The sequence below is a fragment of the Microcebus murinus genome, chromosome 8, assembly GCF_040939455.1.
Source record: "Microcebus murinus isolate Inina chromosome 8, M.murinus_Inina_mat1.0, whole genome shotgun sequence".
Taxonomy (NCBI): domain Eukaryota; kingdom Metazoa; phylum Chordata; class Mammalia; order Primates; family Cheirogaleidae; genus Microcebus; species Microcebus murinus.
The window spans coordinates 1,615,206-1,686,311 of NC_134111.1; the positions used below are offsets into that span (position 1 = coordinate 1,615,206).

A 71,106-nucleotide genomic window follows, 5' to 3' on the forward strand; every position below is an offset into this window, starting at 1 on the left:
CAAGAGCGAGACCCCGTCTCTACTATAAATAGAAAGAAACTAATTGGCCAACTAATATATATAGAAAAAATTAGCCGGGCATGGTGGCTCATGCCTGTAGTCCCAGCTACTCGGGAGGCTGAGGCAGAAGGATTGCTTGAGCCCAGGAGTTTGAGGTTGCTGTGAGCTAGGCTGACGCCACGGCACTCACTCTAGCCTGGGCAACAAAGCGAGACTCTGTCTCAAAAAAAAAAAAAAAAAAAAAAAAAAAAAAGTATACGATGCACTGTTATTACTTGTAGTCATCACGCTGTACATTAGGCCCTAGAACATATGCTCATAATTGAAAGTTTATGTCCTTAGATTAACATCTCCCATCGCCCCCAACCCCAACTGTTTCTACCGGTTCTCTTTTAAATCCCACATAGAAGTCAGATTACATGGTACTTCTTTCAGTGTGTCATTTATTTCACTTAGCAAATGTCCTCTAGGTTTATCTACATTGTCACGAATGGCAGGAGTTTCAATTTAAGGCTTAATAGTATTCCATTGTGTATGTATGCCCCATTTTCTTTATCCAGTCATCTATCGATGGACACGTAGGTTCTTTCTGTATCTCAGCTATCAGAATAATGCTGCAGTGGACATGAGAGTGCAGATATCTTTTTGAGATAGAGATTTTATTTACTTGGGGTATATACCCAGAAGTAGGATGCTGGCAGGAACTTCCTGCACCGCAGGGCAGCAACTGCTTCATACCGGGCTGCTGCCTGCACAGACTCACTCGGCCCCCGCCAGGTCCCCGTTCCTGGCCGCCAGGCGCGTCTCTTCTGTGGCGGGGAATGTCTGCTCTTCTGTTACCTGGGCGTCTGAATTTCTGTCCTCTGCAAGTGGGCCGGACGTGACATGATAGCTGTCCTCATTGGTGATGCAATTAGAGACCATCACCCTGTGTGCAGGCCCATAAAAGGGATGGAGAGGTGCTTCAGGGATATGAAATTATCTCCAGTGAAACAGATAAATTAACCGATGTTTACACTTGTGCTCATTTAAGCTCCAAAGAAGACTTGCTTAAAAAGCAGCTACATAAATTGTGGAAGAGGAAGAGGCAAGATTAATTGAAATATTAAATCAAGTTTATGGGTGTGCAGGAGAAGGCATTTGAAGTGCATTTGTCACCAGCTCACTGACACAGCACTGTTTAGGGAGCTGATTTACAGATAGCAAGGGGAATGACAGGGACATTGGAATGCCTCCATGTGCCACCAAATGAGAGGATTCACATGGGAAAGAGCCGTTCTTTGGCACTTATCTGAGTGTAGAATCAGGTGAGGTGCTGCCTTCCCTGTTCTGCTGGCCTTCAGGGCAGGGGCCTGTGCTCTGCACAGCCGCACCTGCCACCAGGGGGCGCCGCGCTCCCAGAGGCATCCCCACTTCCCTGGGCAAGTGCGTGGAGAGCCCTGGCGGCCGACAGTGTTTACACGTGCACCCCTCCCTGTGCCAGTGCCCCGTCTGTGTTTCACCCCAGGAATTTAGGATGATCTAGCATGCTAATCTGCTAATTAATGTATCATGTCTCCTGCCAGCAGAATGTGAGCTCTGTAGGCCCAGCTCTTGTCTATGTCATGCCTGCTCTGCTGCCGCCCTGGGGTAGGCCTGGCAGGTGGTAGACGCTCCATGAGCATTTGTTAACTGAAAGACCGAGCCCTGGGCCCAGCTGCCGAGGACCCGGCCTGCCTGCTTGTGGCTGTGCCTGGCGCAGTGCCCTCCCTCCCCACTACGAGGCCGGGATGCTGCCGTGTCTCGAGGGGCACCCCTGCCCTGCTGACCTTCCCTTTAGGGAAGTTGGGAGCAGCCTTCTCAGTGGACTCAAGCGGCCACGCCGGCCACGGGGGGGGGGTCTGGGTTGGGGTGCAAGGTGTGTACTGGCCTGTCTGGGAACACCAGCTGCCCAGTGCCCGGAGACTCTGGTCTGGAAGGAAGCTGAGCCTGGCCAGCCGCCTCCTGCTGGGATCAGGGGTACCTGGCCCCACCTGGGTCATTGCCCAGGCAACCTGGAAGGGGTCCCAGGGTCAGTTTTGGAAAATCCTGCTTGTTGTACCACAGTTTACACTGAGGAAACGGAGGCACGGAAGGTTGGATACTTTGCTCCAGGTCGTGTGGCTGCCAGATGGCCAGTGTAAAACTAGGTCTGACTTCTAAACCAGCCATTTCTGTCATACTGAGCTGTCCTACCCAGACTCCTCCAAGCTGCTGATCGTTCTCACTGGGTTGACCATGAAGGGACAGATCCCAGACACCACACCTCGGGGTGCCTCCAGGGGCCTCCCTCACAGGGTCAGGGGAGTGGAACAAAGTGGTTTGTGGCCCACTCGGGCCTGTGGCTCTTCCTGTGCCCTTTCATTTAACCTTGGCTGTTTCTATGGCCCTGGCTCCAACACCTGAGACTGCTTGCCAGGGCTTAATCTCAGGCCACTGCCCGGAGGGGCCTCTGCTTAGACCCTGCCTGCTGCACTTGCACTGTCGTGTGGTGGTTTCCAGGGAAGCTGCAGCTTCTGTGGTTTTCGTGTTGCTTGATCTCTTGTGCTGGTGCCCGTGACTCTGCCATCTGAGGCTGTACTCAGCTCAACTCCTGCCACCTGGGATGGCTGTGTGAGCTTCAGGGGGAGAGCCAGCTCCCCTCTGCCTTCCTCCCCAGTGGCCGGCCGCCAGTGGCCAGGTGAGGCTGCCACGGTGCCCTGCTGTCCCTGACTGGCCTTTGGTATTTGGGGCTGATGTCTCAGCCAGCTTTGCCACCGCTGGGAGCTGGGGCCTGCTGGCCAAGGGGACGGCAGGGAACCAGTGTGTCCGTGGCGGAAGCCTGCCCGTGGCGCAGCAGGTTAAATGTGAAGGGACGAGGCACAAGGCCTCACTGCGGGAGGAGAGAACGGGGGAGCTCGTGGAATGCACGACACTCGGGCACAGCCCTGCGGGCACGTGTTGACGCGAAGACAAATAGATGCCCCTGTGTCCAAACGCACTCTCAGATTCCGCACATGAGGTCACACCCACCCGCACACAGGCACACGGGCATGCAGAGCGTGGGCATTGCGTGGAAAAGATTTTACTGGCTCCTATTTCTGCCGACTGTTGACTCCTTCCCTGTGGAAATAATCGGACTTTACTTCCTGAGAGATTAAGCAAAACACCACTGCACTCTGGGTGTGGCGTGGGTTGGCCTTGTCCAGGAGAGCCCAGGCGATGCCTCGCAAGCCTCCTGCCTGTTGCCTCTGCCCTGGGTGAGGGAGCCCTGCAGCCCTGGGTAAGGGAGCCCTGCAGCCCTGGGTGAGGGAGCCCTGCAGCCCTGGGTGAGGGAGCCCTGTAGCCCTGGGTGAGGGAGCCCTCCAGCCCTGGGTGAGGGAGCCCTGCAGCCCTGGGTGAGGGAGCCCTGTAGCCCTGGGTGAGGGAGCCCTCCAGCCCTGGGTGAGGGAGCCCTGCAGCCCTGGGTGAGGGAGCCCTGTAGCCCTGGGTGAGGGAGCCCTCCAGCCCTGGGTGAGGGAGCCCTGCAGCCCTGGGTGAGGGAGCCCTGCAGCCCTGGGTGAGGGAGCCCTCCAGCCCTGGGTGAGGGAGCCCTGCAGCCCTGGGTGAGGGAGCCCTGCAGCCCTGGGTGAGGGAGCCCTGTAGCCCTGGGTGAGGGAGCCCTCCAGCCCTGGGTGAGGGAGCCCTGCAGCCCTGGGTGAGGGAGCCCTGCAGCCCTGGGTGAGGGAGCCCTGCAGCCCTGGGTGAGGGAGCCCTGCAGCCCTGGGTGAGGGAGCCCTGCAGCCCTGGGTGAGGGAGCCCTGCAGCCCTGGGTGAGGGAGCCCTGCAGCCCTGGGTGAGGGAGCCCTGCAGCCCTGGGTGAGGGAGCCCTGCAGCCCTGGGTGAGGGAGCCCTGCAGCCCTGGGTGAGGGAGCCCTGCAGCCCTGGGTGTGGGAGCCCTGCAGCCCTGGGTGAGTGAGCCCTGCAGCCCTGGGTGAGTGAGCCCTTCAGCCCTGGGTGAGGGAGCCCTCCAGCCTTGGTGCTCTGCAAGGCCTCCCTGCACCCCACATAGCCCATGGGGCCCCGCGTGTTCTGGTGTGCAGAGCACTGCTCCGAGAAGGCACCGATTCCCCACGGTGTCGTTGGCTGTTTCTGTGGCCACGGCAGACGGGACTGGCATGGGTGGCTTACCCTGGGTAGGTCCCTGAATGGCTCTGCCTCAGTTTATTTTCCTGTGAGAATAAGTTCATGCCTCTGCGTCGGCGGGAGTGTTGTGCGGACAGCCCCAAGGTAAGCCTGCGGAGAGTCGTGGTGTCTGATAGGCGCTGCGCCTCAGGACGGCGGTGCCCGTGGTTGGGTGCTGGTGTCTCCCTGCCCAGGGCCCGGGGGGAGAACTTCTGCACACTCCCTGGGCTCCCTCACTACGGGCTGCCAGGTGGGCCTCCCTGCTGGGTGCATTCTGGGTGCATCTCTGCCTTGCCCTTTCCCCGGCCTTGGGGACCAGGAAGAGCGCCTGCTGTGGCTGGCCCCTGGAGTCTAATCAGGCCTCACTAAATCTGCCTGCACTTGAGCCGGCTGAGATGAATTCTGGTCCCTGCTGGACGCTGAGTGCCGATGTGCCTGTGGAAGAGGAGCGCGGGTGGCAGCAGAGGTGGCCGCAGCAGAGGTGGCTGAGCAGAGGTGGCCGCAGCAGAGGTGGCTGAGCAGAGGTGGCCGCAGCAGAGGTGGCCGCAGCAGAGGTGGCCGCAGCAGAGGTGGCCGCAGCAGAGGTGGCTGAGCAGAGGTGGCCGCAGCAGAGGTGGCCGGAGCAGAGGTGGCCGCAGCAGAGGTGGCCGCAGCAGAGGTGGCTGAGCAGAGGTGGCCGCAGCAGGTGGCCGCAGCAGAGGTGGCCGCAGCAGAGGTGGCCGCAGCAGAGGTGGCCGCAGCAGAGGTGGCTGAGCAGAGGTGGCCGCAGCAGAGGTGGCTGAGCAGAGGTGGCCGCAGCAGAGGTGGCCGCAGCAGAGGTGGCTGAGCAGAGGTGGCCGCAGCAGAGGTGGCCGGAGCAGAGGTGGCCGCAGCAGAGGTGGCCGCAGCAGAGGTGGCCGCAGCAGAGGTGGCCGCAGCAGAGGTGGCCGCAGCAGAGGTGGCTGAGCAGAGGTGGCCGCAGCAGAGGTGGCTGAGCAGAGGTGGCCGCAGCAGAGGTGGCCGCAGCAGAGGTGGCCGCAGCAGAGGTGGCTGAGCAGAGGTGGCCGCAGCAGAGGTGGCTGAGCAGAGGTGGCCGCAGCAGAGGTGGCTGAGCAGAGGTGGCCGCAGCAGAGGTGGCTGAGCAGAGGTGGCCGCAGCAGAGGTGGCCGCAGCAGAGGTGGCCGCAGCAGAGGTGGCTGAGCAGAGGTGGCCGCAGCAGAGGTGGCTGAGCAGAGGTGGCCGCAGCAGAGGTGGCTGAGCAGAGGTGGCCGCAGCAGAGGTGGCCGCAGCAGAGGTGGCCGCAGCAGAGGTGGCCGCAGCAGAGGTGGCCGCAGCAGAGGTGGCCGGAGCAGAGGTGGCCGCAGCAGAGGTGGCCGGAGCAGAGGTGGCCGCAGCAGAGGTGGCCGGAGCAGAGGTGGCCGCAGCAGAGGTGGCCGCAGCAGAGGTGGCTGAGCAGAGGTGGCCGCAGCAGGTGGCCGCAGCAGAGGTGGCCGCAGCAGAGGTGGCCGCAGCAGAGTTGGCCGCAGCAGAGGTGGCCGCAGCAGAGGTGGCCGCAGCAGAGTTGGCCGCAGCAGAGGTGGCCGCAGCAGAGGTGGCTGAACAGAGGTGGCCACAACAGAGGTGGCCGCAGCAGGTGGCCGCAGCAGAGGTGGCCGCAGCAGAGGTGGCCGCAGCAGCTGGGCTGCAGTGGGGTCGGGAAAGGGGAGTGATGTCTGCCGAGCTCCCTCCACCCTGCATCCTCATTCCTCGGTTCTCCGCATGCTCACCCCGGGTGGGCCACTGTACTTGTGTGGGGTGGTGCAGGAGGCTGTGAGAAGCTGTTCACTGCCCAGGCAGCACAGTGGAGGCCAGGTCCGCCGACTGCAGGGCCCAGTGGGGCTCTCTATGCCAGAGCCACCTCTGCCGAGTCCCACGCCACAGCCCCAGGCTGCACCAGGCGCTGTCCAGGGAAGGGCGGGGTGCTGGCCACACAAGGACGATGGCTTACATCAAGGTGTGGACCACTATCACCCATCTGGGGATTCCCAGTCGCCTCACCTGCAGAGGGAAGGCAGATACTCCCACGAAGGACCTGTCTGCTCCAACACTGCCAGTGGCACTCCTACCGCCCCTGAAGACACTGGCCCCGCCCCTGCAGGGGTCCTCCCGTGGCCTGCCTTGTTTTGGTTGGTCCTGTCCTGGAGCGAGCCCAGTCCCGCCTTTCAGCCACCCTTCCAACCTTTCTGGGGCCAGAGACCAGCCCTGCTCAGTGCTCCCCTCTGAGGCCCCCTGGTCCCTGTGTACACATGTCCCAGCATGGGTGCCAGTGAGGCTCTTGTCTGCTCCACACATCCACCCTCCCTTAGCCACAGGGTCCTGCCTCACCTCGTGCATAGGAAAATTCAAGGCACCTTACAGACAGAAAACGTGTGCAAAGAGGAAATAAGATGCACGCAGCCTTGGTGCAGCGGCAGGGGCGGGTCCACACACACGATGCACACGCAGCCCAGGGCCTGCCTTTTGAGTTGAGTTTCCTTCTAGCCAAAGGAAAGAGGGAAAATGTGGCCTGGGATTCCCTGGCAGTCAAGGAGGCCGGTTGTGGCGGCAGGGGCAGGGCCAGGCCCAGGCAGCAGTGCCTTCCCACCCCCTTGCCGGCACACATCAAACAGGCACCTGGTGAGCTGCCTCTGCCTCTGCGGGTCTCCTGTTTCTCCTTCATCTTGGCAAAAGGCTTGTTTGCAGGTGCTCATCTGCTATAACGGAGACCAGGCCTGGGGGAGGCCCTGGTGCCGAGGCCCTCGCTGCCCCAGGGCAGCACTGACTCCCCTGTCTCCTGGCCACCTGTCTGTGTGCATCACGGGTGGGACTGTGATGAGGGGAGGAAGCAGAAAGAAGCTGGGCTGAATTCAGAGATTATGAGATTGTGATGGGAAGTCGTATTTCTGTCTTTACAATCCATAGAACATCCCTCTTTGGACAAGGCACCGGACCCCAGTTTGTCTCCGTTTTGCTGGTGGGTGGGGTTGGGCTCAGTAGTCCTGTGAGCTGGACAGATGTCTGCCCCCCTGGGGGGTCCCAGGGCCCATGGGTCTTGCTCTGCCAGTGTCACCCCTGCATCACGCCCAAGAGGTCCTGTCTGTCTTTCCTGGGACAGCCTTATCACGCTGCGGGATCCACGGAGCCCAGACCACCGCCTGCTTGCAGCTCCGCTGGTGGGCTGGTCCCCAGGTGCGGGAGGGAGTTTCCTCCGCAGAGCTTGCGGGCTGAGGGCTGCCCCTGGAGCAGGGGTGGCTCTGAGCCCTGTGCCCACCTCATCCGAGCCACTTTTACCTGTTTTAATGGCAGTGCTTCTTTCCAAGACTTCATTTGGAAAAGGAGTCCACAGCGGAGGTGCTGGGACGCTGTGGAGCTGCGGGAGGCTGGGCCCATTCGCGGCCTGCGCGGCCTGCGCCCCGCTGAGCTCTGAGCACCACCTGTCGCCGCCTGCAGGAAAGAGCCTGGAGCGCGGGATCTCAAGGCTCTGGGCTGGACCAGGCAGGAGTCCTCCCCTCTCTGCCGTTTCCCACCCCCTTCCTTTCCCATGCACTTTTCCCACGTGGGGTGGGCTTAGGGAGGACCACGGGGAGGAGCAGGCGCCTCTCTCAGGGGCGGACAGCTGGTCTGGGGAGGGGACGATTTGAACATTGTAGAGCAGTGGCCCCCAACCTTTGTGGCACCAGGGACTGGTGTGGAGGACAAGTTCTCCACACACGGGGCGGGCCGAGGTGGGCGGGGATGGTTTCGGGATGATTGGAGCACCTCACGCGTGCTGCGCGGTGGGCCTCTCTGCGGAGGGTGGTCGGCCTCTGCAGCCGCTCCCCAGCGCCAGCGTCGCCGCCTGCGCTCCGGCCAGATCGCCAGGCATCGGTTATCGCAAGGAGCCCGCGCAGACCCCTGGCAGGCACGGTTCACAGAAGGGTTTGCGCTCGGGTGACCTGGTCCGACGGGAGGCGGCGCTCTGGCGGTGGCGCGGGGAGCCGGCGGGCGCAGACGAAGCTTCCCTCGCCGGCTGGGCCGCCGCTCCGCCGCCCCCGAGCAGTGCGTCCGGGCCGGCTGCGGCCGCAGTCCTAGAGAGCCTCTTATTGGAGGACCTTTGAGGCCTTGTCTGCAGGTAAACGTGCAAAAAGTAGTTTCATGAGTTTAATAATCATGTCAGAATCATTTTTCTGTGTAGCCCAAACTGCTGCATCCATAGCTTACTACAAAACATAGGTGTCAGGAGGCAGGCCTTTTTATATTTGTGAATATTTCTGTATCACCTTGTGACAACCTTATAAATTTTGCTGAAGGATGGCAGCTTGCCTCTGAAAACTTCTTTCCAATGTGGTGAACAGTCCCGCCCTGGATGAGTAGGCAGGGAGGATGGCGGCTGCTGGGTGGGGGCCCAGGTGTGCCAGCACCTGGTCACATGGGGACGGGCCCAAGTGTGCTCCGGAGACGGGTGCATCTGGCTGCCAGGCACCACAGGACATGCCCACCTCGGCAGGCTCTGTGTCCATCTCACAGAGGGGGACCAGGGGCTGGGGAGGCTGGATGCAGGCCCAGGGGCCCAGCATGAGAGGCAGCTGAGCCTGGGTGTGAGTGCCGGCCTCGTCTGCCCTGCCCAGGAGCAGAGGGCCAGGCTGCAGCCGGGTGGGCAGGGTAAGTACGCACATGCCAGGCTGTGTGTGGGGCCTCTACTCTGGCGTCAGGCCACATGGCTGAGCCACTGCCCTGTGGGTTTCTTTTTTGAGACAGAGTCTCGCTTTGTTGCCCAGGCTAGGGTGAGTGCCCTGTCGTCAGCCTAGCTCACAGCAACCTCAAACTCCTGGGCTTAAGCGATCCTCCTGGCTCAGCCTCCCAAGTAGCTGGGACTACAGGCATGCGCCACCATGCCCGGGTAATTTTTTCTATATATATTAGTTGGCCAATTAATTTCTTTCTATTTATAGTAGAGACGGGTTCTCGCTCTTGCTCAGGCTGGTCTCGGACTCCTGAGCTCAAACGATTGGCCCACCTCGGCCTCCCAGAGTGCTGGGGTTACAGGTGTGAGCCACTGCGCCAGGCCTGCCTTGTGTGTTTGCAGCTCCATCACCTGCACTTTCGTCCTAGAGTTGCTGGAGGGTTCAGGGCATGGTTCATGCCACCTAGACAATGGTGGCATTAGGAGCCACTTAGACGATGGTGGCGTTAGGGGCCACCTAGACAATGGTGGCTTTAGGGGCCACTTAGATGATGGCAGCATTAGGGGCCACCTAGAGGATGGAGGGGTTAGGGGCCACCTAGAGGATGGAGGGGTTAGGGGCCACCTAGAGGATGGAGGGGTTAGGGGCCACCTAGAGGATGGAGGGGTTAGGGGCCACCTAGAGGATGGAGGGGTTAGGGGCCACCTAGAGGATGGAGGGGTTAGGGGCCACCTAGACGATGGAGGGGTTAGGGGCCACCTAGACGATGGTGGGTTAGGGGCCACCTAGAGGATGGAGGGTTAGGGGCCACCTAGACGATGGTGGGTTAGGGGCCACCTAGAGGATGGAGGGTTAGGGGCCACCTAGAGGATGGAGGGGTTAGGGGCCACCTAGAGGATGGAGGGGTTAGGGGCCACCTAGAGGATGGAGGGTTAGGGGCCACCTAGACGATGGTGGGTTAGGGGCCACCTAGAGGATGGAGGGGTTAGGGGCCACCTAGAGGATGGAGGGTTAGGGGCCACCTAGAGGATGGAGGGGTTAGGGGCCACCTAGAGGATGGAGGGTTAGGGGCCACCTAGACGATGGTGGGTTAGGGGCCACGTAGAGGATGGAGGGTTAGGGGCCACCTAGAGGATGGAGGGTTAGGGGCCACATAGAGGATGGTGGGTTAGGGGCCACCTAGAGGATGGAGGGGTTAGGGGCCACCTAGAGGATGGAGGGGTTAGGGGCCACCTAGACGATGGCAGCATTAGGGGCCAACTAGACGATGGTGGCCTTAGGGGCCACACATCCTGAGCGCCTGGTGCCCCCACTGACAGTGGGTAGCAGGGCCCGGATGCTCCTCCAGGCTCCTCGTGGCCTCCCTAGCGGGTCTGGCCCTCATTGGGTGCCAAGACCGCTCTGTGCATGCTTGTAGCGGGGTGTATGGTGAATGTGGGCCGGGATGGAGCTTTATGTGCACTATTTCATCGCATTTGTGCCACAAAGCTGTGGAGTGGCCTGTGGTCGCATTTTCCGCATGAATAAGCTGAGGATCAGAGGGGTTAGGTAGCTCACACAAAGCTGCAGATGTTGGACATGGTGTCCTTTTCTTCTCAAAGCTGTGTGCTGGTTGTGCTGTGCACCTTTCTGTGGTGTGCTGAGCTGTGCTGTGCCTCCTGCTGGCCAGGGCCTCCTGAGGACACCAGCAACTCATGTGCTGGTTCAGTAAAAGCTCACGGGCAACATGGGGCCAGCCACTGGGAATACAAATGTGAAAAGAGCTGCCCTTGTCAGGAAGGCTGAGCAGGACTTGGCAGGGCCGCCTGAGGGAGCTGCTCCTCTGGGGCCCCGTCGCGCCCCCGGCCAGGCCAGGCTCGAGGGCACCTTCACTGTAAGGAACTCCCGGGAGGCCGCTGTTGGGGGCGAAGCTCGGGCAGCGTTGTGGTGAGCTGTGGCCACGTAATGAATCTGCCCCAAAACCACGACACCCAGCTTGCCACTATTTTTTTTTTTTTTTGAGCCAGAGTCTTGCTTTGTTGCCCAGGTTAGAGTAAGTGCCATGGCATCAGCCTAGCTCACAGAAACCTCAAACTCCTGGGCTCAAGCCATCCTGCTGCCTCAGCCTCCCGAGTAGCTGGGACTGCAGGCATATGCCACCATGCCCGGGGAATTTTTTCTATATATATTAGTTGGCCAATTAATTTCTTTCTATTTACAGTAGAGACGGGGTCTTGCTCTTGCTCAGGCTGGTTTCAAACTCCTGACCTCGAGCAATCCACCCAGCTCAGCCTCCCAGAGAGCTAGGATTACAGGCGTGAGCCACCGCGCCCGGCCTCAGCTTGCCACTTGTGCCTTAAAACCACAACACCCAGCTTGTGGCTGTCTCTGATAGCCCCAGCAGCAGGGGGTCAGCACAGGGTCCGAGATTGGGCCTCTCCCCTTACCAGGGCGATGGTGCACGCATATTGGTGAAACACCAGCCTAGATGTTGCCGCAAAGGTATTTTTCAGATGATTTTAGGTGAGTAACATTTAAATCAATGGACTTTGAGCAAAGCAGATCTTCCCCATAATGGGGGCAGGCCTCATCCAGTCAGGTGAAGGCCTTAAGAGAAAAACGATGGGAATTTCCCAGAGAGGAAGGAATTCTGCCTCCAGATGCCTTCAGACTCAAGCTGCAACATCAGCCCTTCCCAGGTCCCCAGACGTTGGAATTGCCAGCGCCACCATCGTGTGTCAGCTTCTCATGACGCATCTTCCTGTGTGCCCACGTGCATCCTGGCGGTTCTGGAGCGCCTTGAAGAGTGAGCGGGCCTGTGCTGGACTCGCCTCGCGCGCTTGCTTCTGTGGGGCTGGGTGCGTGGCCGGGCTCCCTTGCTCAGACACGCCCACAGCAGGCCCTCCGCCTGCCCCGCGGGCGGTGTGGCTGCACTGGGCTTCTCTGAGGGAGCGGGGCACAGCGGAGGTGCCCCTTGACAGAGGCGTGGGGACGGGTGACCGCACTTTGCTTCTGCGTGTCTACTTGGAGCTCAGAAGCGCCGGGGACATCATGGCCATGAGCGCAGGTCAGAGTGAGTGACAGTGGAGCGGGACATTGCAGGCAGAGGGTCCAGGTGTCATTGGTTTGTCTCTGCCCAACAGTGGGGCACTGCCTGAAAATGTTGGACACAACTGGGGTGACACTGTGCCCAGAATGGGGGCTGCCCACGAGACCGAGGAAGACACACTTCCTGAGCAGGGCTGGAGCGCAGGATGCCGAGCAGGAAGGAGGGGCCTGGGAGCCCCGCATCTGGTGGCCACCAGAGCTTCACCTTGTGGGCCCTGGTGTAACTTAGAGAGGGGACCCAAAGTATACAGCAGCTTCCAGGAGAAGTAGAATCTGGCCTGGGGCCCCCTGGGGAGGCTCAGGGTGGGTGTGTGTTTCTCTGGCTCCTGCCCTCAGGGACCTGTTAGTCTTCCCTGATAAAGCCGGGAGCTCCAGACTGCCTTTAATGTCATCCGGATTCTGTCCTTTTTTCCAGGTAATCCCCTCTTGCTATTTGAGACTTGGGAAAGGTGCCACCTCCTACAGGAAGTCGACCCTGATTCCAACCTGAGCTGTGAAGCAGCTCTCCTCTGGGTCATGGACCCTGGGCTTTCCTGTCTCTTGAGCACTTGGACTTTGACTAGCGCAGACCTCTGTTCCCACTGGGCACGCAGTGAACAGGGCAAGCTCTGCATCCCAGGTCCCTGGCCAGACAGTTCTGGGCGTAAGAGGGGTTCAATATGCCTCTAATAGAAGAGAAAGCCTGAGTTCTCATGGAGAAGGTGACTTTGGTCTTGCCCTCAGCGGAGGAGGAACAGGCTGCAGGGACTGAAGCTGGGAGCGCCTGACCAGACTCGTGGTGAAAGGACCCTGTGCTGAGGGTGGGGCCGGAACTGGGGCCCAGGGGTGAAGGCATCACCCGGGTGGAGGGCAGGCGGTGAGACAGACCTTGGCCATGGCGTGGCAGACGGCTGGAGCTGCCCAGCTCCCTGGTTGGAGGTGCTGGCTGCTGGGGCTACTTCCTGAGGTGGGGCTGAGGAGGAAGACCATCATTTTGGGGAAAATGACCAGCTTGTTGTTTCCTCTGCCGGGAATGCTATTCTGAGGCTTCCTTTCCCATGCCAAGTTGATTTCCTCACCTTTCAGATTTCACCTGGAAGTTGCTTGCTCAGGAAGACCTCCAGCCCGCCTTCCCAGCGGCTAGGCCCTCCTGCCAGGTGTTCACATGCCGGCACTTCCATTTCGAGGTGTGTCCTACTTTGTGTATTTGCTGTGTCTGTCTTCTCTTGCAGATGGCTAGTGCTCTGATGGTCTCATCCAAGGCGGTGAGAAGAGAGGAGGCGAATTTCTGTGCGGCCCACCCCTCAGCACTCGAGATGAGCTCACAGGGCTCGTGTCTGAGCCCCCTTTGCCCTGAACCAGCTGCATTCTCCTGCAGAGGTTCCGACTGTGTACCTGCAGCCTCCTGACAGACTGTGCTGAGGGGTTTGGGCCAAAGTGAAGTTTTGGTAGAAAGTGCTGGCATGTACCTGGATTATTTAGAGTGGTGTAGTCACAAGTAGATCCAATCCTGGATAAAACCAGTTTGTGTCTTGGTCACATGGCTCTCCTGGGCTGCTGTAGGGTATCTCTTTTCTGTGTGGTCATTCAGGGACCAAGAGTGGTGGAAACATGTGGCTTCCAAGGGGAGGGGTGTGTGGGAGGCGTGGGGGCCTGTCCAAGCATGGGCACATGCACCCTCTGCAGGAAGGCTGGGGACACAGCCCAGGAGGAGAGGGAAGTGTACAGGGATGACCAGTTAGAAGAATGACCATAGCGATTTGAGGTCGAATTAGAGATGTAGAACAAGAATCACAGGAAAAATGGGTAAAAATACCCATTCTGTGTAACATTGCACAGCTATTAGAGGCCATGTTTCTGAGAATTTTTAAGGAAGTAGGAATATGGTAGTAGAAATGATTAACTCAAAAATCAGGACACAAAACTGAATATTCCATGCAATTCTACCTTTGAAAAGAGAGAACAGCTTTGTTGCCCAGGCTAGAGTGAATGCCGTGGTGTCAGCCTCGCTCACAGCAACCTCAAACTCCTGGGCTCAGGCAATCCTGCCTCAGCCTCCCGAGTAGCTGGGACTACAGCCATGCACCACCATGCCTGGCTAATTTTTTCTATATATATTAGTTGGCCAATTAATTTCTTTCTTTCTTTCTTTTTTTTTTTTTTGAGACAGAGTCTCACTTTGTTGCCCAGGCTAGAGTGAGTGCCGGGGCGTCAGCCTAGCTCACAGCAACCTCAAACTCCTGGGCTCGAGTGATCCTTCTGCCTCAGCCTCCCGAGTAGCTGGGACTACAGGCATGCGCCACCATGCCCGGCTAATTTTATATATATATATATATATTAGTTGGCCAATTGATTTCTTTCTATTTATAGTAGAGACGGGGTCTCGCTCTTGCTCAGGCTGGTTTTGAACTCCTGATCTCGAGCAATCCACCCGCCTCGGCCTCCCAGAGTGCTGGGATTATAGGCGTGAGCCACCGTGCCCGGCTTATGGGCAGCTTTTATTTCTTCCTCTTTCTCCTATTTTCTACTTTTCTGCAATGAATACAGATTTATAATCAGAAAAGGGACACAGGGTGACATGCTGATTTAGAAAGAGCAGCGTGACCTGCAGTGGGTCTGCCGGCACTTGATTCCCATGGGGGGCCCAGCAGGCCCAGCCGCAGAGACCGGGCGTTGTCCTCCAGAGCCTTTCCTCTCTCTGGGGGCCCCACTTTTCTGCTCTGGTTCTCGTGGACAGGAAAGGGTGGTTCACACTGCCACACCCTGGCCTCCGGGGGGCAGGTCCCGAGGGGTCTGGACCCATGCAGACCCCCGCTTGGCACCAGGCGCCCCTGCTGCCTGGGAGGGCCGTGGAGACAGCGTGCCCCGAGGCTCCGACTGCATCCTCTATTTTCTCCTCAGGTCAGCTCCGAAATGGCGTCTGTTCATCGTTTGTTCATTCACCCGTGAGCAGGCAGAGGGGCGCACAGCGTAAGTGGGTGCAGTGGGCACACGGGGGCCTGCCCTCAGTGCGCTGCGTAAGAGGCGGCTGCGCCCTGTGCAGCTGGGAGGCGCTCCGTGGGGAGCGAGTCTGCAGAGGGTGATGCAGCCTGTGGGTGATGCAGACTGTGATGTAAGTCCCTGCCTGTGGTGCCCGGGCTTCCAAGGGCCTTCTCTGTTGGAAGCAGGACCCGCTGGGCCAGCCAAGTGCAGAGGGATTAGGACCTGGGGGTCCAGAGCGACTGACCTGAGAACCCGGCCCTCCAGGTGGAGGCTGCAGCAGTGGGAGGCCCCAGGCAGGTCAGGGGGCAGCCCACGCCACAGAGGCTGCCAGGGCTGGCGCCTGCACATGCCCAGCCCCCTGAAGCATACTCTCATTGCTATTTTGGGCAAAGCTCACAGTAATCCTTAAGGAATAGATTTTACATAAGCAGAAGCCAAGGCTTAGAGGATTTAGTGGGAGTGTGGGGCCCAGGACTGGCCAGGGAGCAGGTGGGCTCGGTCCCAGGCTGCCTGGCCCAGAGCATCAGACCCCTGCTTCCAGCTCTCATGGTGCGGACGCTGGCCTGGGACTGGCCCTTCCACAGGAACGGGCAGGGCAGTTTCCAGAGACAAGGTCCTGGGAGCTGGGTGGGGGCCAGGGCCGAGCTCCCAGTGCCTCGCTTTGAGCTGCTCCAGGGGGGCCAGGGGGAGCACATGTCTGGTGGACCCCAGAGGTTGGGGTGAGACAGGCAGGAGTTGGCACTCATGCCGTGGGACAAGGGCACAGCAAGTCCAGCCTCAGGGACGGGGCCTGGGGCAGGGCAAGCGCTCCCAGGCAGCCGGACGCGCAAAGGCAGAATGGGCGGGCCACGCTGGTCCTCAGCCCCACGCTGTCTTTCCTGTCCCTGTGCCTGTGTCCCCGCAAGCCCAGTCACAGGTCTGTGCTCAGACAGGGTGTGATGTCGCCCTGTCTGGGGCACAGGCAGGAGAAGCCCGCCGCCCGAGGTCTGGCTTTGGCTGTGCTGGCATCAGCTTGGCGTGTGGCTCCCTGGGGCACGCACTGGCCACGGCAGGCTCTCCCTGCAGGGACTTCTGTTTCCAGCCTCCTGCCTAATTAGATTATGAGAAACACTGTCCTTTGGCAGAGAGATTGCAGGCCTCAGCCAGCAGGGAGGAAAGTTGAGGCCTCAGGGCAAAAGCAGACATTTTTTGAATGGGCCCTCTTGGTAGTGGCAAAACTGCAGCATAAATAGCCATCTTTTTTTTTTTTATGCAAAAATGAGTATTTTATTTTGGTAGCACTAAAAGAAAAAAAAAACAAAAACCAAAACCACTGTATTTCTACATTGAGGTGAAAATGTTTACACTTTCTTACCAATCAAATACATTCCAAAAGAAAGTGTGCTCTATGAAGGTTCCAAAGCACAGGCAAATCTTAGCACAACAGTACAAGAATCTGTAATACTGAAAATGACTGTTCTGACAGGATGTTTAACAAACATAATTTTTGAATTATTAAACCAGTGAAGCAATTCATTCCTAATAACTGTATCAAGAGTGAAACTGGGCTTATTCCATTAATACTCTAACAATTTCACTGTAATACTTTTTACTGCTATGACAATTTTAAATAAATTTTGCTGTACATAAAATAAGTTTTGAAAGTGGAAAAGTGTACAAAGTTTCAGATAAAAAGATTAATAGATGCAATTTAAATAAAATTTCCCCTGTCCCGGCCCGCGGGACCTTTTGTTATTCGCGGGGGTCGAGGGGGACCGTGCCTGAAAGAGATGGGCGAGAGAAAGGAACGAGACCAAGCAAAGGGTTGTCAAGGTCTGCTTTACTAGGTTTTTCGTTGGTTTTATAAGCATACAGAAACGAAGTAGGGAGGGGCAGCGGGGGGTTAGCGTTGATCAGTCAAGAACAGTTTAGGGTCAATCAGTTACAAACCTCCTAGGGTTTATCAATCACAGATAGCCTCTGGCGCCAAGCCTGGAGAGTCTATCAGTCGCGAACAGCCTCTGGCGCCAAGCCTGGGATATCTTGCGATCTTTCTCCCAACGGCCATCAAACACCTTCTGACAGCTCAGGGTATTTATGGGCTAAGACCCTCAAAGGCCTCGGTTCCTAACATTCCCCTCTTCTCTCATATCAATTAACAATAACCATTATTTTTAGCAGATACAGATTGAACTTTAAAACCCTACTCCCACAATGAAAACTTCAGTTTTAAATCTTAATCAGACATAACTGGAAAAGATTACTATGTATTTGAACACCTTTTACAAGAATTTTTGTATTAAAGCAGAAACCAGTTCCTAAACTTTTATTCAATTGTATATTCTGTTTAGACAAATATCAAAAATAGAAGACTGTCACTTTAGCTTTTATAATTGTGATTTTTCACTGCAGTCTTCTATAACTTTTACAAAGTTCATGATCCCTAATATCTCCCCACCCTCCATTTTTCCTAGGTGGGGAAAGGGCTACCACAGGAAACTTCTCGCTGATAGTTAGGGTTTCTGGAAACAGAAGCTGTTTGTCACTATTCAAGAGCGACTCAATTTGGGCACTCTGGGGGGATGGTCCACAGGCTTTCTTGTGATGCATGCCACAGTCTCCAGCATGACAAACCCTAGGAACTCGAGGAGCCGGCACTTTCCAGAATTTTGGAAGGCAAGATACAGTCAAATATTGAAGAGTCCAGTCCCAGTTATAATCATCGTAAGTACAGAAAGTGTCTGTGCACTTGATCAGCTCCTGACAAGCATTCCGGGTCAAGGCTAGACCCACATTGTGCTCGGTGGATTTCCAAGTTTTCACTTCTACCTTGTCAGCACTGCCACGGACACTGCGGCTGGCAGTGTAGGTCCCCAGGGAGAGAACACTGCACTCAGGACACTCTTCCTGCTTCAATTTCCACATCTTCTTGAAGACATGGTGAAAGTCTGGGGCCACGTAGTGACCCTCTTCTAGGAAAAGTATAAGGCCAGCATAATCTCGAAGAATTTTCACTCTTTCCCATACAAAATGCAGCTTCCACCACCAATGATGTTTGGTTTGGGAGAACTTAGCCTCTCTATAATGGCCAAAGGAGTCGGGATACTCAGCATTAATGCACCCCAATTTCAAAGCTGCGTTCTTCTGCAGGTCTCTGGGGCAATCTCTGGGGTCACTGCCTGGAAACTCATTGGGGTACAACTGAATGCTGAAAGGAAAGAACACCTGCAGAACCGGACAGAAATCCACCCCGGCGATCAGGTGATTGATCTCTGTCGACCAGAAGTCATGGCTAAAGATAACGAGGACGTTGTCGATGTCCTGGGCTTTTCGAAGTGCGTCCAGCCGGAGTCTGAGGTATTCTGGCCGGCTATGCACCTGAACCACCAGCACCAGCTCCCCGGGAGCCCAGGTGGCAGGCTCATCTTCCTTCCTCAGCGTCGGATCAAAGTTCAGCTGGTACGCCAGGGCCCGGTATGCAGCGTCAGGTTGTCCGCCTCAGGTCGGGGCCGCCGGGACCAGTGGAGCCGCCGCCTCGTTGGAGACTGCGGACGCCCACAGACACCGAGGGACGTCCCCGCCCGGCCGCCCGCACCCCCGGGCTCCGCGTCCAGCAGCGGAGGAGCAAGGGCCGCGTTCTTCCTTTGTCGCCCATTGCTGCTCCAGAGGACGAAGCCGCAGGCGGCCACCACGAGCGCCAGGATTAGCACCTTCCGATTGTAGATGCGGAACCTCATGGTCTCCGGGCGGGAGGCGGACGAGCGGGCGCGGAAAGGCGATGACGGATTTTGCACGCAAGGGCGGGCCGAGGCCGTCGCCTTGGCCTGCAGCGCTCGGAACTGGCCCCCGCGGCTGCCCCCGCTAACTCATCCCGGCCCCGAGGGCCCTGGGGCCCGAGGCTCTCAGCTGCCCCCGCCGGGGCTCCACACGTCCTCGCCCAGCAGCTGCAGCTCCAGCAGCGGCCCCACCGCTGGGAGCCTCTCACTGAGACAGTCTGCACTGCACATCTTTGTAGCTTACCTGATTTAAGTTTGCTCCACTTGCAATGTGATACTCAGTTTTCATTCCAGAATTTGGGCTCAACCAGTCCAACAAATTCCTGTGTGGTCTTAATAAAATTCTAAGTTTAGGATCTCTTGAATTATAGCTATGTATGAGACTTCCCGCCTCTGTAAGTCATGATTCTGGAGCCTAGAGTGGCTTAACCATCATAGTTAAGCCTCTGTGATGGTTAATTTTATGTGTCAACTTGACTGGGTCATGGGGTGCCCAGATATTTGGTCACACATTATTCTGTGTGTGTCCCATCCAGTCGGTTAAGGGTCTAAATAGAAAAAAAATGTGGAGTAAAGGAGAATTCTCCCTTTCTTTAAAAAATTTAAAAAAAGACAAGTTTCTTTAAAAAATTTTAAAAAATTGATAGACAATGCATATATTTTTATAGTACATATCATAGTACATGTGGTGATTTGATACATTCGCAGAGCCAAGTCAGGGTAATTGGGATATCTATAACCTTAGATGTTGATCTTTTCTTTATTCTTGGAACATTCAGATTATTCTCCTCTAGCTATTTTGAAATGTATAATTGATTAATGTTAACTATGGTCACCTTACTGATCTATTGAACACCAGGTCTTATTTCTTCCATCTAAGTGTATATTTGTACCCACTAATCAAACTCTCCTCCTACCCTTCCCAGCATCTGGTAAATACCAATCTATTCTCCATCTTCATGAGATCCATTTTTTTAATTCTTACATATGAGTGAGAACATTCAATATTTGTCTTTCTGTGCCTGCTTATTTCACTTAACATAACGACCTCTGGTTCCATCCATGTTGTAAATGACAGGATTTCATTCTTTTTATGGCTGAATAATATTCTATTGTGTACATATGTGATATTTACTTTATCCATTCATCCACTGATGGAGACTTAGGTTGATTCCATATTTTGATTATTGTGAATAGTGTTGCAGTAAGCATGGGAGTGCAGATATCTCTTTGATATATTGATTTCCTTTCCTTTGGATAAATACCCAGTAGTGGAATTGCTAGATCATATGGTAGTTCTAGTTTTAGTTTTTTGAGGAACCTCCATACTGTTTTCTATAGTGGCTGTACTAATTTACATTCTTGCCAACAGTGTAAAGGGTTCCCCTTTCTGCATATCCTTGCTAGCATCTGTTATTCCATGTCTGTTTAATAAAAGCGCTTCTAACTGAGGTGACATGATATCTCATTTTGTTTTCATTTTACGTTTCTCTGATAATTAGTAATGTTGAACATTTTAAAAATATACCTGTTGTCTAATTGTATATCTTTTTATGAGAAATGTCCACTCATATCTTTTGCCCATTTTAAAATTGGATTATTTGGGTTTTTTTCTATTGAGTTGTATAGTAATTAACAGCTTCGGACTGGCACAAGAACAGGGACATCAACCAGTGGAACAGAACAGAGAACTCAGATATAAAACCATCCTCATATAGCCATTGAATCTTTGACAAAGCAGACAAAAACATACACTGGGGAAAAGAATCCTTATTGAATAAATGGTGCTGGGAAATCTGGATAGCCACGTGTAGAAGACTGAAACAGTATCCACACCTTTCACCTCTCTCAAAAATCAACTCATACTGGGTAACAGATTTAAACCTAAGGTGTGAAACTATTAGAATTCTAGAGGAAAATGTTGGAAATATTCTTCTAGACATTGGCCTAGGCAAAGAATTTATGATGAACTCCTTATATATTCTGGTTATTAATTTCTTATTGAATAGTTTTCAAATATTTTCTACCATTGTGCATGTTGTTTCTTTACTTTTTTGATGGCTTCTTTGCTGTGTAGAAGCTTGTTTGCTTGATGTAATTTGATTTGTCTATTTTTGCTTTGGTTGCCTCTGCTTTTGAGGATTTATGCAAAAAATCTTTGCCCAGACCAATGTCCTGAAGCATTTCCCCAGTGTTTTCTTGTAGTAATTTCATAGTTTGAGATCTTACATTCAAGTCTTTTATCCATTTTGATTTGATATTTGTATATGGTGAGAAATAGAGGTCTAGTTTTATTTTTCTGCATATAATTATTCAGTTTTTCCAGCTCCATTTATTGAAGACACTACCGTTTCCCCATTGTATGTTCTTGGCATCTTTGTCAAAAATGATTGGCTGTAAATGTGTGGATTTATATCTGGGTTCTCTATTGTGTTCCATTGGTCTACATGTATATTTTTATACCAGTACCATACTGATTTGATTACTACAGCTTTGTAATATATTTTAAAGTCAGGTAGTGTAATGCCTCCAACTTTGTTCTTTTTGCTCAGGATTGCTTTGGCTATTCAGAATTTTTTGTGGTTCCACATAAATTTTAGAGTTCTTTTTTCTATTTTTGTGAAGAATGGTATTGACATTTTGATAGGAATTGCATTGAATCTATATATTGCTTTGGGTAGTATTGTCATTTTAACAACATTAGTTCTTCCAATCCATGAACATGGAATATCTTTCAATTTTTTTTGTATTTTCTTCCATTTTTGTCATCAGTGTTTTATAGTTTTCCTTGTATAGATCTTTCACATTTGATTAAATTAATTCCTAGTTAAATTAATTCATTTGATTAAATTAATTCCTAGTTATTTTGTATTCTTTGTAGCTATTGTAAATAGGATTGCTTTCTTGATTTCTTTTTCAGATTGTTTGCTCTTAGTGTATATAAATGCTATGGAGTTTTGTATGTTGATTTTGTATCCTGCAACTTTACTGAAATTGTTTATTAGTTCTACCAGATTTTTTTGTGAAGTCCTTAGGCTTTTCCAAATCTAAGATCATGTCACCAGTGTGCAAGGGTAATTTGGCTTCTTCCTTTGTAATTTGGATGCCCTTTAATTTTTTCTCTTGCCTAATAACTCTGGCCAGGATTTCCAGTATTATGTTGAATAAAAATAGTAAAAGTGGGCATCCTTGTCTTGATCCAGATCTTAGAGAAAAGGCTTTCCATTTTTTCCCCATTCAGTATGATGTTGGCAATGGATTTGTCATATATGGCCTTTATTATTTTGAGGTATGTTCCTTCTATATCCAGTTCCTTAAGGGTTTGTTTCATAAAGGGATGTTGAATTTTATTGAATGCTTTTTCAGCATCTGTTGAAATGATCATGTGGTTTTTGTTCTTGGTTCTGTTAATATGATGTATCACATTTATTGATTACATATATTGAACCATCCTTACATCACTGGGATGAATTCCACCTGATTGTGACGAATGATCTTTTTAATGTGCTGAATTTGGTTTGCTAGCATTTTGTTAAGAATTTTTGCATCTATGTTCATCAATGATATTGGCCTGTAGTTTTCTTTATTGTTTGTTTTGTTCTTCTCTAGTTTTTTTTTTTTTTTTTTTTTTTTTTTTTTTTTGTCCCCAAGTAGCACAGGCTCATGACTCCGGCTAACTTTATTTTTGGCCCCAGGTCAGGTCTCCCAAAGGGTTTCTCAGCAGTCACTTCACAGAGTCTCCTGCAAAGACTCCTTCACCAAACACACATCTTCCTCGGGAGGCCTTATCATTACCTCAACCCTTGACTTCTGTCACCTGGGCTCCAGTATCTATCCAATGGCCTCAAAGCATAGCCACCAGTTTGAAGGTGCCCTCAGGCTTGGTAGGAACCACGTGGACAAAAGTCTTTTAGAGCACAGCACCCATGGGCAGCCTCGTAACCAGATCCATGGCTTTCGAGTTGCAGGGATGGGGCACGTAGGGCTCCTCAATGTAGCGGACTATCCCCTCTTCCAGGGCGTACAGGCACTTCCTCTTCCCCAGCCCCACATGGGCACCTGGGTGCCAATGGAACTGGTGCTGAGTCCCAAGGATGTTGCCAGCATGAACATAGTGACCTTCCATTTTCTTGATGCCATAGTGTCTGCCTGATGACTTTCCACCAAGGTTTTTGGAGCTGCCACCTGTCTTCTTGGATACATATCTGACAGCAAGAGCTGTAGCTGGAGGAGGGCTCAGTAGGGCTGCTGCCCGCGTCCTCAGAGCCAGTATCGTCGATGCCATGTTTGCCTTACACTCGCTTCCGGCCTCTCTTCTCTAGTTTTGATATCAGAGTAATGCTGACCTCATAGAATGAATTTAGAATTATTCCTTGCTCTTTAATTTTTTTGAGGTGTTTATGTAGAATTGGTATTAGTTCTTCTTTGAATGTTTGGTAGATCAGCAAGCAGTAAAGCCTGAGCTTTACTGGTCCTGGGCTTTTCTTTGAAGGGAGATTTTTTTACTACAGCTTTGATCTCATCATTTTTTACTGGTTTGTTGAAGTTTTCTATTTCTTCATGATTCAATCTTGGTAGGTTGTATGTGTCCAGGAATTTATCTATTTCTTCTGGTTTTCCAATTTGTTGGCATGTAGTCGTTTATAATAGTCTCTAATGATTCTTTGTATTTCTGTAATCTCAGTTGTTATCTTTCCATTTTTGTGTCTGATTGTATTTATTTGGGTCTTCTCTCTCCTTAGTCTAGCTAACAGTTTGTCAATTTTGTTAATCTTTTCCAAAAACAACCTTCGTTTTGTTGATTTTTTGTCTCAATTTCATATATTAATATTTATGCACTGTTCTTTATTAATTATTTTCTTCTATTATTCTATTTATTAGAATAGAATTTTATTATTAATATTCTATTTATTTATAAATTTAATAAATTTATTAATTCTATTTATTTATAAGTTAATTAATAAAGTTCATTATTAATAAACTTTGTGTTGGTTTGATCTTGCTTCCCTAGTTCCTTGAAGTACAACATTAAGTTGTTTATTTGAAGTCTTTCTACTTTTTTGGTGTAGGTGCTTTTTTTTTTATTTTGGCATATTATGGGGGTACAGATTTTAAGGTTTCAATAAATGCCCTTTCCCCCCTCCCTCCACAAGTCTGAGTTTCCAGCATGACCATCCCCCAGATGGTGCACATCTCACTCATTACGTATGTATATACCCGCCCTCCCCACTCCCCCCTGCCCAACACCCTATTACTGTAGTACCCATGTCACTTAGGTGCTGCTCAGTTAATACCAGTTTGCTGGTGAGTATATGTGGTGCTTGTTTATCCATTCTTGGGATAATTCACTTAATAGTATGGGTTCCAGCTCTAACCAGGAAAATATAAGCTGTGCTATATCACCATTGTTTCCAGAGCTGAATAGTACTCCATGGTATATATATACCACATTTTATTAATCCATTCTTGGATTGATGGGCACTTGGGCTGTTCCCACAGCCTTGCAATTATGAATTGTGCTGCTATAAACATTCTAGTGCAGGTGCCTTTTTTGTAGAGTGTCATTGGATCTTTTGGGTAGATGCCCAGCAATGGGATTGCTGGATCAAATGGTAGATTCACTTGTATCGCTTTAAGGTATCTCCATATTGCTTTCCACAGATGTTGAACTAGTTTGCAGTCCCACCAGCAGTGTAGGAGTGTTCCCTTCTCTCTGCATCCACGCCAGCATTTATTGTTTGGAGACTTTTTGATAAAAGCCATTCTCACTGGGGTTAAGTGATATCACATTGTGGTTTTGATTTGCATTTCCCTGATGATTACAGATGTTGAGCATTTTTTCATATGTTTGTTGGCCATTCTTCTGTCTTCTTCAGAAAATTTTCTGTTCAAGTCCTTTGCCCACTTTTTAATAGGGTTATTTGATTTTTTCTTGCTGATTTTCATGAGTTCTAAGTATATTCTAGTTATCAGCCCCTTATCAGATGCGTAGGATGCAAAAATTTTCTCCCATTCTGTAGGTTGTCTGTTTACTTTCATGACTGTTTCTTTGGCTGTGCAGAAGCTTTTTAGTTTCATCATGTCCCATTTATTTATTTTTGTTGCTGCTGTGATTGCCTTTGGGTAAGTCTTCATAAACTCTTTGCCTAGGCCGATGTCTAGGGGAGTGTTTCCAACATTTTCCTCTAGAATTCTAATAGTTTCATACCTTAGGTTTAAGTCTGTTATCCAGCGTGAGTTGATTTTTGTGAGAGGTGAAAGGTGTGGGTCTTGCTTGAGTCTTCTACAAGTGGCTATCCAGTTTTCCCAGCACCATTTATTGAAAAGGGATTCTTTTTCCCAGCGTATATTTTTGTCTGCTTTGTCAAAGATTAGATGGCTATATGAGGATGGTATTATATAAGGATTCTCAATCTGTTCCACTGGTCAATATTCCTATTTTTGTGACAATACCAGATTGTTTTAATTACTACAGCTTTGTAGTATAGTTTGATATCTGGCATATTAATACCTCTCATTTTGTTTTTGTTGCCTAGAATTGCTCTTGATATTCGGGGTCTTCTTTGGTTCCATACGAAGCATAAAATTATTTTTTCTATATCTGTGAAGAATGCTGATGGGATTTTAATAGGTATTGCATTGAATCTGTAGATCAGTTTGAGTAATATAGACATTTTAATGATGTTGAGTCTGCCGATCCACGAGCATGGAATGGATTTCCATCTGTTTACATCCTCTGCAATTTCCTTCCTCAGTGTTTCATAGTTCTCCCTGTAGAGGTCTTTTACCTCCTTGGTTAAGTATATTCTTAGGTACTTTAATTTCTTTGTTGCTATTGTGAAGGGAATTGAGTCTTTGATTTGGTTCTCAATTAGATTGTTGTTGGCATATATGAATGCCTCTGATTTCTGTGTATTGATTTTGTATCCTGAGAGTTTACTAAATTCATTATTCAGTTCCAGGAGTTTCTTGGTTGAATCTTTGGGGTTTTCTAAATAGAATATCATATCATCAGCAAACAGTGAAAGTTTGGTCTCTTCTGCCCCTATTTGGATATCTTTAATTCCACTTTCCTGTCTGATTGCTGTAGCCAGGACTTCTAACACTATGTTGAATAGAAGTGGAGATAGTGGGCAGCATTGTCTGGTTCCAGTTCTAAGTGGGAATGCTTTCAATTTTTCCCCATTCAGTATGATGTTGGCTATGGGTCTGTCATATATGGCTTGTATCATTTTTAGGTATGTTCCTTCTATGCCTATTTTATTAAGTTTTCGTATCATGAAAGAGTGTTGAATTTTGTCAAAAGCTTTTTCTGCATCTATTGAAAGAATTATGTGGTCTTTGTTTTTGCTTCTGTTTATGTGGTGAATTGCATTTATAGATTTTCGTATGTTGAACCATCCCTGCATCCCTGGGATGAAGCCCACTTGGTTGTGATGGATTATGTTTTTGATAAGTGTCTGGATTCGGTTAGCTAAGATTTTGTTGAAAATTTTTGCATCTATATTCATTAGGGATATTGTTCTGTAGTTTTCTTTTTTTGTTGCATCCTTTCCTGGTTTTGGTATCAGAGTAATATTTGCTTCATATAAGGTGTCGGGGAGGTTTCCGTTCTTTTCGATGTTGTGGAATAATTTCTGCAAGATACATACTAGTTCTTCTTTGTAAGTGTGGTAAAATTCGGGTGTGAAACCATGTGGACCGGGACTTTTCTTTTTAGGGAGATTTTTAATTGCTGTTTCTATTTCAGCTCTTGAGATTGGTCTGTTCAGAGAATCTATTTCTTCTTAGTTGAGCCTAGGGAGGCTGTGTGTTTCTAGAAATTTGTCCATTTCTTCCACCTTTTCCAGTTTGTGTGCATAAAGATTTTTGTAGTATTCATAAATTGTATCTTGTATCTCTTTGGGATCAGTTGTGATATCTCCTTTTTTGTTCTTGATGGAGGTTATTAGAGATTTCTCTTTTCTGCTTTTCATTAGCTTAGCCAGTGGTGTGTCAATTTTGTTTATTTTTTCAAAGAACCAACTTTTTGTTTTATTAATCTCCTGAATAGCGTGCCTGTTTTCAATTTCGTTTAGTTCTGATTTGATCTTGTTGATTTCACTTCTTCTGCTGGGTTTGGAGCTGGTCTGTTCTTCTTTTTCCAGCTATTTGAGTCATTTCATTAGATTGTCTATTTTTGATCTTTTTGACTTTTGGGTATAGGCATTTATGGAGATAAACTTTCCTCTCAGAACTACTTTAGCTGTGTCCCAGAGGATTTGATAACTTGTCTCTCCATTGTCATTTTCTTCATAGAATTTTTTTATTTCCATCTTGATTTCTTCATTTATGAAGTAATCATTTAATAGGAGGTTGTTTAACTTCCACGTTTTTGTGTAGAAATGTGAGTTTCTCTTATGGTTGATTTCTACTTTTATTCCACTGTGATCTGAGAAGATACATGGTATGATTTCTATTTTTTTAAATTTCTTGAGGTTTACTTTGTGTCCTAGGATATGATCAATCTTAGAGAATGTCCCATGAGCTGATGAGAAGAACAAATATTCAGTGTATTTTGGGTAGAATGTTCTGTAAATGTCAGTCAGACCCATTTGTTCTAGAGTTTTGTTTAAGTCCATCGTTTCTTTATTAATTTTCTGTTTGGAGTATCTGTCTTGTGCCATCAGTGGAGTGTTGAAATCTCTGGTGATTATGGAGTTGCTATGAATAAATTTGCTTAGATCCAGTAAGGTTTGCTTTATTAATCTGGGTGCACCCAAGGTGGGTGAATATATATTTAAAATTGTTATCTCTTCTTGTAGAACTGTGCCCTTCACCATTATATAATGACCCTCTTTGTCTTTCACTACTTTTGTTGGTTTAAAAACTAAATTGTCTGAAATTAGAACTGCCATGCCAGCCTTCTTTTGGCTTCCACTTGCTTGGAATACTGATCTCCACCCTTTTACTTTTAGTCTATATGCATCCTTGCAGGTTAGATGTGTTTCCTGAAGACAGCGTATACTTGGCCTGTATTTTCTTATCCATTCAGCCAGCCTATGTCTCTTGAGTGGAGAGTTTAAGCCGTTCACATTTATTGAGAGAACTGATAGGTAAGGTAGATTACTGTTCATTCTGTTGGGCTGGATGTTATTGCTTTGATTTCTCTCTTCAGCCATTGTAATATCTGGCCTTAATCTTTGGGTTTTGGTTGTTTTTATATTCGTGAGTTTTTATTATGTTGTTCTGTGCGTAACACTGTTTTAAGTACTTCTTGTAGGGCTGGTCTTGTCTTGGTGAATTCTCTGAGACTTTGCTTATCTGAGAATGTCTTTATTTCTCCTTCATATACAAAGCTTAGTTTTGCAGGGAATAAGATTCTAGGCTGGGCATCCTTTTGTTTCAGAAGAGTGAGAATGGGGCCCCAGTCTCTCCTTGCTTGTAAAGTCTCATTAGAGAAGTCTGGTGTTATTTGAATTGGCTTTCCCTTGTATGTCACTTGCTTCTTTTGTCTTACAGCTCTTAGAAGGGCCTCTTTAGTTGATATTTTGGTCAGTCTGATGACTGCATGTCATGACGTTTTCCTGTTTGCATTGAATCTCCCAGAGGTCCTCTGACCTTTGAACTTGTATATCGAGATTTTTAGCAAGGCCTGGGAAATTTTCCTCTATTATATCTTCAAATAGCTTGTCCAACCCTTGAGTGTTGTCTTCTTCCCCTTCTGGTAACCCTATGACCCTCACATTAGGTTTCTTCACATAATCCCACATCTCTTGTAGGCTTTGCTCTTTTCTCTTGTTTCTCTGCTCTATCTCTGTGACTGATTTATTTAATTGAAAATTGAAAATTTATTTAATCTTCAATATCTGAGATTCTTTCTTCTGTTTGATCTACCCTGTTCTTGAGACTTTCCACTGTGTTTTGTAGTTCCCTGATTTGATTCTTCATTTCCAGGAGTTTGGTTAAACTTTTCTTCTTTGTGTCAATTTCTTTAGTGAACTTTTGTTCCAGATCCTGGATGCTTTTTGTGGTTTCTTTGTGTTGGTTAATGAGTTGTTCTTGCAGGTTGTTGAATTTTCTGGTGATCCACATTCGAAATTCCTCTTCTGTTATTTTGGTTGCTTGATTTTGGTTGGTGTCTGTTTCTAGGAGGCTGGTGTTCCTCTTGGGGGTGTGTTTTCTGTTTTGTTCTTCATATTTCCGGAGTTCCTTCGCTGATTTCTTCCCATGTGGATCAGTTGTTTTTTCTTTCCTTTAGGTTTTTGTTTGGGTATTCACACACCTTGTTTAGTTTCTGAGCGGGTAGGTGTTGTCTGTGGGTTAGATTCCACCACTCCCTGTATGAGGAGTTAGTAGGTGCCGAGAAAAGGGTGTGCAGGATGTCTTCCCTGTCAGTAGGTGGCGCTTGCTTGGAGGAACAGGCTAGGCTGTTGTTTTTGTGTCCTCTTATCAGCTCTTGTTCCTGTAGAGAGAACTCAGTGCCTCAGGTGGTTGATGGGGCCTGGGACTTCCAGGTGTGTCCTTTTCTCCCCCTCAGTGAGGGCTGGTCTAGGAGAGAGTCTGGGTGGAGCTGGGTTGGGTAAGCCTGCCCTCAGGCACCACCAGTGCCGTTAGCAGGGGTCAAAGTTCTCTTCTCTGTTTCCAGGCAAAGCTGTCAGGGAGGGGCTGGAATGGCCCTGCTCAGTCAGAGATTCTACTTGTGGGGGTGGGGCTGTCTGAGACCCACTGTCTGGAGCGGGCCTGGCTTCTTTCCACCCTCCCCAACTCCACGGCTACTCCTGGGCCTCTGTCAGCAGGCCAGACCACACGCCACCAGGCCTCCCCGGACTGTGATGCCGGCTGGGAGTTTCCTTGCGCAGAAACACCACCTGGGCTGGGAGCACGGCCTCCCTTTGGTGGGAGGGTTGCCCTCTAGGACGCTGATCTGCCCCTGGAGGCACACACACCTCAGTAGGCTGTTCATGTATATCCCTTCTGTGCCCGGGGCAATGTGAAACCTCGGTGCACGGGATCTGGTCTGCAGGTCTGACCTCTGGGTCCCAGAGTTCAACCTATATCCCCACCAGGGAGAGGAGTGCCAGTCCCAATTCACCCACAGGGTGCCCAAGCTGGGTCTATGTCTCTCAGCCTCAGGGTCTGCCCCATTCTCCTGGGATCACTGTGCCAACAGCACCTGGGAGGGCTGGCGGGTAGAGAGCTCACAGTCTGAGTTCCCCTTATTCAGCTGTAGGGCCCCAAAAGAGAAGGTCCTGTTCCCTGGAGGTTCTTCCCGCTGGTGGCTATATTGTCTCTCTGGGCAGCCGCGGGGAGGGTCGGGGCAGGGGAGAACGAGGCAATATGGCGCCTGCCGCGCAGCTTGGGTCTGTGCACATGGAGGTGCCCCGAGGGATTTGGGAGCCTGGTGCCTCGTCCGCTACAGCCTCTCCGCTCACTGATTGCGGCTGTCACTGGGCTGTCCGCAGGTCTTTCCACCCGCTGGGGAGCCCACCAGCAGTCCCAGATGCAGGGGAGGGGAAACGGCCAAGCCACCTATCCTTCCCGCTGGTCTCTGGGCTGTTCCAGCAGTCTTAGCTTCCATTTCTCCTCCGCACCTCCTCCTGTGGAGTCTCCCGTGGTCTCAGGTACCCCTCCTTCCGACTCCCATCGGATATAGGCTCGTCTTCTAGCTTCTTTCTTCTAATTTCCGCTAGAATCTGTCTTTTCTGCAGAGACACTCTGTCTGGCAGTGTTTCTCGTCCGCCATCTTCAATGTTCCTGGTGTAGGTGTTTATTGCTGTCAATTTCCCCCTTAGGTTTTGCTATACTCCATAGATTTTGGTATGTTTTATTTCTGTTTTCACTTGTTTCAACAATTGTTTTTCATTTTTTTAAATTTCAAAATTTCAAGAAATCTGTAAGGTCCTTTTTAAATTTCTTCATTGACCCATTCGTTATTAAGGATTATCCTGTTTAATTTGCATGTGTTTTGTGTAGTTTCCAAGGTTCTTCATGTTATTGATTTCTTGTCTTAATTCATTGTGGTCAGAAAAGATACTTGATATGATTTCTACTTATTTGAATTTGTTCAGACTTTTGTTTTGTCCTAAAACATCGTCTATTCTGGAGAATGTTCCATATATTGATGAAAAGAATATGTATTCTGCAGCAGTTGAGTGAAATGTGCTGTAAATGTCAGTTAGGTCTAATGTGTAATTTAACTCCACTGTTTCTTTGTTGATTTTCTGTCTGGACTATCTGTCCATTACTGAGAGTGGGGTGTTGAAGCACCCTGCTATCACTGTATTATAGTCTATCTCTCCCTTTAGGTCTGTTAGTTTTTGCTTTCCATATATGGTAGGTCTGCTGTTGGGTGCATAGATATTTGTAATTGTTGTATCTTCTTGCTAAGTTACCCCTTTATCGTTATATAGTGACTTCTTTGTCTTTTTTTTATAGTCACTGATGTGTACTCTATTTTCTTTGATGTAAGTATGGCCACTCCTGTTCTTTTTTGGATATTATTTATATGGATTGTTTTTTTCCATCACTTCACTTTCAGTCTATATGTGTCTTTATAGGTGAAGTGGGTTTCTTGTAGGCAGCCCATAGTTGGGGCTTCTTTCTTTATCTGTTCAGTTACTCTATGTCTTTTAATTGGAAAATTGAGTCCATATACATCTGTGTTATTATTGATAAGTAAGGACTTCCTACTGCCATATTGCTGCTTGTTTTGTCACTTTTCTCCTCCTTTCTTACTGTTGTCCTTTGTAGTTAAGTGAATATCTTTTGTAGTATGTTTTAATTTTAATTTATTGTCTTTTATTTTTAGTGAATCTAGTGGAGGTTTTTGTATTGTGGTTCCCACTGGGCTTATAAAAACAACTTATAGATAAAAGAAGTTATTTTAAAGAGATTATAACAACTTATCTTAGATCACAAATAAAAGAATAGAAGCAAACAAGTAAAAAACTAAAAAATACTCTATATTTTAACTCTGTCCTCCCACATTTTGACTTTTGGTTGTCTCAATTTGCATATTTTTGTATTAACTATGTGTTAATATGTTGCTATAGCTATTATTGTTTTTGATAGATTTGTCTTTTAGGCTTTATAATAGAGTTATGAGTGGATTGCACACCACAATTACAGTATTGGAGTATTCTAGGGTTGTCTGCACTTAATTTTACCAATGTGTTTTATACCTTCAAATGTTTTATTTTTGCATGTTAGTATTTTTTTTTCTTTTATATTGAAGAGCTACCTTTAGCATTTCTCATAAAACAGGTCTGGTGGTGGTGAATTCTCTCAGCTTTTGTTTGTCTATGAAGGATTTTTATCTCACCTTCATATTTGAAGGATAGCTTTGCTGGATACAGTATTATTACGTGGAACTTTTGTTTAGCACTTTGAAAAGTCTTTCTATTCCCTCCTGGCCTATATGGCTTCTGTTGACAAGTCTGTTGCCAGATGAATTGGAGCTCCTTTATATGCTATTTGCTTCTTTTCTCCTGCTGCTTTTAGGATTCTGTCTTTGTCCTTGACCTTTGATAGTTTGTTTATATGCCTTGTCTTAGTCTTTTTTTGGGCTGAATCTGTGTGGTGTTCTAGGCTTTCCTGTACCGGATATTTATCTCTTTCTTCAGTTTTGAAAAATTTTCTGTTATTATTTCTTTGAATTAGCTTTCTACCCCTTGCTCTTGCTCAAATGCCTCTTGAATACCAATAATTCTTAGAGTTGGTATTTTGGGGTAATTTTCTATCTCTTGGAGGTGCTATTTGCTGCTTTTCGTTCTTTTTTTCTCCTCTGATTGTGTAATTTCAAATAACTTGTCTTTGAGCTCACTGATTCTTTCCTCTGCTTGATCCATTCTGCTGTTGATAGCCTCTAATGAATTTTTTAGTTCAGCAAATGTATTTCTTAGTCCCACCATTTCTGTTTGGTTTTTAAAATTTTTTTCAATATTTTGGTTAAATTTCTCTGATACATTTCTAAATTGCTTTTCTGTGTTATCTTGGAGATCCCTGTGTTTCCATAAAACTGATATTTTGAATTATTGATCAGAGAGCTCACATATTGCTATCTCATTATTATCAGACACTGGTTCCTTGCTATGTCCATATGGTGATATCATTGTTCCCTATTTGCTGTTGTTTCATGTGGATGTACATCTATTTCTTTGCATTGAAGGATTAGTTATTTATTCCAGCCTTCTTTGTCTGGCTTGTTTGGGTTTTTATTGGGTATGTTTCCTTAGGGAGTCTTCATAATTTGCCTGTTGAATTGCTTATTTTTTTCCTGCTAGATCACTGCCTCCTTTTTGGCATTGTATGGTGCTTTAAGCCCAGGTTTCCCATGGTTCTAGCAAACAATCTGAGCACTGCCCATCCTGGTTTGGGGAGGTCCTAAAGGGGATATCTCAGCAATGTGGGAAGGCTGGCTAGGGATTGTGCCCAGTGACCTGTGGCATGAAATTCCCACGGTGTGGTGCTGCTCAACAGCCAGTCTGATTTGACATCTCCTTTGGTTGAGTTATGGAGCAGAGTTTCTAGGGCTGGGTATAGAAGTATTCCCCTTACCCCCACCATTGTCTCTGGCTGCCTTTAGGGATATTTCTACCTCAGGCACTTATTATGCTTCCTGTGGTTTCGGGTAGGAATGGGTCTCCTGCTCATGAACTTAAGATGATGGGGACACTGGTTGTTCATTTTGATCTCATGTTTTTCCAGTGTAGAAATTGTGAAGCATCATTTCTTCACTTCTCTGTTGCCCTGGGAACTAACTCATCTTCATGTTAGAGTTCTGGGACACTGCTGGTGATAATCTCAATGCTGTATATTTGTTCTTGGCTTTCCGTGGCGGGGTAGAGGAGTGTTGAACCAGAAGTCTCCTCCTGACAGTTTTCAAGCTGGGATATTTGTCTTCTCTTTCCCTCAGACTGAAACTTACACCATCAGCCCTCCGGGGTCTCCATGGGCCTAGTCAGCCTCCACGATCATGTGAGTGAGCTCCTTATAATAAACATCTTCATATACATATATGTATCTCCTATTGCTTCTGTTTCTTTGGAGAATCCTGACTAATATGTCCCCCTTTTCAACTAAATGCTCTTACAACCACGTTTACTTTTGCCACAGAACATTGCGCATGGCATATTTTTTCAGTCTTTGTGAATAATTTGTACATATTTGAAGATTCTGAAAGCCTAGCTGCATTTTCAAAAATGAAATGAGACAAGGGGAGATTGCCCAGTGACACCTGTGAGGCAAAATTGAAGCTGATGCCTGAAGTGAGCTAATAGGCAGATATTCAACCCACCACAGCCCCACGCTCTGCCTGAGAGCCCTTCTGTGGACAGTGACAAGGAACAGCACTGATGGTGGCTCTGAGGATTTGCAGAGAACACCCAGGTGACAGCAGCAGCCAGCCCCAGAGCCTGTTTTAACCCGACTTCTTTAGCACTATGTTTCTTAGAAGATCACATTGTAGTTTCTAGGACACTTTCCTCCATGAGTTCAGTCTCCTGTCTGACCACCTGTCTTCTGAAATAGACCTTCTTCCTCCATCTTCCTGTAGTCATGCAATATGAAGTTAGAAACCTCTGGGTTTCAGTTCCCTGAAATGAAGTGCTTTGTGAACGCTATAACACAAACACCTCTCCTGGGAGCCAAATCTATCTTTGGATGGAGCCTTTTCCTGTGGAAATGTGGCTGTCTCCAAAATCACTCATTCTCTGACATGGAATGATTTAAGTTGCCTCTGTTTTTATGAAATATGTCTTTGAAGGCACTGGAACAGCCACAGAGGTGGTTGACAGGTCTGTGCTCTTATGATGTCAATTTCCCCTGCCTCCAAGCTGCTGCAAATCCAGTCTTCTCATCGAGCTCTTTCCCTTCCTTACTCTGTGCACGGAGGAGAGGCCAGCTGGGGAGTGCAGGGGGATTTCATGCACAAGGCCCTGGCCACCCTGGGAGGAGCCAGGTCCTGCAGTTGTGCTGTGGGCTTTCAGAATATGGTTCTCCTGGGTGTGAGGGGACCAAGAGATCCACAGAGCAGCCTGCGGTGACGGCATCTCATGTGGCATCAGGCTGTAGGTGCCCACTTGTCCCCTGGGGATCTCATTAAGGGGCAGATGCTGGCTCCCCAGGTCTGAGCAGAGCTGGATTCTGCATTCCTGACCCACTCCAAGGTGGGGCTGGTGCTGCTGGCTTGAGGGCCCAGGACTTTGAGAAAGCGGGAGGCAGAGAGACCTGGTCAGCTTGGTTGCCTCTGGGAGGCACAGAAAAACACGAATGTGTGATAATCCACAGGCTCCTCTCACTTCTGTTCACAGAAATCTTAGTGAGCCCAGGCAGGAACATAAGGGGTCCATCCAGCCCAAGGTGAGTCCCTCCTTGGACAGGCTCCTGGGACTTCACAATGTAGCACCCCCACAGCGAAACTCAAGTCATGTGCTGACTGGGGCTGGGACTAGAGCTGACTCCAAACTGCAGTCCTGACGCTCAGGGCAAACTGGGTGAAGCTGCCAAGTACCCTGGAGGGTCCAGCCATGCAGGCACCAAAATTAGGGTGAGGCAAATGCCCCCATCTTTCCAATTCTGCATTCCCCTGTGCTCATCTTGCTGGGGTGCAAGCAAGAGTGTGCCTCTAGAGCTTGCTTTATACAAATGCAGTAGTGTTTCAAATGAGGATTTTTCAGCTGAATTTTTAAAAGTTGCATGTACCAGTCATAGGGCATTCTGCAGTTAGAGAGGGTGTGTGTGTTGGGGGTGGGGTGAGGACGGAGATAAACTTCAAGTTGGTAACCCAAGGAGAGAGGTTCAGCTACACTTCCCAGACCTGCTCCTGGATTGTCTGCCCTTGGTCCAGCTGCAAGCCCACCAGTCGCCTGTGCCTGTCTTCCCCCCTCTGTGTCCTGCAGCCCTCCCTAGACACACTGCACTGACACGGCCTGTCACTGGGCACCATGGTGGGCCCAACAGGGCGTGAGATCACTGTCTCGAAGAACGTGAAGATTTGGAAAATTATCAGTCTCTGTATATTTCAAGAAATGAGAAAGCTTATACTGAGGGAACACCGAAGGTGCAGCCTACACCGGTCTGATAAAGAGAAGGAGGTGACTCACTTAATGAGCCCTCTCCGTGGAAGCCTGGAATAGAGGTGGGATTGTACCAGTTTGAACAAAAGGGGACAGAAAAACTAAGCTGAAAGGAAGGAAGGCTGTCCGAGTTCTTAGATCTCTCAGGCCTATTTGGGGTTAATCCCGGGACAGGACCACCCTCCAAGCTGAGATGGTGCTGAGAAACCAAAGAGTGATTCAGACCAGTCCAGCCTGGTGGCTTAGCTGAGTGTATTCATGGCAACTCGCCCAGGCCTCCCTCCTGGCGTGGCAGGAGCCCTCTGCGAGCTCTCAGGCAGCCGCAGGAGACCTTCGGGGAGCGACGTCCACGCTGTGTGTGCGTGTGTGTGGAGCCACGAGTCGCTTTCTGACAAGCGGCTCCGGGCTCTCTGTGTCCCTGTACGCTTCCGTGTGACCCAGTTGTGCAGGGGCAGCACTCCCCCTAGGTGAGACTTCAGCATTATTGATACCGTTGACTGAAGGGTGCTGCAAGGGAACTAAGGCAGCCTAAATAGTGTAAGCCACTCTTAAGACTTATGGCCGTTTCCGCGAAGGAGCTACTTAAGAATACCCCCTGTGCTTTGTACCTCACTCTGCTTTCTTGCTTTGATCTGTATCTCTAAGTTCAAAGGAAACCTGCACCAATTCTGTTGTTTTTAATTCATATATTTTTAAAATTTTTACTTTTTAAAATGTTTTATTCTTTCTTTCCTTTTTGCTTAAGAAACTGAAATCTATGCACCAGTTCTGTTAAACATCAAAAACCAGTGATGGGGAACTTGTGCTTTATCCCAAGGATCAGACCATAGCACTTTTCAGCGTGAGCACAGCATTCTTCAAGGAAAGGAAGAAGGACCCCAAAGCTGATTCAGAGATCCCCAGGGCCACCGCTACTCAGTGTGAACAGGCCACACAGCCTCTGGCCAAGGCCTTTGGACAACTCTGCAGAGCCTGGGGGCGTGGCCCCCACTGGAGAGCCACAGAGGCGGGACTGCACCCAGGAGGCCCCAGGAGCAGAGCAGCCAGCCAACCCAGGTCATTCAGAAGCTTTAGGACCTAAGGATATTGCCTTGCTAGGTTTGGCACTTACTTGGGACCTGCCCCTCTTCCCTCTCGCCTGCTCCTCCCTTTGGGAATGGGAATGTCCATCCTGCGCTTGTCCCACTGCTGTACTTTGGAAGCACAAAACCTGTCTAGTTTCACAGCTTCAAAGCGGGAGAGGAATTTTGCCCCAGGATGAATTGCACCTCCAGTCCCGCCCATATCTGATTTAGATGAGCATTAGATGAGATTCTGGACTTTAGAGTTGATTCTGGAATGAGTTAAGACTTTTAGGGCTATTGGATGAAATGAATATATTTTGCATGTGACAAGGACATGAATTTTGGGAGACCAGAGGCAGAATATTAGGGACTGGACAAGAAATCTTTTGTCAGGGGAAGCCTGGGACTGCCGAATTTCAGGGGAAGCTCAGCTTGCAGGAGAGATCAAGCCTGCAGCGTCTGCACGGCCACTGGACTTGTGTGAGGACTGAGGCGATGGCGATGAGACCAGCGTCACCCCCGCTGTCACCCAGGAACTGAGCCCCCCTGGAGACACAGATGACAAGAACCAGAGCTCAGGGGATGTTCCCTCCAGGAACATCCCCTGAGGCTCCGGTACTTTCCTGTGACCACTGGGAGGAACAGGATGTGCCAAGTGTCCCAGCAAGGTGTGGTGGGGGAGGGAGGCGGGAGCGGACACCTGCTAAGCACATCTCAGCGGCTGCTTCCAGCCCTCCTCGCAGTCCTGTGACCACCCTGGAAGGCGCACAGGCACGCCCCGTCTGACAGAGGGTCACAGGCCTCGAGGCCAAGTGTCCACTGGTTGTCAGAGCTGTGAGGGCCCAGCTTGGCCAGACCCCCATCCCGGGCGTGGGTGTGATGCTCGTGTGCACACCGTCGCACTCGGGCCGTGTCCTGAGTGCGGAGGTGAGCCCGCACAGGTGAGCGTGTTTGCGGCTGCAGGAGTCTGTCTTCGCCCTGAGTGACAGGAGCCCCGTGGGCCCTGATGTGAGGTTGGGGGTATTAAGGCTCCTTAAACAAAATCCCCTCTGCGTGGACACAATCTCACGCTGTATTTTATTGCAAAGCATTGTTTGAGAGCCATTGCCACAGGACAGCTCAGGCACTCATACCAAGGACAAGGCTGTGCTCAACGCCCCCTGCAGTGTATAGGGCCCTCTGATACTTGTTTGCATTAACTCATTGTGATTAGCAACCCCTGAACGCTTCCAATCTGGAGCAGATGGTGGTGTTCTGTATTATTTACTTCTCCAACCCTGTCCTTTCAAATCCGAATGGCACTCGTCAACAGCAGAGGCAGGATGGTGGCAGAGCCTGGCCCACTCTGTCCAGGTGGAGGGGAGAGCCCTAGTGTCCTCCCAGCGCCCCTCCTGTGTGGCTGGCTCTGCTCCTTGTGTGCCTGCCCAGGGGCTGGCCACCTGCTGGCCTTACCCACAGGTCTCCTGGTGCCGAGGGGGATCCAGGGGCCTGCAGATGCCCCCATCATCCTGATGGCTGTGCGGGCGGGCTGCGCAGCCTCTCCTGGGGTAGGGCACCTGCTCACTTCTGCTCGCTTCTGTGATGGGAGCGGGCCTTCCACACCCTGTATCCTTAAACATCCGACCCACGACCACCGTGCTGAAAATCCTTCCCCAGCCCCTCACTGCTCTTCAGATAATCTCCCCCTTGGGCTGGCCCTGCCCCCAGGAGTGGCCCCTCACCCCACACCGTGAGCTCCTCCAGGGCGAGACTGCTTGGAGGAGCGAGATGGGATCCCTTGCCCTCCGCGGCCAGCACACATCTGACAGGGGGACCAGAGTGGCCCTGTAGGAGAGGACATGGCTGGGCTGGGTCTTGGGAGGCATTTGCGTGTGGGCGTGGTGTGATCTGAGAGGCTGCTGATCCAGGTACGTAAGCAGTGAGTGCCAGGCATGGAGGGAGGCTGGGGGCTGAGGCGATATGCCTGCCTGGTAGGGCAAAAGACTTTATGAATTCTTTGGCCTTTTCTCTTCTATAAATAAATTTTAGAACCAGCTCATCAATTTCCTTCAAAACCCTATTGGGGCCAGGTGCTGTGGCTCATGCCTATAATCCCAGCACTCTGGGAGGCTGAGGTGGGAGGATCACTCAAAGTCAGGAATTGGAAACCAGCCTGAGCAAGAGTGAGACCCTGTCTCTACTAAAAATAGAAATTAGCTGGGCAACTAAAAATATATAGAAAAAATTAGCTGGGTGTGGTGGCGCGTGCCTGTAGTCCCAGCTACTAGGGAGGCTGAGGCAGGAGGATCACTGGAGCCCAGGAGTTTGAGGTTGCTGTGAGCTAGGCTGATGCAATGGCACTCTAGCCCAGGCAACAAAGTGAGACTTTTTTTTTTTTTTTTTTTGAGACAGAGTCTCGCTTTGTTGTCCAGGCTAGAGTGAGTGCCATGGCGTCAGCCTAGCTCACAGCAACCTCAAACACCTGGGCTCGAGTGATCCTACTGCCTCAGCCTCCCGAGTAGCTGGGACTACAGGCATGCGCCACCATGCCCGGCTAATTTTTTATATATATATCAGTTGGCCAATTAATTTGTTTCTATTTATAGTAGAGACGGGGTCTCGCTCTTGCTCAGGCTGGTTTTGAACTCCTGACCTTGAGCAATCCGCCCGCCTCGGCCTCCCAAGAGCTAGGATTACAGGCGTGAGCCACAGCGCCCGGCCCAAAGTGAGACTTTGTCTCTAAAAAAAAGAAAAAAACCCTATTGGGATTTTGATTGAAATTTATGGAATCTATAGTTCAGTTTGGACAGGACTGACCTCTATAATATTTAGTATTTCTATTCATGGACATGGTATAGCTCTCCATTTAGTTCATTCTTCTTTATTTTCTCTCAATCTTTTCATAATTTTCTTTACATATGTCTTGAATATCATTTGCTAGGTTTATTCCTATATACCTTATATGTTTTATCTTTAGTAAATGGCATGTTTGTTTTAAAAATTACATTTTTTTACTGCTTTCATAAGCTCCTCCCACCCCTTCAGTTTCCTTCTTTTCCTCAATTTAGGAAATAATTTCTAGTAAGAGGAGAGGAAAGAGAGGATTTGCTCTGATCTTTCCCATGTTCTTCTAAATCTCTTGTTCCTTCCTTGAGCTTAAATTTTCAAAATATAAAAGCCAAGAATTTAACTCCTGTTATCTGTGGGGATACCTCCCTTGGTTGTCAGGCGGAAAGCCAGGCCAGGGGGCACAAAGAGCCCTGGGAGCAGCACCCCTGGGTAGCCCCCGACGGTGGCACTGTGGCACAGCCTGCCCGTGCTGGAGGAAGGGCTGCGCTGGGTCTGCCTGACCCTGGAGCCCTTGTGCTTCTCTTAATTCTCGCACTCCCAGGGGTCTGTGGCTGCCCTGGTCCTGGCCAGCTCTGCCTGTCTTCATCTCCCCGCTGCCCTCTCAAGCAATTTCTGTCTGGCAGTAAGAAAGGAACAGATACCATTTCATACACATAATAAATCACATGTATCCCTAAGGGAGCTTCTCAGGGAAAGGAGGGCCTGGCGGTGAGGCTCACGGGCTCTGGGAGCCGAGAGTGGACAGTGCGGTGTGGCCTTGGCCAAGCTCTCTGCCTCCTATAGGGCAGTGCGGCCCGAGGCTCTCAGGGCTCCATTCTACACTCTTTCGACATGGAGCGCTCGGGAGAGCTAGACTTGATCCTTTCAAAATAAACCAAATTAAGAACTTAGGTTGGGGCAGAATTTCCAGATAATATCTATTTGTTGACATTTATTGAGTGCTTGCTATGGGCCTGACACTCTTCTAAGTATTTTCTGTGTATAGAGACATTTAATCCTCACAACAGGTAATAACATTACCTTAGTGATGATGTTATTATTACCATCCTGTTTTACAGACAAGCAAATGCAGGCTTGGGGAGGTCTTGGGATGTACCCACGGTTTTGCTGACAGTAGGTAGCAGAGCCAGATGTAAGCATGGCTAAGACACTAGTGAGGAAAATGAATATTAAAAACAAACTGTCGTTATTAGGAAAATCAGCAAGAAAAAATCAAACAAACCTATCAAAAGTGGGCAAAAGACATGAACAGAAACCTTTTAAAAGAAGACAGAGTAATGGCCAGCAAACATATGAAAAAATGCTCAACATCTCTAATCATCAGGGAAATGCAAATCAAAACCACAACGAGATATTACTTATCTCCAGTGAGAATGGCCCTTATCAAAAAGTCCCAAAACAATAAATGTTGCCATGGATGCGGAGAGGTAGGAACACTCCTACACTGCTGGTGGGACTGCAAACTAGTACAACCTCTGTGAAAAGCAATATGGAGATACCTCAAAGAGATACAAGTAGATCTACCATTTGATCCAGCATTACTGGGCATCTACCCAAAGGAAGAAAAGACATTCTGTAAAAAAGACGTCTGCACTTGAATGTTTATAGCAGCACAATTCACAATTGCAGAGATGTGGAAACAACCCAAGTGTCCATCAATACATGAGTGGATTAATAAAATGTGGTATATGTATACCATGGAGGCACAAAAAACAATGGTGATCTAGCACCTCTTGTATTATCCTGGATAGAGCTGGAACCCATTCTACTAAGTGAAGTATCCCAAGAATGGAAAAACAAGCACCACATGGACTCACCAGCAAATTGACATGAACTGATCAACACTTAAGTAGACGCATAGGAATAACATTTATCGGTGTCACGCAGGTGCGGGGAAGGGGCATATACACACCTAATGGGTGTGAAGCGCACCGTCTGGGGGATGGACACACTTGAAGCTCTGACTCGGGTGGGGAAAAGGCAATATATGTAACATAAACATTTGTACCCCGTAATATGCAGAAGTAAAAAAAATAAAAAATAAAAAATCCAAAAAACTCAACAGAATGTCACAGGACCTCAGGGTGGCCTTGAGAAATGCTGCCCAGGATCCACCTGAGTAAGGTCTTGGCGGTGAGACCCTGGAGCACACAGCGTCATGTTGAGCTCATGCCGTGAGCATGCTTCCCAGCCTCGGGTGCAGGGAGGAGGGTGAGAGCCTGCGGGTGGCTCCGGCCCTCAGCAGGCACATGCCGTGCTTCAGTGGCCTCGGCCACCTCCGGGCACTGCCAGGGGCGTCCTCGGCGGGGCAGGGTGGGCTCCAGCTTGCCCAGCCGTGGGAGGGAGAGTAGGATCTGGACTGGGTGCTTCTGGATGTGGAGCACATGCTGCTTCCACAAATTCCCTTCGCTAGTTGACTCAGTTTCCTTACCAATCAGGTGAGCTCCTGTCACCATAGCCCCTTCATTGATAAAATGTACTTGAGTGGTTTGAAGCGTATACATGTTATCAGAGGAAGAGCCAGCCAGGGCTGGAAGGCCATTTCTGATACTTCCATGTCACCCTGAAAGGAAGCGCCGGCTTGGAGCCGCGTGCCGGGGCCTGTGTCTGTGGCGAGGTGGGCTAGGGTCCGAGGGGACTGCGGGCTGCAGGGGGCTGGCCGAGGTGGCTGGAGGCTTGGCAGCAGGACCGTGGCCTGGACGGGGTTAGCTGGCAGCAGAGACAACGCCCTGCGAAGGGCCACTGTCCCAGGAGAGGGAGGACAGGCTGCTCTGGGCCATGGGGCCACTTGGTGGACTCTGGTCTCACAGAGCCCTGGGCACCGGGTCTGCTTCCCTGCTGCTGCCACAGAGAGCCCCGTTCTGGAGAACGACGGTGATGAGGATGACGATGTGAACATGCACTGCGTGCTTCCTGTGAGCTGAGACCAGCTTAAACACAGCCTCTGCGTCAGTTCTCACCACGGTTCTGGGAAGCGGCCCTGGAGTCGGGAGGCAGAGAGAAGCTGAGTGACGTGCCCCAGGCCTGTCGCACGATTAAAGGTGGGGAGCTGGGATGTGGACCTGGTCGTGCAGCTTCAGTGCCTGCTCCAGGGCACCCCCTCTGCCTCCCCAGGGCTCAGAGAGCAACACCAGTCTGGGCCTCACACCAGTCAAGGCGCTGGAGAGCCTCCTGGGACCTGGATGGAGCTTAGGGGCGGTGGCAGTGGGCCAGAGTTGGCTTGGAAAGTTCTGAACCCAGAACCCACTTACTTGCCGTGGTGGCAGCTTCTGCCATGGCCCCTGTGAAACCTCCCCTGGGTGTGGGCTAGACCTAGTCAATAGAATGGGGCAGAACGACGATGTCCCTCCCAAGATTAGGTCACATGGAGACTGTGGCTGTCTTGGGCTCTCCTGTTCTTCTCCCCCTCCCTCCCTCCCTCTCTCAGTCTTGGATCACTGACCATGATTGAATGTTTTCTACGTGATTCTAATCATTGTTGATACCCATTCAACAACTTCAGCATTCACGGAAGGCTCTAGAGCCAGCCCTGGGCAGGAAGACAGGGCTACTTGAGGAGAGAGAGCAGCTGGCGCTGCCTCCGGTGGCCTCCTGGGCACAGGTCCCAAGGCACCTGTGGCCACAGTGCGGGTAGTTCCAGGAGGAGGCTACAGGGAGCGGGGCAGAGGTGAGGTCTTTCAAAGCATCCCGTGGCTAACGAGTGGGGGTGCCCAGGCTCCAGTCCCCGTGGAAAGACCTCAAGACATCTCGTGGGGAAGAACCCGGCTTGACTTCGTTCAATCCACAATTTGTCTGAAGCCTGGTGTTCTGGTATAACAGTGTTCTTCATCGAGAGGTGTCGTGCACGTCATCAAGAATGCCTTCGGCCAGCCTAAGCCACAGCTTCACCCAGCCACGGTTTTCTCCACCGGGCAGGCCAGGACTGCGGGAGCGGACCCCGGCTGCCAGCCCAGGTCGCCCCGGCTCTGCTCTCCCCATGGGAGCTTCTGCGCACTCCTAGTCGGTTGGTCCTGCGTGTGACTTAGTCGCTCAAGGTGATGTGCTACCCTTGGAGCAAGGGAAAGGGTTTGCCTTGGGCTGTGAGAGGGCAGGCGGAGCAGGCAGACGGCGGCCGCCAGGACCTCCGTCACTTGTGCTAGGGAACTAAACTCTGTCCCTGTGCACGTTGCAAATGTTTGCTTCCAATTACTTTTTTAAACAAAAGTACTTTAAACAATTTATTTTAAAAACTGCTCAGATGTGCTGTGTGTCAGTCGTGGTTCTTTGTCCACATGTAGGAGGAGCTGACTCTGCAGTCACCATTGGCTGCTGGCTGCTTTGGCAGAGACTCTGAAACTTTTTAAGTAACAAAATCCCCTTTCCAGTGAGAGGTTATGTGGTGCTTCACTATGTAAGACCGAGAGAAGCTACATTTACTAGAATGCGCTGTAACTCAGCGAGCCCAGCAGTCGATGCGGGTGCTGCAGCCCACAACGGAAGCCATGGCCGCGTGTGCAGCTGCGTCCTGTCCCCTTCCTGGCCCAGGCATGAGGGTCAGGCCCTGTGACTGGAGAGCTGGAGAAGTGGAGAGCAAAGGGGGAGGTTTGCCCTGTGCCCTGTGGGATTCCGTGTCACCTGTGGAAAAAAGGACATTTGACAGGGAAGCTCAACTTGTTTCTAGATTTGTACAAGATCTGCAAGAAGTGACTACGTGATGTCTGACGTTTGTAGCACCCAACCCTGCTACTATCTTAGCCTTGTACTACGTGAGCTACATCATTTTTGTAATAAATGTATTTCAACTTTCGTTTCTTTGCCTTTCACAGAGGGGTCAAAGTGCCTCTGTGCCTGCCTACGGGGCATTTGACACCCATGGCGGCTCATCCCCGGGCACTCGGGCTTGGCCTGCCGCACTTTCTAGGCATTCACAGGACAACTTAAAGAATGTTTCTCCACTCTCAGGGGCGATGCTAACTCAATCTATTGGTGACTTACCTATAGCTAAAAACTCCTTAGATGTGCATAAAGAAGACCTGTTAGCTTTACTAAAATTTTAACCTCTCAAAGACATAAAGCCTCTCTACATAATTGGTAAATTAGCAAAATAAGGTCAAATATTTGGAATATTTGTTACCAACTGATGGATGGAAAATAGTCTTGTAACCTATTTTACAAATGGAGCAACCGGCTGTGAAGAAACTGCTCAGTGCCACTGGGGCCGTGAGCTGCAGGAAGGCCACGTGCCTTCCGCAGCAGGTGAGCCGCGCCTGGCGCCCGAGGTGCTCCAGTCGGGAGCCGGGGCGGGCCTGCGTCCTCCAAAAGTAGACCAGTATAGGCCTTTGTTTACTTTTATGTGTCACGGATTCTGTTGCTCTCAGAAGGCTCAGCCTTTGACTTGGGGATGTTCAGCTCACATGTACCATGTGCTGTTGTTTTATTTATTTATTTATTTATTTATTATTATTATTATTATTTTTTTTTTTGAGACAGAGTCTCGCTTTGTTGCCCAGGCTAGAGTGAGTGCCGTGGCGTCCTAGCTCACAGCAACCTCAAACTCCTGGGCTCGAGCGATCCTTCTGCCTCAGCCTCCCGAGTAGCTGGGACTACAGGCATGCGCCACCATGCCCGGCTAATTTTTTATATATATATCAGTTGGCCAATTGATTTCTTTCTATTTATAGTAGAGACGGGGTCTCGCTCTTGCTCAGGCTGGTTTTGAACTCCTGACCTTGAGCAATCCGCCCGCCTCGGCCTCCCAAGAGCTAGGATTACAGGCGTGAGCCACAGCGCCTGGCCTTATTTATTATTATTTTTTAATTGAAGATATTATGGGGATACAAACATTTGACTACACATGATGTGTTTGCCTCACCCAAGCTGTTGTTGCTGGTTTCCAGGTCCCTGGGACGCAGCGCTTGTCTGTGCATCCTGGGCCTTACTATGGGAGCCAATGTGATTGTGGCAGGTGTGAGTTTAGAGCCCAGTTCCTCCATTGCCAGGCCCGGATCTGACGGGAAGAAGGAGCCTCGCAGCCCTGGGTGAAGGTACTCAGCCTCCGTCCAATTCGTTGGGTGGCCTCGTCCCCAGTGACGTAGCATCGTTCATTGATGGGTCTCCTGCCGGAGACCCACAGGGAAGAATGAAAGCAGCTGGCGTAGTGGCCAGCCCTCCTCACGCCAGTCTGGAGGTGCAGGCCCCCACGCAGAAGCAACTGAGCAGTGGGACTCACAGCTCTCACGCCTGCTGTTAAATTCGCCACTGGCCTTAACCTGAATATCTATACTGATAGTAAACGTGTTTGGCATCTGTCATGCTGTGGGCCAAATTCAACTCTAACACCAGTGGTAACAACAGCATCACAGGGGAAAAGAATTGCTGATTCATTAGAACGACCGAAACTTCTCCAGCAAATCTCTGCAGGTCACACCGGCTCTGTGGAGGCCTGGCGGGAGGGTGGGAGCTGTGCCCACAGTGTGCTATCGGTGCCATTCAAGTCGGCCGTGGGTCTGTTGCCAGCATCCATCCCTGAGGGCGGGGAGGCTGAAGTTAGGCAGGACAGTGAGGACAGGAACAGGGATAGGTGGAAAAAATATTAAGGAAACACTTGGTGCTAACTTGAAGACAAAGGAGAAGGAAGGAGGAGTCTAGGGAAATGGCCAGACTTGTGGATGGTGCGGCTTGGTGAATAGTTGCAACATTCACTATTACTGGAAATACAGGAAGAGAGGGTGCAGGTTTGTAGGAATCATTTTTGACCACGTTGAACTTAAAGTAGATGTATAAATAAATGTTGATGTCATTCTGGATGATAACAGAAGTTGGTTGCAAAGGAATATTGTGAATCAGGTGTAAAAATCTTGTACCTGTGTAGCTTGGGAGATAACACACCTGAGATTTAGGGCGTTATATAGCTGGATGCTATGAATACAGATGGAACAAGTTTTTTCTTTGCATGAGGAATTTAAGAAGTGGCTGTGCTGGGAACTGCACTGATGAGTGAGGAAGCAGCCTACTCCCCCCGTGGGCCTCGAGATGTTCACAGTGGAGGAAAAGGCGCCCATGAAAACGGCCTCACAAGAGAACCAGACTTCAGTGAAAGCAGAGCAGAAAGGGATAGAATGTTATGGGTTAGATGGAAATTGTGGGGACATGAAATGGTATTCTAGGAGGTATTTTCAGTTTTCTCTGGAGGAAAATGCCTTCATCTAGGACTTCAAAGATTACTGCTTAAATGACTTTCCAAGTACAATAACTGTGTGTAGTCAAAGATAGTAAAACGCAAATGAAATAGGGTGAATGGACGTTAGCAACACCACCCTACCACCCCCAGATTCTCAAAGACCTAGATGATGAAATGATCAGACACCAAATATAAAATAAATTTGCTCACTATGTTTAGTAAATAAAAGATAAACTAGAAATTATTTGTAGGGAATAGAAAAGCATATAAACTTATATAGTAGGTTTGAAAACAAATAGCAGAACTTCTAGAAATAACCAAGATTAAAAACTTAGTTGAGGTCTCTTGATTTGCTTGTTCCTGGAACATTTTCTTTGGGAACCCTGGGTCCCCATCTAACCTGCAGATCAGCCTGTCCATCAGCTGACTTCTGAGTCACCTTAGATGATGCCACCCAGCTGAGCCCTGCCTGAATCGATGACCCACAAATCATAGTATAAATGAAAATCAACTCAAGCTGATGCCTCACAAAAGATAGCCAAGCTAAAAAAAATTCTTAAGCAGCCAGCTGCTCCTCTGTATGAACTTTGGTGAAGCGTTAGAGTTTGAAGATGATGTCACTTATTAGCTAAAGAGGTCAAAAGGCCTTGACTATTATGGTAATTACTGCAAATGTCATTGTGATGCAAAGACTGTCAGCAGTTTGCAAGAAAGCCCAGAAACAGTGTAGATGCACTAAAATAAGAACATTCTCAATCTTCAGCACTCTTTTTGCGTAAAGAAAGATACAACATGGGAAAAACAGACAAGGACAACTGACTGCAAAGCGACAGGGAGGATATGCAGTCCAATCAGGAAAAGGTTGTAAGACTACATTAGCCAGCATGTGTCTTGCTTAATTTTTCTTTTTAATGTATGTATGTGCAAAGGTAATATATGACAAAATCTATGTGCATACAAATCATAAGTCTTATTTATTTATTTTTCAACAAGGTCTCACTCTGTTGCCTGGGCTAGAGCGAGTGGTGTCATCACAGCTCACTGTAATCTTGAACTCTTGGGCTAACTCCTCTGGCTTCAGCCTCTGGAATAGCTGGGATTACAGGTGTGTGCCACCACGCCCAGCTAGTTTTTAAATTTCTTTGTAGAGATGGGGGATGGAGTGAGGGGGGCGTCTTGCCATGTTGTTTAGGCTGGTCTCAAACTCCTAGTCTCCAATGATCCTCCTGCCTTGGCCTTCCAAAGTGCTAGGATTACAGGCCAGAGCCGCTGTCCTGACCATAAGTGTTCTTTTTAATAAGTGTAAAATGAAAATTCTAATCAAGAAAGGGTTGGACAGTTTCACTGCATCATTTTTCTTTATTATTTATACCTAAGATAACGGCACATTTTCCCAGTGAGTAGGGTTCAGATGTTACGAATATGGTACGTTGTTTGGGGGTGCAGGTACAGGGGAAAGGATGAAACACAAGCAAGCAATTGACTATGAAAGTCATGACAGTGAGCACCTCTGGGGGTGAGGTTGGTTGGATGACAGGCAGGCGCTAGGTGTTTGCCCGAGTGTGGTTGAATATTCATTTCATTATTACTGTGTGAATTATAAATGCATGTTCTATTTTCATGACAAAAAGTTTGAAATACATGACAGAATCAGTTAAAAAACCGGGATCCCTCCTACCCTTAGGAGTGCCCCTGCTCCTGAGCAAATGCTGAGGGAAGCAGGCTGCGTTTCCCGCCAGCAGGAAGCTGGGCTCCTGGCCAGGGAGACCACGGATTGAGCAGGCGTCCTCCTGGGAAGGCGGGTCCCCGCATGCTGAGTGGACGGCCAGTGGGAGGACACCAGCCCTCAGCCTCAAGGCTGGGCTGGGGTCAGTGGGGGCCATGCGCTCTTTACAACTCTGGGGAAATTCACACAGAGCGAGGAGCACGCGGCTGTGAACTAGAAGAGTTAGCAAGGTCCTAACCGTGCTGGGGGCGGGACACACGGTCCTTGCGAGAGGAGAAACAAGATTTTGCGGCAGTCCAGTGAGGTTTGGAGGCAAGGAGTTCTTTAACTCACCAGACATTCACTGTGCTTTCCTTGGACTTTGGGGATAAAGAAGAGAGGTTGCACGTAAACACCTGGAAGCAGAAATTCCCATGTCAGGGGCCTGCGTGTGGCAAGAGGATGCCTCTCCACGGACCCACGTCGTGGAAGAGGACGGGGATCGCTTCTGCAGGGCAGAGGACAGTGGATGGCTTTGCTGGTAGAGGCCTCGGGCCTCTGTCAGCAGGGGCAGCGAGCTCCAGCTCCAACGGCCGTGGTCTGCGGGCTGCAGGTGAGCTCGTGCGGCGTCACAGTGGGTGTCTGTGTGTGTCTGGCTGGGGGGAGCATTTCTGAGGTCTGGGTCCTTGCAGCAGAAGCCTATTTGTTAGGGGTACAGGGGACAAGAAGGCACAAAGCACTTACCCCTAATCTCCAACCACCGCACTGGGCAGGATGCCTTTGTCCCCAGGGAGCTAGCCCCCGCGCTGGGCCTGCAGCCTCACCTGCCTGGCTGGGGCGGGCCACAGAGGGCTGTGCCCTGCATGTCTGGGTCAGGATGCCCCATCCCCAGCCGTGCCGGGTCCGCTCTCCTGCCACGCTTCTGTGGCCACACACGGGCCTGCTCCTCACTTGACCAGCTCCCGCCGTGTGACTGCAGCATGGGGGGGATTCCTGATTTTATTGGCCTTATCTCACTTGGCGAGATAATAAAGTTTAATATCACAAAACCAAAACAGGAAGCTTCTGTTCCTTACCATGGGGTTTTAGCTACTCCTTCACGCAAAACAATAAATCCAATCTTAACATTTCCAGCTTTCTTGTGATTCTCATTCTCCTTTCCCAAGGTGACATAATCCTAATGACATTCATGGAGAAATTCTGCATGTGTGAGTCTGTGTAACTTTTTCCTTTTCCAGCTGGAATTAAACTTAATTGGCAAAATAGACCACAAGAAGACATCTGGCAATACTTGCTACTGCGGCAAAGCAGTGGAGGTTCAGGGACGCTGCTGGGGACGACGGCCGAGCGCCGGCGGCAGCCCCTCCCCGCTAGCCGCTCCCAGGCTTCGGAGGGCGCGTGAGGTGCCCGGCTGCGGGCGGTGTGCCCGGCTGCGGTCGGTGTGCCCCGGCGAAACCCCAGCCCCGGCCTTTCCTGCATCTGCAAGGAAGTGCAGCTGCCAGTTTCTGGCTGAGTTCTTTCTGTCACGTAGACAAAGTCCCTCTCCACTTTCCTCCTGTGTAGTAGACAAGCACGAGGCCAGAGGATCCGCCGTCTGTGCCCAAGGCGCGGGGCGGGAAGCACGTCCCGGTCAGGACTGCCTCCCTGCGCTTCACTGCATTTGGGGTAACTACTCCCCACCCCGCATGTGCAGGCCCCTGAGTTGAGTTTTCTGAGGCGAATGTGGTCCTGGATGACACATCTGGGGCCCAGGAGTGTTTGTAGGGGACAAACCACTCTGCACCCCAGGACCTCAGGAAGGGCCTTTCCGAATTCTCCTTCATCGTCCCATCAAGACACAGGGTGCAGGGCAGTGCCGAGGACCCGGGAGCAGCCTGGTGTCTCTGCGCGGCCGCCTGTGCTTGCCCTGGTCAGTCTTGATGTCCAGGGGCTGGGGTCTGCCTTGCCTTGTCCTTAGTTTAAGCCGGAGTCCCTGAGAAGAGGATGCCTGTGAGGACGAGCTCCAACTGGGGCTCAGCTGGTCGCAGCCAGGCCTCCGAGAGAGGGAGGGCCGAGGCTGGGGCCCCCGCGGCCGAGCGCGCACAGCGGCGTCCGCGCCTGGAAAGGTGCGTCCGCAGGACCCAGTCCCACGCGACAGGGCAGGTGCTGCAGCAGACGCGTCGCTCCAGGCCACTCCGGACCCCTGCCTGGCAGTCCCACGTGACAGGGCAGGTGCTGCAGCAGACGCGTCGCTCCAGGCCACTCCGGACCCCTGCCTGGCAGTCCCACGCGACAGGGCAGGTGCTGCAGCAGACGCGTCGCTCCAGGCCACTCCGGACCCCTGCCTGGCAGTTCCACGCGACAGGGCAGGTGCTGCAGCAGACGCGTCGCTCCAGGCCACTCCGGACCCCTGCCTGGCAGTTCCACGCGACAGGGCAGGTGCTGCAGCAGACGCGTCGCTCCAGGCCACTCCGGACCCCTGCCTGGCAGTTCCACGCGACAGGGCAGGTGCTGCAGCAGACGCGTCGCTCCAGGCCACTCCGGACCCCTGCCTGGCAGTTCCACGCGACAGGGCAGGTGCTGCAGCAGATGCGTCGCTCCAGGCCACTCCGGACCCCTGCCTGGCAGTTCCACGCGACAGGGCAGGTGCTGCAGCAGACGCGTCGCTCCAGGCCACTCCGGACCCCTGCCTGGTCTGAGGGCACGCACTCTGTGCTAGAAGTGGCACGACGGAGTCTCCCGTAGTGCAGAGAGAGAAAAGCAGGAGGAACTGACGTTTTTGTGTGACTACCATGTTTCTACCAGGATCTGAAACTCCAGCCGCCTGGGGAGGCGGTCCCTGAAACCGTGGCGGCAGGAGCAAAGCGAGGCAGGAAAAGGCGAAGCGGCACCAGCCCGCACCTCTGAGGGGAGGCGGCGCCCGCCTGCCCTTTCCTCAGTGGCTGGGATGCCAGACTCGCCCACGGGGGATTGAGAGCCATTGAACTGAGTGATGAAATCAGTATTTTAAATCTTGTTGCTATCATTAAAATTTTTTTTTTTTTTTTTTTTTTGAGACAGAGTCTCGCTTTGTTGCCTAGGCTAGAGTGAGTGCCGTGGCGTCAGCCTAGCTCACAGCAACCTCAATCTCCTGGGCTCAAGCGATCCTTCTGTCTCAGCCTCCCATGTAGCTGGGACTACAGGCACGCGCCACCATGCCCAGCTAATTTTTATATATATATATTAGTTGGCCAATTAATTTCTTCCTATTTTTATAGTAGAGACGGGGTCTCGCTCTTGCTCAGGCTGGTTTTGAACTCCTGACCTTGAGCAATCCGCCCGCCTCGGCCTCCCAAGAGCTAGGATTACAGGCGTGAGCCACCGCGCCCGGCCTATCATTAAAAATTTAAGTTCATCAGGAGTTTTTCTCCTCCCTGGCCTCCTCTGATCTGAATTCCTGGTGGTGTCCTTTGCATCTCGCCTGGCTGGGACCAGCATCTTGCTGTCTTTCTCTGGTCACTCAGCCAAGTCCTGGGAGTCACATGATTCCTCCCCTCCCATTTGCAGCAGTGAGCCCTCTGACACACCGTGTGGCTGGCCATCCCCTACTGAAACCCTCTAGGGAGCAGGGTCTGTCTCTTTGGTCCCCTGCCTGGTGCATGGTGGCCCTGTGTGATGCTGGCACGGATCAAGGGCTCGGGGAGCTTGAGAGCAAACGTGCCTACGCTCCCTGCCTAAGTCAGAACCTCCTCTCCAGCACCCTCTCCTATGAGCAGAGCCCGAGCCCGGGGGTTGCAGGCGCAGGCCCCTCCAGCGGCTTCTGTGTTTCCAGGGCCAGCAGCCAGCAGGGTGCAGGAAATGTGTCTGGAGCTAAGCTGAGCGGAGCAGCCGGGACCTGCGCAGGTGAGCCTGGCTGAGAGGAGACAGGTAGGTTTGGGTCTGATTGGGTGGGGCCAGGCCTCAGAAGGTGGCATGTCTTTTGTTAGATCCAGGAGCAGACTGAGACAAGATCCCAGCACAGGAGTTTACCTGGGAGGTGCAGTGGAGGAGAAGGGAGGGGCAAAGGCTGGGCTGGCGAAGACATACAGAGAGCCCAGGAGCTGGAGTTGGATCACACACCGATGGGGGGTAGGGGTAGGGAGGGCAGCATGGCCATTTGTGGAGACACAGTCCCTGGTGGCTGGGCTGAGCCCACGTGGTGGGGCTGAGGGTCAAGTGGGCATGACGCAGCGGCTGCCACTCATGAGAACATGTGGTTGTGGAAGGGCATCCTGACTCAGCACAGGGAGGGAGCAGGGGGAGTCTCTGACAAATTGCAGGGGCCACACCAGGAAGACTTTTGGGCTGGAGGGTGAGGAGCAGCAGGAACTCAGGACAGCCCTTGGCTTTCTAGAGTATGCTGTTGGGACTGCCATCGCCTGCATTTTCCTCCAGTTCATGCCTCTGTCTAGACAGAACATCAGTTTTTTTTTTTTCTATCCACTGAATCAGAGAACCTGCTCTTCCCAGGGCAGTATCCAAATTCCCAACTGGTATGGAAAGAGAGTTTTCTTCCCAGGCGTGAATAACGAGGTGTCTGGAGACATCCACAAGGTGTTCTCTGCGTCCTGTGCTTTCTCCCTCTGCAGGGACCGCAGCCACTGCAGCCGCTCCCCGAGACGGCCCTGTGAGCTCGGCTCAGAGACACTGAGAAAACTCCATGCCTTGCACGTTTTTGCCACAATATGACTAGATTTTACTGACACAGGATTTTTTATGGAAACCAGATTTTTGAACAGTGTTCTCGTTGATAAGCACTTCCTTGTGAAGAAGGCTTTGCAGACCTCACCATTCACAGATAGGCCAGGTGAGTCCCTTCCGGCTGGCCTCATTCTGCCCTGATGTCCCTGTAAACACACACTGGAGCCAATATCTCGAATCTTTTCAAATTGAATTAGCTCCCTCTAGGGAGCCAGATAAAAGAATGATGTAAAGAAATGGAACAATATGGATCTGTCCACTTCTGACACTGGGGTTAAATTCTATTAAAGCAACTGTTCTGTGCTGCTGAAACCATCTATTTTGAGAATTATCTGTCACTATTTCTAAAAATATATTTATAACTCTGCTCTAAATTATAACTAAATACTAAAAACATGCATCTAATTCTGCCTAAGTGATAACTAAATACAAAATTAAAGAACTTTCCTGGATGAAGGACACTAGGAGTTTAAATTTCATGACCTACATTTTTATTACCCTTTTCTGTTCATCTTAGTCGATCAGCTAAACGGCACAAATTGATAATAGTATGGCAGGTACCTGAGCATTTTAAAATCATAGACATGTGTTTGGAAACTATTCTTCTTCAAGAAAATGTGTGCTGCTCCACAGAAAGCCGAATGCTTCTCCCTCTGGGGAGTGTGTGGCTGATGGATTGCTCTTCTCGCTTCTTACCTGCCCAGGTTGACCCAACGCCCGTTTGCTGGCCCAGCCCTGCTGTGCCTGCGGCCCCAGTGTCATTAACAGAGCACCTGTACTCCTACACTCTCAAAAGTGTCCCCTTTTGGATGCTATAGTACATGGTCACCCCACATCTGATTGTTTGATGTGAGATTAGTAGGCATAAAATGGCCTTTGAAGAAGCAGGGGCCTTTATCCATCAAGAAGACTAAGTCTTTCTGAGAAACATTATTTCAAAACACTTCAATAGTTTCAAACACATGGATTCCTGAAGACATGAATTGTGTCTGCAAAGAACGTTCAGTAAGATCAAAGAGGCACAAACATGGGATCTAGCACAGCGAACCATGTCCCGAGAGCCCCGGTGATACCAGCAGCTGCACCCAGTGGCTCCCTGGGCCAGAGCAGGGCTTGTCCGTTCTCCCTCAGGCCAGCCCGGAACTCAGTCCCACAGCTCTGGCATGCCTTTCCTTTTTCTCCCGCGGGCCACAGCCCCTCCCCGTTCCTGGTGTCTCGCTGCAGCCGCCCTTCCCGGAGCCCTGGGTGTGCCTCCGCCAGCTCCTCCAGGTGCCTGTCTCTGTGGCCTCCACTGGAAGACGTGGCCCCGCTGTCCAGATCCCAGGGATGAGGGGCAGGGGTGTGGCCCCCACGGGGCCAGCGCGTGCTCTGGAGCCACAGCTGCAGCTGGAACCTCAACTCCACTCCTCCGCTGTCACTGCAGAAAAGAAAGTGGAACCCTTAATCTGACTCTGAGTCCTGTTGGCTTCTTCTTCTTCTTCTTTTTTTTTATCAAGGGGAAATGCACATAAAGGTAACTGTTGTAAAATGAGCATCTCAGTGACATATAGTACATCTACAGTGTTAAGCACCCACCACCTCTACCTAGTTCCAGCATGTTCTAAGACCATGTTCCAAGGTCAAAAATAAAGCCTATGTTTTATCCTAAGATTTTAAAAAATGGATTTCAGCTCTTATATTGTGTTTAGGTTCATTGATCTACTTTGAGGTAATTTTTGTATATGGGATGAGGTATGGGTCCAACATCATTTGCTTGCATGTGGATATCCAGTTTTCTCAGCACCATTTGTTGAAAGAGTATCCTTTTCCTTTGAATGTTCTTGACACCCTTGTAGAAAATCAATAGTCCACAGACACTGGGTTTATTTCGGGACTCTCAGTCCCATGTCATTGGTCTGTGTGTCTGTCCTTACACTAGTACCACACTGTTTTCATTACCATAGTTTCGCAGTAAGTTTTGAAAATATAAGTGGGAAAAATCCAACTTTATTCTTGTTTTTCAAGATTGTTTTACCTTTTCATAGCCCCTTGCAATTTCACACATATCTGATTTTGATAGGGATTGCAATGAATTTGTATTGTCATTTTAACAATATTAAGTCTTCCACTGCATGAACATGAGATATCTTTCCCCTTTATGTAGATCTTCTTTAATTTTTTTCAGCAACATTTTATAGATTTTAGTGTACAAGTCTTTCACATCCTTGATTAAATTTATTTCTAGGTATTTTATTCTTTTTAATGCTACTGTAAATAGAATTGGTTTCTTAATTTCTATTTCAGATTATTCACTGCTATTGTATGGAAATATGATGGATTTTTGTGTGTTGATTTTTACTCTGCAATTTTGCTGAGTGTGTTTATTGGCTCTAATAGTTCTTGTGTGGACTCTTTGGGTTTACTACACAGAATCATATTTTTGTGAATAGAGATGGTTTTACTTTTCCTTTCCAATTTGGATGATTTTAATTTCTTCCTTTTGCCTAATTGCTCTGGCTAAAGCCTCCAGCACAACATTGAATAAATGGTGAAAGCCTCCTTGATCTTAAGTCCTGATCTTAGGGAGAAAACACTCAGTTTCCAACATTGAATATGATGTTAGCTGTGGGTTCTTCATAAAAATTCTTTATCAGATTGAGAAAGTTCTCTTCTATTCTTGATTTCTGAGTGTTTTTTTAATCATGAAAAGGTGCTAGATTTTGCCAAATGCTCCTTCTACATCAATTGAGATAATTTTTTTCCTTTTCTTCTATTAATGTGGTATATTACATTGATTAATTTTCATATGTTGAAACATTCTTGCATTCCTGGGTTAAATCCCACTTGGTCATCATGTATAATCCTTTTCATATGCTGTTGAATTTGAATTTCTAGCATTTTTGTTGAGGATTTTGCAGCTCTATTCATTAGAAATATCAGTCTGTAATTTCTTTTCTAGTGGAGTCTTTGTCTGGTTTGGGTATGAGGTCACACTGGCTTCAGAGAATACGTTAGGACATCTTCCCTCCTCTTGTATTGTTTGGAAGAGTTTGAGAAGAATTAGCATTAATTTTTATTTAAATGTTTGGTATAATTCACCAGAGAAGCCATTTGATTCTGGGCTTTTCTTTATTGGGAAGTTTTCAATACTGATTTAATCTCTTTACTTGCTGTAGATTTGTTTAGATTTTATATTTGTCCTTAAGTCAGTGCTATGGACAGAATTGTGTCCCTCTCCAGATTTGTGTGTGGACCTTAAACACCAATGTGACTATATTTGGAAATGAGGTCTTTAAAGAGCTAATTAAGGTTAAATGAGGTCAAAAGGGTAAGGCCCCAATCCAGTATGACTGGTGTCCTTATAAGAAGAGAAACAGATATCAGGAATGTGTGGCTACAGGGAAAATGCCATATGAACCCACAGCCAAGTGGCACTGTCTGAAGTTCAAAAAGAGAGATCTCCCAAGAAACCAAACCTGATGGCACTTGATCTTGAGCTTTGGACTCCAGAACTATGAGAGAGTAAATTTCTATTATGTGAACCACCTAGTCTGTGATATTTTGTTATGTCAGCCCTTGCAGACTAAGACAGTCAGTTTTGGCAATTTGTGTGCTTCTAGGAATTTTCCCCTTTCATTTAGGTATTCAATTTGTTGGTGTACAAATGTTCATAGTCTTTTCTTCTATTCCTTTTATTTCTGTCAGATTGGTAGTAATGTTCCCACTTCCATTTCTGATTTTAGTTTTTTCATCTTCTCTCTTTTTTTTTCTTTGTCAGTCTAGCTAAAGATTTGTCAACTTTGTTGATCCTTTCAAAGAACAAAGTTTTGGTTATGTAATTCTTTTTATTGTTTTGCATTTCATAAATCTCTAATCTTCATTATTTTATTCCTTATGCTAGGTTTGGATTTAGTTTGCTTTTCTTTTTTCTCATTTTTTAAGTTGCAAAGTTAGCTTATTAATGTGAGGGGTTTTTTGTTTTTCTTTTAATGTAGGGATTTACAGCTACAAATTTCTCCCTAATCACTGCTTTTGTTGCATATCATAAGTTGAGGTATGTTGGGTTTTTATTTTCCTTTGTATGTATGAAGATATTTTCTAATTTTGTTGTGATTTCTTCTTTGAACCATTGGTTATTTAAATGTAATGTCCACATATTTGCAAATTTTACAGTTTCCTTCTGATGTTAATTATTAGCTTTATTCCATTGTTGTTAAAGAAGACATTTTGTATGACTTTAATTTTTAAAACTTATTGAGACTTGTTTTGTGGTGTAGTGTATGCTCTATCCTGAAGAATGTTCCATGTACACTTGAGAAAAATGTGTATTCTGCTTTTTGGAGTGGTTTGGGGGGTGTTCTATATATGTCTCTCAGGTCAAGTTCATTTATGGTGCTGTGAAAGACCTCTATTTGCTTATTGATCTTCTGCCTGTATGTTCTATTCATAGCCAAGAGGTATTGAAGTCTCTAACTGTGATTGTAGAACTATTTCTCCTTTGAATTTTTTCAGTGTATGTTTTGTAAATTTGGGGGCTGTTGCATAATGTGTATATGTTTATAATTGTTTTGTCTTCTGATAAATTGATCTTTTTATTACTATATAGTATCCTTTTTTTGTCACTTGCAACAGCTTTTGACTTAAAGTCTATCCTGTCTGGTCTTCATATAGCTTTCTTTTGATTACATAATAATATTTGCATGCAGGATCTTTTCCATACTTTTACTTCCTTTGTCTTCAGAGCTAAAGTATCACATAGACAACATACAGTTAGATTATGTTTTTAAATAATCCTTTTTGCTAATACTTGCCTTTTGATTTGAAAGTTTAAACCATTTACATTTAAAGTAATTATTGATAAGAAAGGATTTATTTCTGTCATTTTGCTATTTGTTTTCTTTATGTCTTATCTTTTTTGTTCCTCATTTCCTTATTATTTTCCTTTTAAATTTTTTTGGGGTAGTGAACCAAGTTGATTTCTCATTTCCTTTGTGTATTGTTAAAATATATATATATATACATATTTTTGTAATTTTTTCTTTTTTTAAATTTTATTTTAGCAAATTATTGGGGTACAAGTGTTAAGGTTACTTATATTGCCCATGCCACCCCTCCCCCTTCAAGTAAGAGCTTCAAGCATGTCCATCCCCCAAATGTTGCACATCTTACTCATTGTGGTTGTATATACCCATCCCTTCCTCCCCCCTCCCACCCTCCCGACACCCGATAAATGTTACTCCTATATTTCCACTTAGGTGTTGATCCGTTAATACCAATTTGCTGGCAAGTACATGTGGTGCTTGTTTTTCCATTCTTGAGATACTTCACTTAGTAGAATGGGGTCCAGCTGTATCCAGGAATATACAAGAGGTGCTATATCAGTGTTGTTTCTTAAAGCTGAGTAGTACTCCATGGTATACATATACCACATTTTATTAATCCACTCATGAATTGATGGGCACTTGGGTTGTTTCCATAGCTTTGCAATTGTGAGTTGTGCTGTTATAAACATTGGAGTGCAGGTGTCTTCTTCATAAAGTGACTTTTGATCTTTTGGGTAGATGCCCAGTAGTGGAATTAGTGGATCAAATGGTAGATCTACTTGTATCGCTTTTAGGCATCTTAATATTGCTTTCCACAGAGATTGAAGTGGTTTGCAGTCCCACCAGCTATGTAGGAGTGTTCTTCTCTCTCCGCATCCATGCCAGCATTTGTTGTTTGGGGCCTTTTTGATAAAGGCCATTCTCAGTGGAGTTAAGTGGTATCTCATTGTGGTTTTGCTTTGCATTTCCTTGATGATTAGAGATGTTGAACATTTTTTCATATGTTTGTTGGCCATTATTCTGTCTTCTTTTGAGAAGTTTCTATTCATGTCCTTTGCCCATTTTTTGATAGGGTTGTTTGATTTTTTCTGGCTGATTTTCCTGAGTTCTAAATAGATTCTAGTTATCAGCCCTTTATCAGATGTGTAGCTTGCAAAAATTTTCTCCCATTCTGTGGGTTGTCTGTTTGCTCTCTTGACGGTTTCTTTGGTTATGCAGAAGCTTTTTAATTTCATTAGGTCCCTTTTGTTTATTTTTGTTGTTGTTGTGATTGCCTTTGGGGTCTTCTTCATAAATTCTTTGCCTAGGCCAATGTCCTTGCAGGTTAGACGTGTTTCCTAAAGGCAGCATATACTTGGCTTGGGTTTTTTAATCCATTTGGCCAGCCTATGTGTCTTGAATGGGGAGTTCAAGCCATTCACATTTATTGAGATAACTGATAGGTGCGGCAGATTTCTGTTCATTATGTTGGGTTGAACTCTGTTGCTTTATTTTCTCTCTTGAGCCATTGTAATGTCTGGGCTTTGATCTTTAGCTTTGAGTAGATTTACATTCGTGAGTGTTTATTGTGCTGATCCGTGGGTAACACTGTTTTGAGTACTTCTTGAGGGCTGGTCTTGTCTTGGTGAATTCCCTCAGTCTTTGCTTATCTGAGAATGTCTTAATTTCTCCTTCATATACAAAACTTAATTTTGCAGGGAATAAGATTCTAGGCTGGGCATTGTTTTGTTTCAGAAGAGTGAGAATGTGGGCCCAGTCTCTCCTTGCTTGTGAAGTCTCATTAGAGAAGTCTGGTGTTATTTGAATTGGCTTTCCCTTGTATGTTACTTGCTTCTTTCGTCTTACAGCCCTTAGAAGGGCCTCTTTAGTTGATATTTTGGTCAGTCTGATGACTGCATGTCGTGACGTCTTCCTGTTTGCCTTGAATCTCCTAGGGGTCCTCTGAGTTTCTTGAACTTGTATATTGAGATTTTGAGCAAGGCCTGGGAAATTTTCCTCTATTATATCTTCAAATAGCTTGTCCAACCCTTGAGTGTTGTCTTCTTCCCCTTCTGGCAACCCTATGACCCTCACATTAGGTTTCTTCACATAATCCCACATCTCTTGTAGGCTTTGCTCTTTTCTCTTGTTTCTCTGCTCCATCTCTGTGACTGATTTATTTAATTGGAAGGTGTTATCTTCAATCTCTGAGATTCTTTCTTCTGTTTGATCTACCCTGTTCTTGAGACTTTCCACTGTGTTTTGTAGTTCCCTGAATTGATTCTTCATTTCTAGGAGTTCGGTTAAACTTTTCTTCATTGTATCGATTTCTTTAGTGAACTTTTGTTCCAGGTCCTGGAGGCTTTTTGTGGTTTCTTTGTGTTGGTTATTAAGTTGTTCTTGCATGTCCTTGAATTTTCTGATGATCCACATTCGAAATTCCTCTTCTGTCATTTTGGTTGCCTGATTTGGGTTGGTGTCCGTTTCTAAGGGGCTGGTGCTTCTCTTGGGGGTGTGGTTTCTGTTTGGTTCTTCATATTTCCAGAGTTCCTTTGCTGATTTCTTCCCATGTCAATCAGTTGTTGCTTCTTTCCTTTAGGTTTTCGTTTTGGTATTCACACACCTTGTTTAGTTTCTCAGTCGGTAGGTGGTGTCTGTAGGTGAGTTTCGACCACTCCCTGTATAATGAGTCAGTAGGTGCCGTGAAGAGGGTGTGCAGGGTGTTCTCCTTGTCAGTAGGTGGTGCTTGCTTGGAGGAACAGGATACCCTGTTGTTTTTGTGACCTGTGCTCAGCTCTTGTTCCTCTGGAGAGGCACTCTACTGCCTCAAGTGGTTGGTGGGGCCCTGGGACTTCCAGGTGTGTCCTTTTCTCCCTCTCAGTGAGGGCTGGTCTGGGAGTTAGTCTGGGCAGAGCTGGGTTGGGTAAGCCTGCCCTCAGGCACCACCAATGCCGTTAGCAGGGGTCAAAGTTGTTTTCTGCTTCCAGGAAAAGCTGCCAAGGAGGGGCTGGAATGGCCCCACTCAGTCAGAAAGTCTGCATGTGGGGTGGGGCTGTCTGAGACCCACAGTCTAGAGTGGGTCTCTCTTCTTTCCACCATCCCCAACTCCACGGCTACTCCTGGGCCTCTGCCATCAGGCCAGATCACACGCCACCGGGCCTCCCCTGGCTGTGATGCAGGCCGGGAGGTTCCCTGCGCAGGAACGCCACCTGGGCTGGGTGCATAGCCTCCCTTTAGGAGGAGGGTTGCCCTCTAGGATGCTGATCGGCAGAAGGCACACACACCTCAGTAGGCTGTTTACGTATATCCCTTCTGTGCCCTGGGTAATGAGAGACCTGGGTGCACGGGATCTGGTCTGCTGGTCTGACCTTTGGGTCCCAGGGTTCAAACTATATCCCCACCAGGGAGAGGAGTGCTAGTCCCACTTCTCCCTCCAGGAGCCCAAGCTGGGTCTATGTCTCTCAACCTCAGGTTCTGCCCCGTTCTCCTGGGATCACTGGGCTAGCTGCTCCTGAGACGGCTGGCAGTTGGGGAACTCACCGTCTGAGTTCCCTTCAGTCAGCTGTAGGGCCCCAAAGGGAAGGTCCTGTTCCCTGGAGGTGCCTCCGGCTGGTGGCTGTACTGTCTTTCTTGGCATCTGTGGATAGGGTCGGGGGAGGGGAGAAGGAGGCAATATGGTGCCTGCCGTGTGGCTCGGGTCTGTGCACAGGGAAGTGCTTTGCGGGCGTTGGGAGCCTGGTGCCACATCTGCTACTGGCTTACTGCTCACTGGAGGTGGCCATCTCTGGGCTGGTGTCCGCAGGTCTCTCCACCCGCTGGGGCGCCCACCGGCACTCTGAGATGCAGGGGAGGGGAAAGTTAATCACTTCACCTACCCTTGCCATTGGTCTCCAGGCTGCTCTGAAGGTCTCTGCTTCCAGTTCTCCTCCGCAACCTCCTCCCGTGGAGTCTCCCGTGGTTTCAGGTACCCCTCCTTCTGAACCCCATCCGATGTATGCTTGTCTTCTTGCTTCTTTCTTCTAATTTCTGCTAGAATCTGTCTTTCCTGCAGAGACACTCTGTCTGGCGGTGTTTCTTGGCCGCCATCTTGATTCTGATCCCTCTAAAATATATTTTCTTTGTGGTTACCATGGGATTACAATTAACATCCTAAATTTATAACTGTCTAGTTTCAGCTAATACCAGCTCAACCTTACTAAGGTACAAAAACTCTGCTTTTATATAGCTCCACCCCCCACCTTAAGTTGTTGGTGTTACAAATTACATCTTTATACGTTGTGAGCCTATTTACATGGATTTTAATTATTTATGCATTTGTCTTTTATATCATTTAGAAAATAAAAGTGGAATTATAGATCAAAAATATAATAATAACTTTTATATTTACCAATGTAGTTACATTTACCAATATCTTTATTTGTGTGGCTTTGAGTTGCTGTTCAGTGTCCTTCCATTTAGCCTAAAGGATTCTTTTTTATAGCATTTTCTATAGGACAGATCTACTAGTAAGAAACTCCCTCAGTTTTTGATTATCTGGAAATATCTTAACTTCTCCTTAATTTTTGAAGGTTAGTTTTGCTGGATATTAAATTTTTCATTGATTTTTTTCCCTTTAGTGGTTTATATGTGTCATCTCACTGCCTTCTGACCTCCATAATTTCTTATGTGAAATTGGCAATTAATCTTATTGAGGATCCAATGTATATGACAAGTTTCTTCTTGCTTGCTCCTGCAAGATTCTGTTTTTAATTTTGCTTTTCAAGTGTTTGATTACAATGTGTCTAAATGTAGATCTCATTGAATTTATTCTATTTGGAGTTTGTTGAGCTTCTTGGATGTATTGATTAATATCTTTCATTAAATTTGGAAAGTTTTCATTCATTATTTCTCCAACTATTCTTTCTCCTTTTTTTATTTGGTCTGTTCTCCTTCTGAGATTTCCATGATACATATATTAGTTATCCTACTTGAAAATGTCTCACAGTTTCCTTAGGCTCTGTTCACTTTTCTTCGTTTTATTCCTTCTGTTCTTTATACCAGATGATTGTCCTATTATCAATTTTGCTGATTCATTCTTCTGCCTGTTCAAATCTGCTGTTTAACTACTCTGGTGAATTTTTCATTTCAGCCATTTTACTTTTCAGCTCCAGAATTTGTTTGGTTTATTTATAATTTATATCTGTTTAATGATTTTCTCATTTTGTTCATGCATTGTTTAACTGGCTTCATTTAGTTCTTTGTCCATGGCTTTCTTTATTTCTTTTCAGACAGTTGATTTAAAAATTTTTACCCAGTAAGCCCATGCTTGGGTTTCCTTATAGAGGATGTAGAGGATGTTTATATATTTTTTTTCATGAGTGGGCCTCACTTTCCTGCTTCTTTGTATATCTTGTGATTTTTTTGTTGTTGAAAATTGGACATTTTGAATATTATGATGTCCAAGAGTTTGCTATTCTTTCTTCTTGTTGTGTGTAATCATCTATTTGTTTAGTGCAAGCGTCCTCAAACTATGGCCCATGGGCCACATGCCACCCGCTGAGGACATTTATCCAGCATGCTGGGTGTTTTTGCTGCAGCTGCCTGTCCTGCTCAGCAGCCGACTCATCCCAGGCCCACAGTGTGCACTCTCCAATGGTCTGAGGGACAGTGAACTGGCCCCCTGTTTAAAAAGTTTGAGGACCCCTGGTTTAGTGACTTCCTGAAATCAATTTTGCAAAGACTGGATTCTTTGTCATTTGTGGTCATTTAAGTCTTTGTTCCACAGTGACCTGGCAGAGATTACTGGTGGTTAAGGAACCACTTCGGTACCACCATTGACTATAGTTGATAGCCACAGATGAACGTGCATGTTGACTCTAGCCTACAGCCATGATATGACTTTTCTGATTTTTCATTTATCAAAATAAAATTGTGAACATTTAAAAATAACATAATGAAAATATATATGTATATGTTACCTATTCTGATTTACATTACAAGTAAAGCTGCCATTAAAGTAAAACAAGCTTTCAGTGCTTTAAAGCTTTCCTCATCACACAAGAGCATAACGGACTCGTCGTCAATGGACAGCACAAACTATCGTGAGGACTGTGAACGCAGGCTGTGGGCAAGGTTTTGTGGCCGGTGAGTGCCGTACTGAAGTGATTAAATACCTGGAGTGAAAGAAAGAAAGAAAGAAAGAAAGAAAGAAAGAAAGAAAGAAAGAAAGAAAGAAAGAAAGAAAGAAAGAAAGAAAGAAAGAAAACAGGAAAAAAATTACTGTCTTTTGACCTTTGCAGCTTGGCTCTGAGTTGGGCACTCCTTTAGTGCTATGCAAGGCGGTCTACAACTATGCCTTAGCTTTTACCTCCTGCTTGTATGGAGCCCACAGATCTGTCAGAGGTCTTCTCAGATCTTTTCAGCATATGTGTCTTGTCCCGGGCATGCACCTTCTCTTCCATTTTCCCCAGTAGGCACAGAACCCCATATGAGTTCTTATTCCTCTAATAATCTTCCTTTTTGGCCTCCTCTTTTTTGGATTTTGGGTTCTGTCTACCACTTGCCCTGCCCACAGTTCCTTGCCCCAATTGGGAACTGTGTGTCTTTAAATCTTTTGGTAGCTATCACTGCCTGGAAGCTGCTGTACCTTGGAACAGGAAGGTGAGGAAAAGGCCAGCTCAGTCTTTCAAGGAACCAGTAGACAGATGGGTACACACTGCCACGGTATTTTGAGGACAAGGTCCATATTACCCCCTGGCACCAGCAACCACACTAGAAATGCAGCCTGCTGTCCCCTGGTTGCTATAAACTTTGGATTAAAGTACAGAGTTCTGAAAAAGTTGATTCTGTTAGCTTACGGTTGTTTCAGTGGAGTTATTTAAGCAACCTACACCATTTTCTGTGACGTCATCTCCTGTTGTCTCTTGATGAAAATACGCTTCCTTTCTTGCTAGACGTTAATTCAAGCTAATATGGTCACTAGATCTTGTGTGACACAATCAAGACACTCAGCAATCTTTTGAGGATGTGTTTTGTGCAAAAAAATGCTCAGGAAATCCTCAGCACCATCTTATCTGCAGTATGTGCCATGGTGAATGCTAAGTACACAGGTGCTACTGATGTTCCCCAAGCTGATTTTCACCCATGCGCTGTTTGAGCATTTCCATATAGCATGAATTTATCAAATATTTTTAAAGGATAAACAATTTTTTTAAAAAGAGCAAATAATGATATAACTCTTTTATTAACAATGCACTTTTCAGCAGCTTTAATCACTCTTGGTAGGTTTATTCCTCCACCTGCATTTGACCGTACATTGCAAGGCCTTACTAACACAGCCTCCAAGCCTACATGAGCCACATTAAAAAGTGGTCTGTTCTGTGTGAAGTAAGGGTGGACCTCACAACCCCTTGTACTTGCTTCTTGCTCTCTCTCTCTCTCTCTTTTTTTTGGGAAGGAAATCACTTTATTTAATTACCTAGCAAGAACATCACAACAGCTGGTTTAAGGAGGCCACACCAACCAACAGTTGCCCAGCTCCCAATTCTCTACCATCTCAATGAACTTCTACACAGTAAGAACACCCTCTTCCACTGCAATTCTGAAGCAAGGAAGCTATTAAATGACAGAGGAGAGGTTTAACTGATGATTTTATACTTTATGCTTTCACTATTAATTACTAAATTAACTTGCTCTTGAGAGCCGATTTTTCATTTCTTCAGTTTGAACTTCTTGATTAAGATAATCCGTTCGCAAGTCTGCACTGTTTCAGCACTTCAATGAAACCCTCACAGAGCTTTAGGTCGCTCTGGTTCTGGGCACATTCCAAAAACTGTTTTATCTCATAGTAGCAAGGGCCAGCCTGCTGCTGCTGTGCCAGCTGGCTTCCCTGAGGCTCCTGGTAAGTGATGTCAGGGTTTGATGGCTCGGCGTTACGTCCTCCACTGAAACCCCCAGTCACGGCATGACCCAGTGTGTGCCCAACTGCAGAGCCCACAGCCACACCTGCTGCAGTGGTTGCCATCTGGGCCATCAGACCTGGCTGCCGGGGTGCAGCAGCAGGTGAGCCAGCTGCAGATGGTGGGGCTGCTGCTGGTGGCTGAGCTGCTGGTGCTGGCCTGGGTGCAGTTCTCATCTGAGGGGCCCGGCTGGCCGGAGGGGCCATGCGGGAGGTGCGGCTTCGGCTTCCACACGGCATTGCAAGCACACTGTGGCTCGGCCCCTAGAACTGCGAAGCTCTTGCTCTCTTTCTTGGTGCTTTTGTGGAACCATATGTTCCCTGGCCCAAGGAATGTTCTGCACTTTGGTCCAGGTATTTATTTACAATGTGTAATAGAACTTGACTGCAATATTACCCTCTACCAGAAGATGTCACTCTAACGTCTTGCACACAGGTAAAAATAGTATTATGCTGATAATAAGGTAGCTTGGAAGAATGGTGATCCCTTCATTTTCCCAATGAGAGAGATGAAAAGACAGATAGGGGTAGTTTGGGCCAACTTGCATATATGAATAGAAACTGTTAGGGTGATAAAGAAACACTCAATATATACTTACATTAACTAATTTATTTGATTATATATACATACTTCAAATTATATATTCTATAAAATCACATGAATTTATAAATATCACTTTAATTTCCACTTATATTTTAGAGGACAAATTTTTGAAGGTACTTCATATGTATATTCTTCATAAGTTTCTTTATTATCACTAGGGACACTTAAAACTTTTTATTTGAAAATACTTTTGAATTTATAGAAAAGTTGCAAGAATAAGAATAGAACATTGAATAACCATGTACCCTTTACCAAGATTCACCTATTGTTAACATTGTATTAAATTTGTTTTATCATTTGTTTTCCCTTTTTTTCTATCTATACAATGCATTTTTCTTAGCCATTTAGTTATCTCTAAATACTTTGATAAGTATTTCCTAAGAAAAAGGCATTCTTACACACTCTTTGGTAAAAATATCAACTTTAATAAATTTAACTTTTTCCTAATCTGTTGACCATGTTCTAATTTTGTCGATTGGCCCAATAATGTCCTTTCCAGCATTTTCCCTGCTCTAGTAGAGGATCCACTCTAGGATCAGGTACAGTATGGATCTCTAACTTCCTTTAATATGGAACATTTCTGTCGCCTTTCCTTGTCTTTTACAACTTTGACATTTTTGAAGAATATAGTCACTTTCCCCCCTCACAGCCCCCATTTTTAAAATACAATGTTCCTTGTTTTGGGTTTGCCTTATGTTCCCTGATTGCTAGAGATGGGTCGTGCACCTTAGGCCAGAATGCTAGAGAGGTGATGCTGTGTCCTGCCCAGGGCAGCTCACCTTGAGGCATGTGGCATCCATCTTTTCCTCAGTGGTGATACTAATTCTCTATCCCCTGGTCAAGGAGTCATGCAATTTCTCCATGGGAGTGCCGCCTATGTTCCAGAAACGGTGCTAAGCATTCAACTTACACTTTTCACAGTTAATCCCACAGCAATTTTGCAAGCTAGGCTTCATTCTTTTCACTATACAAGTAAGGCAACTAATGAAATTGAGATTTTCATGGTCACACGTTGGTGAGGCTGGCGTTTGGCTCTGGTGTGCTTGACTCAGATGCCCAGGCACTTTGCAATTCTCCGTTACATTTCCCAGGTTGAGATGTTCTGATTAGGTTTCAATAAATCAGTGCCATGCCATGCTGTCTGCTTTATTTATGAAATGCTGCCAGAGTTAGTGCATGAATAGTGAGCCTGCTGATGTGGTGTTCAGAGTTATCTACCTATGACTTTGAGCTTCTTGATATTGAAATGTTGGAAGAGGTTGAGAAAATTCCCACCGTTCACTGCTATTTCAGGATGGACAAACTTATAAGAAACTACAGTAACTGTAGGGTTAAAATTTTAATTGAAGAAATCAGAAATATACATTTTTCAATTCTCCAGAAGCATTTTGCCTGGTTTCCAAGTCTCACTGCAATTACTAGTTAATAAAAAACATGCTTTAATATGCTGGCAGAAAATTGATACTCTTCTCAATCTGTGCCATGAAACAAATAAAAATGTGAGGAGAAATTGAGTTTTCATTTCAGAAATAGAAAATGGATTTTTCAAAGTTCAGATCGTCACCTAAGAGTAATTTTCTTATAATAAGTTTAAGGCTGACTTGCTCAATGCGAAACTTTGCCAGGGAAAATTGATACTTTTGAAATAAAATAAAATTGCAACCTATTTCAAGAGTTGTCTATTCCAAAAGCCACTGGGTAGTTCCGCCCAGCAATCTGTGCCTGCCCAGGCCGGGGCGAGCGCTCAAGACTGCTGGTGCACTAGCACATGGCACTTTTTTCCGAGCAGGATGGAAGGGCTGTGGTCAGCCCTGGCTGGTGAAAAAGCTGCTATTCACCTGGGTGCAGTGCCCTGCTTCATGCGTGGCTGAGGAGTGTGGATCCTGCCTTCTCCTCATGAACTTCATGCTCTTGAAAATGGAATGTGCTAAGCATTCTTTGTGTTCTCTGATGCCTGGCTCTCTACTTCTGGGCATATGGGGCAATTGTACTTCTCAGCCTCCCTGGAGCTGGGCATGGCCATGTGACTTGTTTGGGCAGTATCAGGAATAAGATCATATATTAATATAAATCATAATTGGTATCAGGAGTGGAACATAACTACAGATTTTAATGCCACTAAAAAGATTAAAAGAAATATTATAAATGACTTTATGTCAATAAATTTGATAATTTAGGTGAAATAACTTTCAAAAAGACAAAAACACAGCTTATTAAAAATAACAAAAAACAGAAATTATATGTTTTCCTATGTCTGTTAAAAATTGAATTTTTACTTAAAATCTTTCTCTTGAAGAAATCTCCAGGTTCAGATAGCTTTTCTGGTGAATTCTTCAGAAAATTTTAAGAAGAAATAACACATGTTACACAAACTGTTGCAGACAGTAGAAAAGTGAGAAGTGAGAATACTCTCACTTAATATCATGAGATTAGAAGAAACATCGTCATAAACATAATACTGGATATTTAAAGAAAGGAAAATTACATGACAATTTCACTCACAAACATAGTTGCAAAAATCAGGGAGAAGGGGAAGGGTATGCACTTTCATGGTGGGTGCAGTGTGCACCACTTGGAGGCTGGGCATGCTTGAAAAGCTCTGGCATAGCGGGGTGGGGAGTGGGGGTAGGGGAAGAATATGTAACCCTAACAATATTTGTACCCACAGAATATGAGATAATAAAAACAATTAAAAAAAATAAAAAGGAGAAGATATAATAAGTTTTTTCCAAGATTGTAAAATGGTTAAATCATTAGGAAATTAATGTAATTCATCACATTACCAGAATAAAAGAGAATAATTACATGAATATCTAAATAGATCAGAAAAATCACTCGATAATGTTTTAATAGTCATTGATGACAAAAACTCTTAGTAAACCAGAAATAAGTGAGAAGTTCCTTAACATGATGAAAAATATCTTTAAAAAATAAGAGTAAACTCATATTAATAGTGACATATTGCAAGCTTTTCTCCTGGGATTGACAACAAGAAAAGTATACCACTGTCACTGCATCTATTCAGTGTTGTTTGAAACATTCAAGTCAGTGCAATAAGGAAAGAAAAAAACAAATAAAACTATCATTATTTGTAGATGACATATTTGTATAATGTAGTAAATTCAAAAGAATCTATAGTTTAAAGAATTAGAATGAAATTAACAATATAGGCAATACAAGGTCAATACATTCAAATTAATGTTATTTCTGCATATCAGCAATAAACAATTAAAAATTGAAATTTTAAAAAATGATGCCATTTATAATGGTGACAAAAATCATAAAAAACCTACAAGTAAATAGAAAAATTTATAAAACTCTACACAGAAAATTTCAAAACATTGAGATAAATTAAAGAATCTAAATAAATTGAGGGATATGTTATAGCAATAGAGAGGGAGAGGCAATATTATGAAGAAGTCAAATCTTACCAAATTGATTCATGGATTTAATGTTATTACAATTAAAACCCCAGTGTTTTTTTTTTTCTTTTTTTGAAATGGACAACCTGGTTTTAAAATTTTTATGGAAATGCAAAGGTCCCAGAAGAGCCAAGACAGTCTTGAAAAAGCAGAAAAAAGCAAATAGAAAACAAATGAACAAAAATCTACAGACACATACACGCGTACATACACACACACACACATACACACACACCCACTAGAACTGACTTCATCAAATATCAAATTTATTAAAACAGTGTGGCAGCATTTAAGAATGACAATGAGATCAAAGGAACAGAATAGAGAGTCCAAAAATAGACCCATATGTAGCAATCACTTGATTTCTCTATAGATAACACTGCAGTGCATTGGGAAAGGCTGGACTATTCAATAAAATATGCTGAGTATCTATGTGGGAAAACCATCTTGCCCTCTGCATAGCATATACAAAAATAATTCCACAAGCATTAAAAAACCGAATTTCAATAAGTCACAGATCTGAATAAAACCTGTAAAAGAAAAATATAATTGTCTTCATGAATTGGAATAAGGAGAGATTTTTTAAAACAAGAAACAAAGGTGATAGACATAAAGAAAAAGATTGACCAAACAGACTACATTAAACTTAAGGCCTTTTAAAGAAATCAAAAGATATCTTTAATCACTCTGGTACAAGCGTGGACTACAGTTGATAGCCACAGATGAACTGAGCGTCGACTTTAGCCAACAGCCGTGATATAACTCTTCTGATTTTTCATTTATCAAAATAAAATTGTGAACATTTAGAAATAACATAATGAAAACATATATGTATATGTTACCTATTCTGATTTACATTACAAGCAAAGCTGCCTGTAAAGTAAAACAAGCTTTCAGTGCTTTAAAGCTTTCCTCATCACACAAGAGCAAAAAGGATTCATCATCAATGCACAGCACAAACTATCCTGTGGACTATGAGTGCCAGCTGTGGGCAAGGTTTTGTGGCTGGTGAGCACTGTACCAAAGTGGTTAAGAGAGTGAAAAGTCAATCACCAACATGGGAGAATATGTTTTAATAGGTATAATGCAACAAAGAACTAGGATACTAGGATCCAGACTGTATAAAGAACTCTCATCAACCCATAAGAAAAGATAGATATACCAACAACAAAATGGGGAGGAGGAAGGAACAAACCAAAAATCAAAACTTGACTAGGCACTTCAGA

General features: G+C 47.5%; 1 protein-coding gene and 2 pseudogenes across 1 annotated transcript; all 3 read right to left on the reverse strand.

Annotated features, from left to right (window-relative positions):
* Positions 1–17,160: 17,160 nt before the first annotated feature.
* On the reverse strand, positions 17,161–18,586 carry LOC105864065 (alpha-1,6-mannosyl-glycoprotein 2-beta-N-acetylglucosaminyltransferase-like; annotated as a pseudogene).
* Positions 18,587–22,535: 3,949 nt separating this feature from the next.
* On the reverse strand, positions 22,536–22,916 carry LOC109730980 (large ribosomal subunit protein bL27m pseudogene; annotated as a pseudogene).
* Positions 22,917–65,463: 42,547 nt separating this feature from the next.
* LOC105864064 (coiled-coil-helix-coiled-coil-helix domain-containing protein 2) lies at positions 65,464–66,124 on the reverse strand. Its single transcript, XM_012751714.3, has one exon. The coding sequence runs from the start codon at positions 66,092–66,094 to the stop codon at positions 65,633–65,635; it is 462 nt and encodes a 153-aa protein (XP_012607168.1). The 5' UTR covers positions 66,095–66,124; the 3' UTR covers positions 65,464–65,632.
* Between the last annotated feature and the right edge of the window lie 4,982 nt (positions 66,125–71,106).

Coding starts and splice junctions, on each gene's coding strand:
- LOC105864064 (XM_012751714.3), bottom strand. CDS start 66,094: ATGCCGTGTGGAAGCCGAAGCCGCACCTCCCGCATGGCCCCTCCGGCC.